The sequence below is a fragment of the Pyricularia grisea genome (assembly GCF_004355905.1).
Source record: "Pyricularia grisea strain NI907 chromosome Unknown Pyricularia_grisea_NI907_Scaffold_2, whole genome shotgun sequence".
Lineage (NCBI taxonomy): Eukaryota > Fungi > Ascomycota > Sordariomycetes > Magnaporthales > Pyriculariaceae > Pyricularia > Pyricularia grisea.
Window position 1 is genome coordinate 1 of NW_022156717.1, and position 55910 is coordinate 55910.

The following is a 55910-nucleotide window of genomic DNA, read 5'->3' on the forward strand; positions in this document are numbered from 1 at the left end:
CCCTAACCCTAACCCTAACCCTAACCCTAACCCTAACCCTAACCCTAACCCTAACCCTAACCCTAACCCTAACCCTAACCCTAACCCTAACCCTATATAAATATAAGGTTTTTACCATTAAAAAGCCTTAATTTTAAACTTTATAACGATATTTTTATTACATTTTTCCATTTTTATTTAATTAAATATATATTAATAAATAAATACACAGTGTTTTAACTGCATCGCTAATGCGCATACAGTGCATGCACAGTGCGTATACTGTACGACAACCTCCATTTGCGGCGATAATTGATAAGATGTCCTCAGACTAGAACGGGCGCGATCTTTTCGGCTGATTTAATTGGCCGAAAAGCCATATGGCTAAAAGGTACATGGAGCGCCCGGTCCACCATTGCGAAGCAAGGGTGGTTTAGTCTGAGCATTGAGATTAAGGGGGGTTTGTTTTGAGCATTAAAACTACCGAGTTTTGCTATTCGGTTAATTGCGATAGCTGGTTATTAATGGCTTTTTTTTCTTAATACCGAAGGCTTATTTTTTCTTTCTCCGCAATTTGTTTTATTATCTTTATTACAAAGTAGTACTTCGACTTATTAAATTTCCGACAGGTTGTATATCCAGCAAAAAATAAGATAGTTACCCCAAGACCCCTTTACTTGGCCATTGTTTAAGTGTCTACCCTCCCCATTAACGTCGCTTCACTTTATTCAGCATTGCCATATGAAATTTTTACTGAGTCCGTCCTTAGAATCGCTCCCTTGGACCCGGCAGTACGGTCGCTATCGCGACCACAAACATGATCATTCGGCATATCCGCCCCCGAAACCATGGCAGAATACTGCAAGCTACCCTGGGTCATGATAATATCATCTTTGGTGCCGATGTCATGATCGAATGTGAGCTCGGTGTCTTGGCGCTCCTTGGTCGGCGGCATGTGCGAGCCCTTCGTTTTAATGCAATGTTGACAGTGCTGACAATGTTGCTGTGTGGAACCCGATGAGCCGCTGCTGTTATAATAGTTGGACGACTTCTTGCTCTTTCTGAAGGAGAATCCGGAACTGGAACCCTTGGTGGAGAAGGGGTTGTGCTTCACAATAACCTCAAGGAGGGGCTGTAAAACAGGAATGGAGGATGCAATTATAATTGAGCTTCCTTCGATGATGAGCCAGACAATGAGATCCGGTACATCATCTGCAGTCGCACACAGGCTCTTGGTGTCAGTAGTTCACATTCAGGTGTAAAACACTCCGCGGAAGGAGACGTACAGGTAAAATCTTGGCTCATCATGGCCGGAGTTCGGGCCGTTTTGATAACAGCAATAATGCCAGAGCTTTGGGTTAATTAGTTAAGCAACCATGTTATAGTATGCACAGGTGCGCACATGGTTTGACGGACTGCAACGTACATTGACCCAACTCCCAAAGCACATGACAGTGCCACTTTCTTCTTAAAGGACAATTGGAGCTTGAAAAGAACTACTGCAGGGTATATGGCCAGGTAAAAGTCCACGATCGAACAGCATACTATAGAAAAACAAGACGTCAGTCCCCCCCACACACATACATGGACAATGATAACACTGAATCGAAATTGCCTGACAAATGACTTACTACCAGAATATATGCCATAGTTGACCAGATGCCTCACATCAAAGCAGTTCCCCTTAACCGAAGGGTCCCAAAGCGCGCTTGTGGGCGAGCACCGGGTTAAGACTAAAGTAAATGCGATAGCGACGGAGGTGATACACCATATGGGCAGGAACCATAGGAACTTGACGTGGTGCCGGCTCGGGTTGAGAAGGCGCGTCAGGAGTGTTACCACGCCAAGCTTGGGTATCCCGAAGAAGAGCGAGCCGGGGACGAAGCTAATGGTTGAGTAGAATATAGCGTTGGATAGCTCTTTTTGGGTCAGCAAAGCCATGTGCCGGCCGTTACCGTTCTGGACGGCGATGGTTGTGAAAATGACTGCCACGTAGCCGCATAGCTGGGAGAAGAAAAATGGTTGTGTGAGCAACAAAAATAACATTAACCATATGGCGGAAAATGGGACGAGAGGAGGCAGAGTACCTGTCCGGCAATGATGTACCAATCGTCGCTGCGAAGCTTGCCCCTAATATAGCCATTCACATATATCCTCGAGACCACAAAGACGGAACTAAGAAGAATGGCGATCCAGCAGACTGCGAGAACCGCAGGACCCTTGTCCTGGGCCTTCCACTCATCAGAGCCAACCAGGGAATCAGACATAATGTTGAGGAACTGAGTGAGGGTGCGCTGAAGATGAGGAGCGAGAGGTCTTGCGGACCGGTCAAGACGGCCCCATTCGAGGGGTTTTTATGCACGCAAGAGGGGATACCTGGGCAGCATAATTCATGACGAAATTAAGAAAAGAAAAGAAAAGAACACAAGTAAGGGACAAAAAGGCTGGAAGAACCAAAGATCGAATCAAAAAGCAGCTTCCCAGTCCCCTAAACCTTCTAGAAATCAAAAAGAAAGAGCACCACCACACGATAAAAAATCGTTGCGTGAATCGTAATACTCATTAAGTAATTCAATCTTCATGACAAAACTAAACGTACCCCATTATTATGGTGATAGAATCACGAAACTGCCTTCCCTCAATCATTTCAACAGCGGAAAACATGTTGTTTTCTCCCCAAGCAAGACAATGGTAGACGAAAACCTTTTACCTCGAAAAAACACAGCGAGAGAAAAAAGGAAAAGAAAAGTCCTGGCGGCGGCATGGCGCACTTTGCCAGCCACTGGTAGGGTCGAAATGAAAACTTGAGTACCACTCCAAAGCATTGTATAAAGCTTCCAAACGAAAATAACGCGTGAGGAAATTTCTTTTATAAAGGCGACACGAAGCTAGGGCGGCGTGAAGAGATGGAACTTTTTCCCACTTCAAAACGTCAATGGCTCGTCCCCGCAACCTGACTGACGCCACCGGATATGAGCGATAAATTGCATGGCTGAACGTGGGGGCTTTCCAAACTACCGGATTCCCCAACTCATTCTTGATTGGCAAATGGTAGCGAGTGGCTTGCTCTCTGCATCAAAATCCGGCGTCTTGGCTAACTGGTGATGTAACCGTAGATAATTGGTCGTACAAGCAAACATGTTTACCGTCAAACAGCATTGTATATTAAACTATCATATCATGTAATGGCTGCGAAAGTAAAAGGCGGTGATATTAACCAGGCAGCACGTGTTTTAATTTCGCCAGTTTTGGCCGAAATACCCCCCGGTCCCCGTAGTACCTTTGCGTGCCCCAATATGATTAAGAATTTAAACTAGTCTATACCTAGTTTAAAATAAATAATACAGTTGAAATATCAACACGTGGAATGCGAGTGCAGATCACAATTATGCGATGCTATTTATTAAAAAGCAAATCAAGTGACGACCGACCCTCCCACTCAACACGCATCTATCACCGATCGATCTCCACATCAATACCTATTTATACCTTGCCCCTAAATCCTGCCACTTCCAGCACTCGTCTTCCGCCTGTTGGGGACATGGTAGATAGAACAACGCCCGGTCTGGGGGCTGCCCCTTTTAAAGCTCTAAGCCGGGGACCTCAAAATTGGTGCTCATTATTAGTTGTTAAACATTGCATTTTTGTTGATGGGACACCTTCATTATCAAAAATACACAGGGTTTGGCTATTATTTATGGGGCATGGGTTTGAAGACTTTGTCTACTGCCCACAGGCAATGCCGCAATATTTCTGGCGAGTGCTCCGTCTATGGCCAAGCAGTTGCGCCATTGCCACATTGTGTTTCTAAAACAGCTAACGTAGCAGTTTCGGAAATACATATGTCTGGTACACTGGCTACGCGCCGAACCCGATGCCGACCAGTGTGTCAGAGCCCCCTCACCATCTTCCCGGTTTCACCACCAGGTGCCGCCGGTTCAACCCACTCCGCCAACCATAGAAGCGAGCTAGTTTAGTCCTTGTGCAGCGCGGTGATGAAATTAGTGGAAGGACGCGCTTCTTAGAGTAATCTTGTCGATTAATTGGAATAAGTTGCAAAATAAATTTTGCAGACAAAAGGGCCTTTGGTAGGTACGCGAGTGCAGAGTTGAATTTATTTAACACCTATAATACCGCCGGTAGGATCAGGCATGACAGTTCAAATTTCTTACTTCTGCGTAGCTACTCACCAAAATGATGCCTTGACAGACGAGACCCGCAACTTGTCAAGACAACAAACATGAGGCGAGTGATAGCACCGCCAGTAGATCAATTGAAAAGCTCAGGATCGGGATATTGCCACGTTGTCCCGCCCAAACGTGCTCACTGAAGGCTTTGTTTCTCTGTTTGGCGGCCCCAGCAATAAAGAACCGTGGAAACCAAGATAATTTTCTAGAAACAAGCCTCCCGATTTGAGAGCTGTACTCTTTTTGGCCCGTATAACCTCCACCGTGCTTAGTTGGAACTTTCGAAATCGGTAAAACAGTGTCCGGGATGTTGAAAAAGCTAGTACTTCGATTACCGTGTCTATTACAGCCGTTGCATCCAGGCCTTTAACGAAAGCATGGAACATATAACTGACACCTATGCAAGAGTCGGAGGCCCTTTCGAATGGTCTTGTGAAGCCGCAGAAAAATCCGCTATTTTAGACAAAAAAACCCCTACAAACCGACAGGACTAATCCAGCCAAAATAAAGACTATGAACATCTCCCAGGGTACATTAATGCTGCTGATAACGCCTGAATTACAAACCTTGTTAAATGGAACCGTATGGCAATGTACGTTTCCTAAAAGCTCCAAAGTGCCAAATGGAAAGACTTCTGGCGATGGTAAGCACGTTATTGGCGGGAAAGTCTGTCCAAGAAGGTCACCCGATAGCCTGGTAAGAAACAGCGAAAATAAGCAAGTTCTACTAAGAATTTACAGCGTCGAATATGACTGATTTTACTTGCTTGCATGGCAAACCAGAGGGTGAATTGCCATCACGGTCCCTTCTTGTTTCTGGATCTAATCTAGACCTAGCCTAGTTTACATATTTGCCTTCCCACTTGGCTATTATAATTACTTCGGTCCGTTGGTCACCCATTCGGCGAACGTTGTCAACATCTTTCTATGCCTTTGGCCACAATAATAGGCACTGGTCACTCTGCACTAGTCTGTACTATACAACTAGGATGTCATTCTATTTACTCATTCCCAATGTGCTAACCCCACACGTCGACTTTACCACGTAAAGACTGCTTTGACGTCGAGGTCGATATGGGGGCGGGGGCAGAGGCTGTCCAGCTGCTTCTGCAGCGCTTGTAACCGTCGATGCAGTATTTGGGCGACCTGAGTTGGGGGCCACGTGGTGGACTGCACCCTCAGCCAACAGCAGCCTTTATCTCGGGTGCCAGACTGGTCCCCCTACTTACTAGACGTGCCGCCATGACTCGGCCGTTTCTCACACCAAAGGGAACAAGAGGCGGGAGCGGTCCAGAGAGCTAGGGGTACCCTTGCGAATGAGTCGCGCATAGCAGCTCTGAGACTCGAAAGTATCACGATAAACGGAGGGGCCGAGGAACGACAAAATGTCAGGTGGTTATGTATATCAAATAATTTTTTCTTTTTGCTATGACGCCAGTGCCTTGGCGTTGACCGAACCGGGGGTCTCCGGAATTCCATCGAAGGCAACGGCGCCTATTTCACCCATCCGGCTAGCGTTTTATTGTTAAAATTATCTTTAAGGAAATCCGTGGTTACCGCCGAGTATATTGCGGTCCACATCTTTACATATGTTAGATTCAAAGGCGCGCTCGGGTCGCCTTGCATGTACCATGATACCATATGATTTTCGGACACAAGGCCGAGTGTACGAATCGTATCGTCGACAATCAGAATCTTGAGTTTGGAACCAGCGCTCGTGCACGGTTCTCTCGCTATCTTTAATTTTGTCTGCCTGATAAAAAATCCCTCCACCAAGGGCGGCTTTGTTGTCGCATCTCGTCAATTGTGCAATGATGAATTTATTTGCACGCCTCCACGATGCCTCGACATCAAATTAGTCGTGCGCCGCTAATTATTATATAATTCATAGTCGTGCTGTTAAAATACAGGCCAGCTCTCATTGCATAACGGATTACTTGGGACGCCAGGGACGTATACCAGGCGTCGCTCACGAGATTTAAGGCCCAAGGTAAAACTAAACTAATTAAAATCTTACAAACTAGACGAGATCGTATAAACAGGGTTGTTTATGCAGAGAATTATAATGCTTCCTGTGCCAAATACAATATAATGGGACCGCTCTGTGCAAAAAGTGGACAAGGAGTTCCTTGCATAAGGTGCTGGCACATTTGAAGTTTTTTAAACGTGGTATTAATAAAATCGAACCGGCCGTTTTAAATTCGTTGTTAAACCGCGAACCAGTTTTTTTGGAAATTAAAAATACGTAAAAATCATATCATTGGTTTAAAAATAAAAATCGGGTTGAATAATCCGAAACAAATTATTAAAGGCGGAAATTATAAATGAAAACATTCCAAATTATTATAATGTTATTTAAATTTGGTAAAAGGGTTAAACGACGGAATAAGATTATAATGAACATTATAACGGCCAACGAAAATTCATTAATGGGCGAAATAAAAATTAAAATAACCGAAAGAAAAAGAAATAAAGCGTAAAGTTGATAAAAACGACGTTTGATAATTTTAATAAGAATAATAAAAAAGACTGTTTTTTGCTAAAAACATCGAAAAAAATTAAAATAACGGTAAAAATTAAATTAAAACCAGGATAATAAATATAAAACGTAAAAACTAAAATACGCGGTAAAATTGTTAAACGAAAGAAATATTAAGTAAATAATTAATTTTATTGGTTACACGTAATAAACGCATTAATAATTATATAATTTTTAAATGCTCGATAAAACCGCGGGTAAATATATTAATTAATAAATAACTAGTAAATAATTAATAAAAGTTTAATTTACGTAAATAAATATTATAATGTTAAAAATGGTTTAATTATATATGAGAGTATATTAAAATTTATGTTTACGGTGTTAATATTTATATTTCAAGTCTCTAATATAGGGGGGTTAAATTAAAATACTTAAATTAAGTGGGAGCTGGGTTTGGCGCCCCGCGGGGTTGAAAAGGGCCGGGAGTAAAATAGTTATAATTTAAATCAAACCCCAAAAATTACCCAATTCGGGCCAAGCCCGCGAACTTGTGGATTTTCAATAAGCCGCCTATAAAATCCATGGGCAGTCATGGGCCCCCATATACACAGGGGTTAATGGGCCGGGCCGGGCCGGGCCCCCGTTTTTCGGGGTTTCGCAAAACATGATACATACCACATTTACGGGACAGGGTTTGGCTGGCTTCAGGTTATAATAAGGAATAATGGAGTTAAGAGCCATTATGCCCGAAAACGCGAGTCGAACGGATTAGTTGGAGCTAAATCCGGGATTGATGGTTACCGTATATAACCAACCATATAAAGCCAGCGTTCTTTGCTCAATATCACCTCATTTAACCCAGCCCTCTTCAAACGCATTATCAATCTTCAATCTCAACACTTGAGCATAATAAAAAAACCATGGCCTCACAGACATTTTCACAAACACCTGTTCTTGTCATAAGCATGGCGACTCGCAAGCCGGGCATGTCATTGGCAGAATTTAAAAGGCTCTACGAAACCAAACACGCACCGCTGGTGACGTCGCTCATCGCCCGGAGCGCTGAAAACCCCGCGGAGATCCAGCCTCTGACCTATACGCGCTGCTACGTCGACGACACGGTATACCCTGGGGCGCCCCCGGTCGGCGTCCCGCGGAGCGACTATGACTGCGTGTCGTTTCTCACATTCAGGAGCGTGCAGCACCGAGACGAGTATTTCAAGGAGCAGTCTAAGCATACGGCTGCTATTACCGAGGACGCAAAGGCGATGGCGGACGTGGAGAAGATCTTGTTTGTAACTGGGCAGGCCTTTGACTCGAGGGTTTTGGATGTGTTGGAATAGTAGTTTCCCGGTTAAGTCATCGCACTACATGTCACCTTATTATATAGAGGACCTCCTAGAGATAGCATCTTCAACTGGCGGATATGCGAGACATGGGATCTTTGAGTTTCGCTTATAAATCGGAAGTACAGACCGGAGAACTGGATGTTTACCGTTTGATTCCCACCAATGTGCCGAGTTGTGTGTAAAAAGAAAAGCCTCTCCTCTCGACAGAAGAAACAGACAAAACGATAGCAACAACACCAGAAAATACTGAATTTGGTAAATAGTGAATTCACAACTAACTGTTACATGTAAAAAAATGACGCAATGAGTTATATCGTTGCCACCCAAAGCAGAACCTTTTTCGTCCGTCACCTTAAAGTATTGTTATAAAACCAGTACTATCTACTCACTGGGCTCCAGCCCTTAGAGCTGGCACAAATGATACAAAATAAGATATGTGCAATACTTCTTGGGCTTTAAACGACCATTTTGCATTGAAAGATTCACCTACGACTGGCTCGCACCTTGAGGTCAGGTTTGGACCAGACGTTACTCGACTTAATGTAAAGCCACTCGACCGTCTCTCGGGTCGAGGCCAGATCGAACTCGTACACGAGACTAGCCAACACACCGCGCAACTCGTGGTAGGCGATGTTTTTGCCGATGCACATGCGCGGCCCGTAACCAAAGGGCAGTCGGACTTGGAATTTGTCGTAATCGTGGTATTCCGAAAACGCCGTCTCCTCGGGAATCCAACGCTCCGGGACGAACTCGTGGGGAGCTTTCCAAAACAGGGGCGAGTTATTCATCGCGTGGGCAGCCATAAACACTTGAGTCTGTTTGTAAACCGATTTAGTTAATTTGGTTTGGGTCTCGGCTCTTAAAACTTGGGGTGAGGTGGTTAGTTGCTCACGTATTGAGGGAGGAATTCGCCGCAGACAAAGTTGCCTCCTGGGGCGATGCGACGTTGAGCTGCCAGTGCGGCTTGGCCGCTTGGGAATACTGCAAGATAATCAGCGATCTGTGCAGTAGATATGAACGAGAAAGAAGAAAAATAAAAAATAAGAGAAAAAAAGAAGCTACCCACACCGCAGACCCTCCGAAATGACCGCGTTCAAATATACCAAGGTCTGCAGGTTCTTGCTGTTCAGGTCAGACCTCTTCGGAAGCGCGCGCACCTCACGCGCAAGCTTCTGCAACTTGTCCGGGTTGCTGACGAGCAGGTAGGTGATGGCCTTGAGCGCGGTGGACGAGGTTTCCATCCCAGCCATGACCAACATGCTCGCGTTAACATTGATCAGCCGGCGAGACATGCCATTCTTGGTCTCCCTGAGAAGGAACCCGAGGATGTCCGGCCTGTCGACCTCGGGGTTCTCCAGGCGGCTTTTGATAAAGGGTTGGCAGTTTGCCATGTGCGTATCGAAACCATGCAGAAGAGCTTTGGGGGTCAAAAGTCGAAACATGAACAGGACCAGGGGGTAGGCCTTTAGGGCGATTTGCTTATCTGTGGGGGATGAGATTAGATTCAGATGGGGAAGACAAAAGATTTTAGACAAGCAAACAAGCCAATGGAGGTACCTACTCAAAGTCTCGTGTACCCCAAGCGCTATCGGGACCCATGATGATTCATAATCGGGCGAAAATGTTTCGATTTCAGCGCCGAGGGAAAGGGAGCACATTGTTTTCATCACCACGATATCGAAAATCCTGGCAATCTCCAGCTCTGCCTCGCCGTTGGGGCTGGCATCGACGTGATCCCTCAGCTCCCCCACGAGCCAGTCGATGTGTTTGTAAACCAGCGGCTCCTGATCCCTCCATGCCCGCTCGCTGAAGGCAACATTCAACTTTTTCCTCTGCGCCGCATGACCTTCCACGCTGGACTCAAGAATGAGCGGCAGGTGGTCACTGGGCGGCTCGCTGCCGTCCTCATTCATCGTTTTGACGTTGGGCCGGAAACCGGCCTGCTTATGTTTGAATATGTCCTTCCATGCTTCAGGTTTGATGTAGCTGACGTGGTTGGGGCCCACGCGGACAATCTCGCCGTACATTTCGTGGAGCTCGGCTTGCCATGCGAGGGCCCTTCCCCGGAAGAACTTATATGTCCAAACTCCGGCCGTCACCTTGCAGAGAAATGGGCCTGGGATTCTGGCGAGGGGATGAAACCAGATGCGATAAACGGCGACGCCGAAATAACAGGCCGATATTAGTCCCGTAAGCTTGAGGAGCGTTGCTAAATCTAATACCACATGTCCGGCCACTTGGTACGTTGTTTTGTATATAAACTCTGACAGGACTTGGTATGCTTTAGGGGCTATTTCTAGAATGGATTTGGCTGAGGTCATGTTTGCCGTTTTCAGTATTTGATTGTAATCAAGTGCAAGTATAAGGTATGGGTTGGGGTCGATAAAGATTCTGCATTATTTATTTAAAGGGATGATGACATGTGGATGAAAGGATGGCTCTGGGTTCACTGTGGTGGAAAAGCAAAACCAAATCGATTGCCAAGTTGCAGATTGCCAGGATTTATTTTTCATATCAAGGACGAACCTTTTCCCCGGAGGATTTTCGCCGCATTACCATATTACACATGTCAAACCAAACGTCTTTCAAGCTTTCCTGCACCAAAATGGGCCGACAAAATGCGTTTTTATGTGGACCGTAACGTTTATAAGTGGGCGGAGTGACAATCGGCTTTATGCAAACCAAACCAATAACTTCGGTCTTGGGATGTTACGGTTTAGTTTAAGCATACTATCCTGGTAGGGGTATAAATCCCCATCCCTGAAAGTCAGCACAGCGTTGTGGGCCTCGTGCGTGTTCCCAATTCTGGTAGTGGTTTTTTTGCAAGAAAAAAAAAGATTTACTATGCGGTAGGTGGGTGAAACTCCCCGTAGACAGTAAGGTTGGTAAAGGCCCACGCATACACATACGGTGGCCAGGGGTGGCTTTTTTGCCTGTTGGCATGGTATATCAGGGTTCTTGCAGAAAAGCCGAAAGATTTCCGGATAAACTCTGACTAACACGTAAAAAAGCATCATTGCGGCATTTCGCCAAACATGTCCACATGTCCACATGCCCCTCTTTATGCGCCAAACGGAACTGATCTGCAGACAAGCTTTTCTCCCGACACGGCCCCTAGGCGAATTAGCTCCAGACCTTTACCCACCGAATCTACCAGCCCCTGGCCATCAACTAACCTAACACGCCCAGGTTGCAAAATCCCCTGATAAACAAGGACCTGGGCCTCTCTCATCCACTCAACCGCGAATGCGCGATGACCGGGATGAGCCTTGGTCTTATACGGCGCTCCCCAGTCCACTGATACCACAAAGGCGGTGGTGGCAAAGACCCACGACGGCCTGACGGATCTCCGCGCGTGCCCTTTGACGGGAAAGCTGTCCAGCGCCAAGTAACGCAAAGGGGTTTCGCCAGGGGATGCTGGCTGGCGAAGCGCCTCGTAGCAGACCCGCATGGAGTCGGCGTTGGTGATACAGTCCACGGCGATGCCCAGCTTGTCGTCGCTAGCCTCGCGGATTTGTTCGGCGCAGGATTCGGAGTGATAGTCCACGACCGCTGCGGCGCCAGCAGCCTTAACGAGGTCGAAGTTGTGTGGTGAACAGACGGCGATAGGTCGGAGGTGGAAACTATATGCTTTCTTTTTAGCCGGCCAGCCTGCATGAAAGAAGCTGTAAGGGCAAGTCAAAATAATAATAGTGTACCTACTCTTTTAGTATTTGGATGATAGCCAATCCCGATGCCGTACTCCCGCCATAAACCAGAACGTTCCGGTCCGCTTCAGGCAAGTAATCCTTCAAACCCAGTCTGTGGAACAGAGCCATGCCGGCGGTCAAGACGACGACGGGGAGGGTGGCGGCCTGTTCAAAGGACAAGGTGTCGGGCACACGAAGAAGAAATTCTGAATCGGCAACGACGTAATCTGCAAAAGCGCCCGTGTCGTCGCACTCTCTGTAGCCGCAGCAAGTGCCGCAGACGCGCTCGCCGACTTTAAAAGTTCGAGGAAGGTCCATTGAGCAGACGGCAGCGACGGTGCCGGCAAATTCCACGCCGGCCAGGACGCCGCTGGGGAATCCAGCTGCCACAATTTTGGCGTCGGACGGGTTAAGTGCCACACACGCCGTCTTGACAAGCACCTGACCAGGCTGCAGAAGGGGCATTTTAAGCGCAGACACCGAAAGTTGATCCTTGCCGCTTAGGATAAGGCCGTATCTAATAGGGGGTACAGTCAAAGTCATTGTAGCTGGGGATTTTTTGTACCAAAGTAGAGTAAAAGGAACGGATGTATTTTGTAATTTGTCTATAGGTAATGGTGTATTTTGGCCAAAGTATGTAAAGAACCTACCTATTTACACTTTACTTGCTTTTGAATATTTATATAATATGACGTAAAAGTTTTTAAATGGAGGTTAAGGGGGCAGATTGTTAAAGGGCTTTATTTTCCTTGTCTATAGTGCAATGTGTTAAGTTTAAAAACAGGTTTTCGGCACTTTCCATATTGGGTGAGAAGCGGGTAATCCCGTTAAAACTTTGTCAAACCTAATTACGCTCAAACCCCTTTGTCAACCATCTCCGCCATAAGGTAGTCTCAATACTCAGACTAGACCTAGTCTCAGTGCTCAGACTAGACCACCCCTGCTTCGCAGTGGTGGACCGGACGCTCCATGTACCTTTCAGCCACACGGCTTTTCGGCCAATCAAATTGGCCAAAAAAATCGCGCCCGTTCTAGTCTGAGGACATGTTGTCGATTATCGCCGCAAATGGAGGTTATCGCACAGTATACGCACTGTGCATGCACTGTAAACGTAACGGCGATATAGTTTTTTAACTGTGTATTTTTTATTTACGAATATTTAATTAAATAAAAATGGTAGAAATATAGTAAAAATATTAGTATAAAGCCTGAAATTAGGGCTTTTTAAAAAACAAAACCTTACATTTATATACGTTATAAACAAATTAAAATAAAATTAAATAATAATGCGATTATTTTTAACGCCCTATTTAAAAATTTATATATAAATAATAATATATATAAGTTTTTTATTTTTAAATAATAATTGGTATAGTTATATTAACCCCCACGTATAGTTTTTTTTTCCAAACTATCGTTCGTTATTTTTTTATTTATATAAATATACGTTAAATTTAATATTTTATATAAATATTTAATAATTAATATATTTATTAATAAACGGTTTTATAATAAAAAATATCGATATAATAAACTTTTATATTAATTATATAAAATAATAAAAAAACGTTAATTTTTTTATTTAAATTAAAATAAATATAAAATAAAATTTAAAAATATATAAACTTTATTAAATTTAAATATAAAATACGCAATTTTAATGATAATAAAAATTTTTTTAAACGTGGACGTTTGTTTAAACCGGTTATTTAATCGTTAAAAATTTGGTATTAATATCGTTAAAATCGGTAAAATTATAAACCCGTTTCGATTGCAAAATTTATTAAAAATATTTAATATTTTACCTATTCGAATATTTAATACCTTATATTACGTAATATACTAATAAAAATTTATATATATAATATATACGTATATACCACCTTCTACGTACAGAAATTTTTAAATTATATTTAAAAATAAAAATATAATTAAAAAAAATCAAAAAATTTCAATTTTTTTTAAAAACCCAACCTCCATTTGCGAATTAAGGCCACCCATATCCCAATTCGACCAATATAACGATTAAAAATATAAATTAAATCGTTGTTAATTATTTTGCTAATTATTATATCCAACGTATAAACCGTATATTTTTACGATTTTTATTTAATTAATTATAACGGAATGTCGGTCGCCGAAATGCCGAAATCACCTCCATTTGCGACGAAAATAAACAAATTATTTTCAAACCTAAACCAAAATAATCTTTGGTTGGACCTACAGGTACAAACAAAGCCACGAATTAAACCACGGTTTAATTAGTGGAGCTCGCGTTTAGGGATAAGCCCTAAGACTAGATTAGACCCTCCTGCGTTATAGGGTGGACCGGGCGTTCCATATACCTTTTAACCACATGGCTTTTCGACCAATTAAATCGGCCGAAAAAATCGCGCCCGTTTTAATCTGAGGACATTTTGTCGATTATCGTCGCAAACGACGGAAGTTATACAGTATACGCACTGTGCACGCATTATATGTTTATATGTGCAACGGCGATATAGTTAAAATATTGTGTGTTTTTTATTTACGAATAATTAATTGAATAAAAATGGTAAGAATATAATAAAGATATTGGTATAAAGTTTAAAATGAGGGTTTAATAAGGGTAAAACCTTATATTTGTATACGTTATATAAAAGTTAAAATAAAAATAAATAATAATATTATTATTTTCAACGCCTTATTTAAAAATTTCTATATAAATTAATATAAATAAAATAACGTTTATATTTATATTTAATTTAAAAGAAATATAAAATAAAATTTATATATAAAATACGCAATTTTTATAATATTATAAATTTTTTTTACGTGCACGTCTAACTATACCGGTTATTTAATCGTTAAGATTTTAAACTTAATATTATTAAAATTGGTAAAAATATAAGCCCGTTTTAATTATAAATTTTCTTAAATATATTTATTCTTTTACCTATTGGAATATTTTATACTTTATATTACGTAATATATTAACCAAAACTTATATATATAATATATACGTATATATTACCCCCCACGTGCAAAACTTTTAAAATTATATTATAAAATAAAAATATAATTAAAAAAATCGAAAAATTTTAAAGTTTATTAAAAAATTAACTTCCATTTAAAAATTAAAGGCACCCATATTCCAATTCGACCAATATAATTATTAAAAATATAAAATAAGCTATTTTTAATTATTTTGTTAATTTATATATTTAATATATAAACACTTTATTTTTATAACTTTTATTTAATTAATTATAACGGAATATCGGTCGCCGAATTTATATAATTACCTTTATTTAAACCGAAAATCGACAAATTATTTTTAAACCTGAGCCAAAATAATTTTTAATTAAATCTACAGGTATAAACAGAGCCACGAATTAAACCACGCGGTTTAATTAATGGAATTCCAATTTAACGATAAACCTTAAAGTTATATATTATAATAAAAAATAAATCGGGCCGGATAATTTTGGAGGATTAAAAATCAGTAAAACAATTTATTTAATTATTCGGGAGATTTTTACTATAGTGGTGAAAATAAAACGTTATATCCCTATATAATTTTCGTTGGTATAAAGTTTATTAATTTTACCAATTTAATCATAATTCGTGAAAAAAATAAAAAAAGACAAAAAATATTTAATTATGTAATATTTACGCAAATAATAAAATCGGTACAAATTCACGTATATACGTACGCTGGTTAAGAAGGGATTTTTTTTGCCCGGTAAGAAATTAATTAAGTAAGATTTTACGTATTTTTTATACGTTACGGTAATAATAAGGGTTTATTCTATTCAACTAATAATAAGGACCGCAAATAATCTCGTAAAATATTTTAATTGAAATAATAACTTAACCAGATCTTTTTAAATAAAAACTTATTTAATATATAATTATTATTTATATATTTTATTTTTCTTAAAATTCCTTTTTTTTAACTTAAAAAGCCTGAATATATTTTAAATTATAATATTACGTACATATATAATACCTTATTATTTTACATTTAACTTTTATTTATAAATTTGGGTTCGTACAAAACTTTATTAACGTTAATAAAAATATTCTTTTATTATTTTATATTAGAAATAAAAATTTAAAATTTAAATTAAGCCAATAAAAATAAGAAATAAACGAATAAAATAATACTTGTTAATTTTATATAATATTAAAATATTTTCTATATAAGGTCCATATTATAAAATAAATCCCGATATTATAATGTTAAGCGTAAAAATTTCTCCCCTGATTTCGTCGTTTAATAATATAAATATTATAACCGTAACCGATTTTGGTGATATTTTCGGAGAAAGAAATTAAAAATTCAACTATTTAATTCGTCCACCAAATAATTAAATTTGTGAAAGTTTACCCATGTATATACGGTGGGGAAGAGATTATTCGGCCCGTTTAAATTAAATTCCATGAACGATAATTTTGCAGGATTTCCACAGGGGCCCCTGGGCTTGAAGAAGAACCCTGTGGGTAAACCGTGGCGGGCCGGCCCGTATTCAGTGTACCCCACCCACGGACCAATTCCTCCAACTTTACAGCTAGAAAGAAACGAGGCTGAGGTTTCATACATGGTGCGCGGGCCTTGTCTTAGTCTGGATACATGTATCAAATCCGCGGCGCAAGTTTGGGCAGGCTTTAATATATATTCCTTGAAATAAGTCATTGTACGGCGGTGTAAAAAATTGAAGGCCATCCAAAAAACAGGGAAATTTCATCCAATTTATTAATTTCAGCCAGTAGATTATTAACTAGCCGATAAGCCTTCCCTACCATTATTCTCTGATTTTACGTGAGCGCCTTTTTAACCTCGGTGTGTTAAATGTTTACCACTTCGGGATTTTTAACTGGACCCATTCTGCACCAAATCGATACCCTATGTCGAAACCAGTGGCTTAAGATTGGCCGTGAGTGTCATTTGCTTGAATCGAGTGGCCATTTTGCTGCGTTAGAATGCTTGCCTATGGAGTTTGCATTAGGCTATCAGCGGGTCGTTTAATTAGTATGCAATAACCATGTCGAGTAGTTGAAGCGGATATGGCTTTTGTGCCAGCTATATATACGGGCTGGTATTGCAAATATGATAGTCCCAACTCTTTACTCCCAGCTACACATGTAGACTTGTCGAACCACTACCCTTTCAAGTTTCAATTTCCACACAAAGCATAATGGAGCCCATCGCAATTATAGGTTATGCTCACCGGTTCCCCGGCGGCGCTGACACTCCCTCGAAGTTCTGGGACCTTCTCACCAGCGGCCGTAATATATCCCGGGAGCCGGAGCCGGAACAACTTAACCTTGCAAAAAGTTATAACAAAAATGGCGACCACCACGGTAGTACCAACGTATTAAAGTTATATTTTTTAGACGAAGATTCAAGCCTTTTTAACGCCGCCTTTTTCGGTATTTCACCCCATGAAGCCGAAGCTATAGACCCGCAACAGCGGGTCCTACTCGAAACCGTTTTCGAGGCGTCAGAGTCGAGCGGTATCCCGCTGGCCGGGCTTCGAGGCTCGCGCACGTCCGTATACGTCGGTGTTATGACAAACGACTACGCCGACGTTCAGGCGCGCGATGTTCAAGATATGAACGCTTACACGGCATCTGGCACCTCTCGCGCCATGCTTGCGAACCGCGTTTCATACGCTTTTGATTTACGCGGTAATTCCGTGTGCCTCGATACGGCCTGCTCGTCCTCGCTGGTGGCCCTACACCAAGCCGCCCAGGACCTGCGCGACACCGGCCCTACGGGATACGATATGGCTATCGTCGCCGGCTGTAGCCTGTTGCTTGACCCTTTGATGTATATCACCGAAAGCAAGCTGCATATGCTTTCCCCTACCGGAACTTCCAAGATGTGGGACGCCGGCGCCGACGGCTATGCCCGTGGCGAAGGCGTGGCTGCTGTATTAATCAAACCATTGAATAAAGCTTTGCGCGATGGCCATTTCATTCACGGCGTTATACGTGCCACCGGCGCGAATTCGGATGGCAGAACGCCGGGGATTACAATGCCCAGCGCCACGGCTCAGGCCCAGCTGATTAGGGATACGTACGCCGCGGCGGGATTGAATATCAAAGATTTGAACGACAGGTGTCAGTACTTCGAAGCGTAAGTCGCATATTTCTACAAATCAAATCGCAGTGCAAGCTCTCTTGCCCACATTGAGTTATTTTTCCAAAGCTAAAGTATATAATCAGACATGGCACAGGTACGCCAGCAGGAGACCCCATCGAGGCGCGAGGAATCTTCGACAGCTTTTTTGGCGATTTGCCTCGCGACACCGATAAAGTTCCTCTACCCGTCGGGTCGGTTAAAACCAACATCGGTCACCTGGAAGGTTGCGCGGGTTTAGCAGGTTTAATTAAGGTGCTCCAGGCCATGGCTTATAACATCGTACCGCCGAATCTACACTTTAAAAAGCTCAACCCGGCCATCGAGCCATTGGCCCACCTGCTACACGTTCCGACCAAGGCTATCCCCTGGCCGGATCGACCAGCCGGACAGCCCAAGCGCGCCAGCGTTAACAGCTTTAGATTCGGCGGCACCAACGCCCATGTCATAATTGAGTCTTTCGAGGCCGGCGGTGGCATTGTGGTGGCCGACGACGGAAAAAATGTTGGCGACGAGCGATTAATGGTGCCCATAGTGCTCAGTGCCAATACCGAGGCCGCCCTGCAGAAAAGGGCTCTCGGGCTACGGGATTATTTGGCCAAAAATCCACGCGTTAATATAAAAGACCTGGCCTGGACGTTAATGGCCCGCAGGAGCGAGCTGCCGGTTCGTATGGCCGTGGCTGCCAACTGTTCCCAGGCGTTGGCGGAAAAATTGATCGATGCAACCAACACGGAGCCGGGTGGGAAGATGCTGGCGCTTGGTACCCCTTTTAAACCGTTGGTATCGCCAGCCGATGGTATCGGCATTCTTGGGGTTTTTATTGGACAGGGAGCTCAGTGGGCCGGCATGGGCAGAGAATTGCTGTCGCATAACGTCGTATTCCGCAACTCCATCAACCGCTGCCAGGAGGCCCTTGATTCTCTTCCCACTGCCGACCGGCCCAACTGGAATATTGCGCAAGAGCTGCCCAAGGAAGAGCAGCAAAGCCGTGTTTCCAAAGCCGAATTCGCACAACCCACCACCACAGCCGTGGAAATTGCCTTGGTGGACGTGTTATTAACGTACGGCGTAGCATTTAACGCCGTGGTCGGTCATTCTTCAGGCGAAATCGCGGCTTGTTACGCCGCCGGCATCCTAAGTTTGAAAGATGCCATCCGCATTGCTTATTACCGCGGCCGGCACGCTGGTTTGGCGCGCGAGGATGGCGCCATGTTGGCGGTGGGCCTGGGTTGGGAAGAGGCCGAAAGCCAGGTCACGGGTGCGGCAGGTTATAGAGGCCGGTTATGGCTGGCGGCGCGTAATTCGCCCGACAGCGTCACTATTTCAGGCGACGCCGATGCCGCAAAGGAGGCGCACGCCGAGCTGCAGAGCAGAGGGATATTCTCGCGACTCTTGCGCACCGAAAAGGCCTACCATTCGCCACACATGCAGGCGTGTTCAGATTCTTACCTCGAATCCATACAGGCCTGCGGCGTGACGCCCATGCCTCCACGACCCGGCTGTGTTTGGGTGTCGAGCGTGGACGGAAACGCGGACCGCTATTGGGATAACGACGTGGCGGCACTGGGCGGCCAATATTGGATCGATAATATGGTTCAGCCGGTGCTTTTCACCGACGCGGTGGAGGAAGCCCTGACCAACGGCGGCCCTTTCGATGTCGCCGTCGAAATCGGGCCGCACCCTGCGCTTAAGGGACCTGTCGGACAAACGGTGCAGCTCTTATTAAGTCGCAAAATCCCTTACTGTGGCGCCATGACGCGAGGTGCCGACAGCGTCAAGGCTCTGGTCGACGCCTTGGGTTTCCTTTGGTGCGGCTGGGGTGGCGATTCCATCAAGTGGCCTGGTGCTACTCCCCTACCCAACCTACTCAACGACCTACCAGCTTACCCATGGGATCACGCGCAGCCCATTTGGCGCGAGTCACGCATATTACGCAACCATCGCCTACGTTAGGACCCGTATCCACCTTTCCTGCTTGGCCATCGCTGTCCAGATGATTCGGACGCGCAGCCTCGCTGGCGCAACATGTTGAGCCTGGCCGAACTCCCGTGGCTGCGCGGCCATGCCTTGGACGGCGACGCCCTCTACCCCGCCGCGGCCTACATCGTCATGATGCTTGAGGTTGCGCGCTTCCTCGCCCGCGGCAAGGCCACGTCGCTGGTTGAACTTTCCGATTTGACCTTTGACCGCACCCTCCCTGTGCCCGACGGCGGACGTGCAGTGGAGATTATAACGGCAGCCAGGGTTGAAGCGACTTCCCAAAAAGATATGATCCGGGCTGTTATTTCTTTCAGCATGTGTCAGGATCCGGTTTCTGGCGTGGTTAATGCCGACATTTGCACCGGCTCATTAACAGTTTTTCTTGGTGAGGCTGAACAGTCTTGGGAGCCCCGGTTGCGACCAACCGAAGCTAAAATGCAAGTGGATGTCGACCAGCTATACTCGATGTTTGCTGAGAATGGCCTTTAATACGAAGGTGTATTTCGCGGCTTAACCTCGTTGAGCCGCGGCACAGGCGTGGCCACAGCAACGGCAAGGTGGAAGGCCGAGGATGTGGATTGCGGCGGCCATGGTCTGGTGCACCCAGGGCTAGTTGATACGTGCATCCATCCGGTGCTGGCAGCGCTCGCGGCGCCGGCCATGGGCAGACTGAAGACGTCGTATTTGCCGCAGAGGTTAAAGCGGCTTATATTCAACCCGGAGGCCGTATTCCCGCAAAAAGACGCCGACGTGGCCGAGGTGCAAGTGGACGCCTACGTTACAGACTCGACACCATCCCTGCTGGTGGGTGACTTTAGCATTTATGTGCCAGGCAAGGCGAGCCCGCTGGTCCAGGTTGATGGCTTATCCATGTCGGCGCTCGGCAAGGCCAATCCCGCCGACGACCGTCTTCTCTTCAGCAAGACGGTTTGGCAACCCGACCTGCTCAGCAGCGACGCGAATATGTTGGCCGTCGACGCAAACCCGGTGCAGGATCATACGCTGTTGCTAGACGCGGAGCGGGCAGTATTGTTTATATGTCGGATGATCGTCGAGGTTGCTTCGACGGTCGACACGAGTATTTTGAGCACTTCCGGGCAGCAGTTGCTATCTTATGCGCAGGAGACGGTAGCAAAGGCTAACAGGGGCGAGGATTGGTCCCCTGCGGTGGCGATGGTCGAGGACGGCGGCGCCTCGTGGCTGGGCGACGGAGAGACCGTCATCGATGCTATATTCCAAGGGCACGCCGCCCACGTCGAATTTGCACTGCTGCGCGCCGTCTATGATGACGTCTCACCCATCCTGCGAGGAGAAAAGGCACTGACCAACATCCTTAAGCCCGAGCTGCTGGTCAGCTACTTGACGTTAGGCGCAGGGCCCGAAAACTCCCGTCGCCAGGTCGCGCGCTATATGGCCAGCATTTCGCACCGCTACCCACACGCCAACGTGGTCGAGATCTGCGGCACCGGGGCCGTCGGTAAAATTACGGAAGCTGTGTTCGACGCCACGGGAGCCGACTGCTTTGGGTCGTATACGTTGGCCAACGCCTCCGCCGACGTCCTGGCCGCCGCGAGGGAGTGCCTTGCCCAGCACCCCGTCACTTTCCGCAAATTAGAAGTAACCAACGACTTGAAATGGCAAGGTTTGGAGTCGGGAGCGTACGACGTGGTGGTGCTGGCGTCGGATGTTCTGCAAGCGGGAGCCGATGACGGGAACTTTGTTTCGTTGCTGGCCAACGTGCGCTCGTTCCTCCGGCCAGGTGGCTTCCTGGTAACGGCGCAACCCACAGGGACGCTTGCGCATACCAGGCTCTTGCTGCACGGCGGCGGCCCGTCCTGCGATGATTGGGATGACAACTTGCGGAGGGCGGGCTTCTCGGGCCTTGAGGTTATGCACCACGACCGCGCCGACGACGACCGACTTCACCTGCATACAGCTTTTGTCAGCCAGGCCCTGACACAAGACGTGGTGCAACTCCGCCAGCCTTTGAGTTACGCCCAGCACCTACCACCCAAGACGCACCTGGCCATTGTTGGCGGCGCCACGTTGGTCACGTCACAATTGGTGCGCGAGGCCGAGGCGATGTTGGGAGTTTTGATGGCACGGGAGGAAGGAAGGGCGGCGGCGGCGGCGGGGGCGGCGGCGGCAGCATCAACGCGTCGCATCTCGATCGTCCGCGACGTGAGCGCTCTCGGCAACGCAGCTGACCTCGTCCCACACGGCAGCACGGTGCTTTACCTCGGCGAGCTGGACAGGCCGGCAATGCGTGGCGGCGATAAAGCCATGGACCCGGCGATCCTCAAAGGGCTGCAGGCATTATTTACCACGGCAGCGTCCGTCATGGTGGTGACGCGGGGCGCGGGGCGTTCCAACCCGTCATCCAACATGATGGTAGGGCTGTGTCGTGCACTCCGCGCTGAGCTGCGCCCGCTGCGGTTGCTGGTGCTGGATTTGGACGAAGACGAGGACCAGCGTCGTCTGGAGCCCGGTGTGTTGCTGCAGCACTTTCTCCGCTTCGCCATGGTTCCCGCCGCCGCCGCAGCCGGGGTTTTCTTGAGCGATGAGACGGAGCTGAGGCTGCGCGACGGCACGTTATACCTCCCCCGCGTGCGCGAGGACGAGGCCCTGAACGCTCGCCTCAACACCAGACGCAGGCAGGTTTCGACCCAGGCCAGCCTCGACAGCCACGAGCTCGAACTGCTGTGGCCCGAAGTCGTCGCAACGCCAAGGGTCAAGGTGGAAGAGGGTCTGCTGGCTGTACATGTGAGATATTCAACGGTTCTGCCGGTGCAAAGGGCCGAGGGCCTGGTGCGGAGACCCGTTTACCTCTGCCTCGGTACGGTACAGGATAAGTCGGTGCTGCTGCTTTCCGAGACCAACAGATCCATCATTCGCGTACAGGCACCCGGATCCCTGTGCCCAATATCTCCAGACTTGACGTCAGAATACTTTGCGGTGGTGGCGGTGATCCTGGCTGCACAGGCTTGGGTGCGTGGCGTGCCCGAGGGGTCGACGGTGTGGCTTCACGGAGATTTTGCCAGCGACTTGATAGCCATTTTCGAAAATGTGGCCAAGTAGAGCAACGTGGAAATATATTGGACGACCGAAGCAGGTGGGCCAGTTAAAGCATTACCGCTAACAACCCGGGCGCCTGTACAACTTGGCCGGAATAGACCCCTGAGACAATTGCGAGCCGCCGTGCCACCCTATGTATCCGCCCTGGTTGTCGCTCAAAATATGAATTCCGATCTGGTCTCCACTATCCGGAAAACCCTTGACGTTCCCGATATGCTTTGCGGGCTCCTCTTTTCTCCACCGTCCATTATAACATGCATGCATTTAACTGAGGCCGTCAAGCAGTTGGATTCAACCTTGTCTCCTGTCGACGCGCCAGCCGCCTTCCAAAGGATCCCGCATCATCGCCTCTCTCTAAATACCCTTTCAAACATGGATCCCTCGTCCTTGGAGCCGTTCGCCGGCCTTGGCGTGGTCGATTGGGCCAACAGCCAGGACACTTCCATCCCTGCCAAGGTGCAGTCCATCGATGCCGGCCTGCTATTCCGGTCTGATAGGACCTACCTGCTGGTTGGGCTTACACGCGACCTAGGTTTACATATTTGTTCCTGGATGGTCAAACACGGTGTTCGCCACCTGGCTTTGGCCAGCCGTAGCCCCAAACTACCGCAGGCTTGGCTGGATTCCATGGCAGCTAAGAGGGTTTCGGTGCGCACCTTTTCCATGGACGTAACAAACTATAACCAGGTGTACAGTACGGTGGTTAAAATCCGAGAGGAGATGCCGCCGATAGTTGGTGTGTTCAACGGGTCGTTGCTGCTATCCGACACGCTCTTTTCACAAGTCGATGTGAGCGAGCTTTTGACCTCTGTCCTCCCCAAAGCCACAGGTAGCGTCAACCTGGAGCGGGCTCTAGCTGCCCAAGAGTCGACCGAGGGTGGCCGGCTGGATATGTTTGTGCTATTCTCTTCCAGTGTTAGCGTCATCGGGTCCCCGGGCCAGGCGAGCTACCATATGGGTAATTTGTTCATGACGGCCATGGCGGCAAACCGGCGCGCCCGAGGACTGGCGGGGTCGGCCGTTGATCTCGGCATCGTCGCTGATGTTGGTTACGTTGCGCGGCAAGACGCCAACCTGGCTCGTAACCTCCGGCAGATGGGAATGCTATACAATTGGGGGGATGAAATGCTCAACATTATGGCCGAGACCATCCTGGCCGGGCTCCCGAGCTCTTGCCATGACCCAGAGCTTATCACAGGCCTGCAACTCAGCGAGGACGAGTCCAACCGGCCGTTCTGGTCCGAGGAGCCTCGATTCTCCCATTTTGTCCGGGACGAGAGAAATCACGCGCGAGATTACAATGACCAAGACGGCGGCGGCGTTGATAAAAGTTCCCCACTCGAAAGGTTGCGCAAGGCGCTATCCGAGGTTTGTTCCGAGGACCAAGACAACACCACTACTCTGACCCGGGCGGTTGAGGATGCTCTTGCGCAAAAGGTCACAAGCATGCTGCAGGTGACGACTGGCACGCTGGACATGTCGTCACCTCTGGTCGGGCTGGGCATCGATTCGCTGCTAGCCATGGAGTTGCGCCAGTGGCTTCAAAAGACGGCCGGGGTCGACGTTTCGGTGCTGAAGATACTAGGTGGCGCCAGCGGGACTGCCATCGCCGAGCAGGCCGCCTTGGCCATTAAGAAGCTGAAGAGCCAGACCCAGGCGATGGCGGGTCCAGCGGCGCCCATTCCCAGGCCCAGTCCCAGTTCCAGAAACCCCGCTGCCGCCGTGAGTAATGATAAGCAGCCTGTTGTCAGCAGCAACTCGAGCTCTGCCACCAGTGTATACGGCTCTTCTCAATCGGAAAATTCGGCAGGAAAAGAAACCTTGTCCAGCTCTGGCTCGCTCTCGCCCTCGCAGCACGGCATGATTACTCCGACTTCGTCGACCCCGACTCTTTCCGAGGAGCAGCATCGCGACCCCAAGGCTAGACCTTCCACCGAGGCGGCAATCCGTAGGGCCCCTTTGTCGTTTAACCAAGAGCGCCTCTGGTTCATGCACCAGCTCCTCCGTGACCGTAGTACATATAACGAAACGGTCATGTACCGCATCGAGACGGCCTTGGACCCCAAGAGGCTGGAGAGGGCCATGAATCTCGTTGTGGCCCGTCACGAGATCTTGCGCACCCGCTACCTCAACGATGCCGCTACAGGCACCGCCGTGCAGGAGGTCTTGGCGGCCGACTCCAAAACCCTGTCGCCGTTCCGCTTTGTCGACGCCGCAACTGAGCCCGACGTCGAAAGGGTGGTCGAGGCAGAGTACGAGTCCGTGGCTGGGTACGAATGGAACTTGGCACGCGGCGAATGTATCCGTCTGACCCTGATTTCACTTCCTCGGGAGCGTCAGGTGTTGATCCTCGGCGCCCAACATATGGCCGTCGACTCGGTTACCTGGCCCATCATCTTCAGGGACTTGGACGCCTTTTATACGACTGGCCGCTCGGACCCTTCGCCCCCGGCCCAATATGCCGACTTTGCCATCCAGCAGCGCAGAGAGACCACCGACCACGGGCCTTCCCTGAGTTTCTGGACCAGGGAACTGGCGGGCCTTCGGCTCTCGGACCCGCTGCCGCTGCTGCGAGGCCTAGCCAAGGTTGCGACCCGGCCGCCACTGGATTGTTACGACGTCGTCAAGTCCGTGTGCCGGCTTAGCCCGGTGCAGGCCGCGTCCGTCAAACATATGGCTACCAAGCTTGAAGTAACAGTATTTGCCCTTCACATGAGCCTCTTGGGAGTTTTGATGGCCAACCTGACGGCCGTCGACGACTTTTGCGTGGGCTTCTGCGATGGGAGCCGACCGGATGACTTTGTGGAAACGGCAGGTTTCTTTGTTAACATGCTGCCGCTCCGTCTTTCGGACTTGTCCCGGGAACCTCGTCAATTCGCAGACTTGGCTCGCGTCACTTTTGCCCGCATCATATCTTCCTTGGCGCACGCCTCGACGCCCACAGAAATGATGGTGCAGAAGCTGAGCGCTGGGCGATCCACCCGCCATAACCCCCTTTTCCAAGTCGTTCTCAACTACCGCGCCGGCGTCCTGGCGAACTCGTACATCGGGCCTGCCCAGCTTGATTTCGTCAAGACGCAGAACTCGCGTAACCCTTACGATTTGATACTCAACGTGAGCGAAATGCCCGATGGGGGTATTTTACTAGATGTCGTCGCGTTAAAGTCACTTTACACAACCGAAGCGGCCGAGGCTGTGCTGGCCATGTATTGTAGAATGTTGGAAACGCTCTGCGCGAACGAGAGGGCCACCCTGGGCGAGCTGACGTCGGCCCTGGAGAGCAACAGCAGCAGCAGCAGCAGCGCCACCCCTAATAATGAGTCACATGCCATGGACCTGTGGCAGCGCATTGGAGAAGTTGCGACGAAAAACCAAGCTGCCGTGGCCATTTACGATGATGCCCTTCCACCACTCTCTTACGGCGACCTGATGTCTCGGGCAGATACCATGGCGGCGGTGCTATCTGCATCTTGCACGGCCGAGGGAATTGATCCTCGGGGTGCCGCTTGTGGCCTAATTTTTGAATCGTCAGCTGATTATATCGCGTCGCTGCTGGCCGTGTGGAGGTTGTCGGCCGTGGCCGTACCTTTTGATCCTTCCAATCACGAAACCAGGCTCACCGCCATGTCCCAGGACTGCAAACCGCGCGTCTGGTTGTACCACAGAAATACCAAACATCTTGCCGTTCGGCTAGCCCGGGCGTCCCCCGCCGCCCTAGAGGCTCAGCGGCAGCTTGTGGTGGACGTCTCGGAGCTGGTCGACGAGCGCGGCGATACGAAGGCATTGCCAATGCCAGACCACACCCCATCTCCAAACCACGCCGCGGCCATTTTCTACACGAGCGGTTCGACTGGCCAGCCCAAGGGCGTTGTGCTGGCCCATAGAAATTTTTGCTCCATCGTGGGCGCCGTCTGCGACGCACTTGGGGCCGAAACCTTTGGCGTCGTGCTGCAGCAATCCTTCATCGGCTTCGACATGTCGCTGTACCAAATCCTATCAGCACTCCTGGCCGGCGGCGCCCTCGTCATTTGCCCCTACGCACACCGCCGAGATCCCACCGAGATCATACGTCTCGTGCGGCGTCGCGACGTGACCGTCGTCGTGGCTACACCGACTGAATTGAGCATGCTCCTGGAGCACGACGCGCGCGACGGTTTGACGCGGTGTCCAACTCTTCGCTCTGCGCTGATGGGCGGCGAAGTCGTAACGTCCAACATGAAAAAGCGGTTCCTCGCGCTCGAAAAGACCACGGGCATCAGGTATAGTGTCGTGAACATGTACGGCCCCACAGAGACGTGTTTCCTTAGCAACATGGGCCTCGTTAAATATTGGACAGAGGACGAGGATGGCGCCGCGAGTCTCGTTCCTGTCGGCCCGCCACTAAGTTGTGCACGCGTCTATCTACTCGACCAGGACGGCCGCGAGGTGCCACAGGGCGAGCAGGGCGAGATATACATCGCGGGTGCCGGCGTGGGCCTGGGCTATTTGAACCGGCCCCATCTCACAGCGCAAGCGTTCCTGGACGAGCGCGGGGCCGAGGAAAAAGTCGCGGGTGATGGAATGCCACCCAAGATGTACCGCACGCGCGACCGGGGCTACTATCTTCCCGACGGATCCCTGGTGGTCACGGGCCGAATCGATGGCGACACCCAAGTCAAGGTTAACGGCGTACGTATCGAACTGGACGATGTGGCCGCTACCATCCGCAAGATAGCCGACGGCCGTTTATCCCATGTTGTAGCTACACTACGCGGTCAAGGTTGCAGCGATAGCGGCGACAAAGATAATATTATCGTAGCCTTTGTTGTGCCGTCGGCCAGTCTTCCCGCCGGTGAAGTCGACTCGCTCCTGGCCACTCTGTCTACAAGCCTGCCACTCCCTATATATATGCGGCCGTCAGTCATCGTCCCTATAGAGACAATTCCTCTCAATGCCAGCGGCAAGCTTGACCTAGCCGCGTTGGCCAAGGTGCCGTTGCCTGGCGAAGCAGCAGGAGTGGTTGCCACGTCGCCGACACCAGCATCAGCATCAGCATCAGCATCAGCATCAGCATCAGCATCAGCACCAGCACCAACACCAGCACCAGCAACAGCCCCAGCACCAGCAACAGCCCCAGCACCAACACCAGCACCAACACCAGCACCAGCACCAACACCTCAGCCACAAATTGGCCAGACACCCAAAGAATCCTCTCTATCATCTACGCTTGGCTACCTTGAGCAGGAGCTGTTCTCGCTGTGGCACTCGGTGCTCCCGGTTATAGGTCAACGCCTGCTGAAATCCACCAAGCCGGTCCACAACCTCGACTTCTTCCGCGTCGGCGGCAGCTCTATCACGCTGGTCACACTGCGGAACGCAATCAAACGCCGCTTCCGAGTAAACTTGTCCCTGCTGTCACTATATGAAAATAGCACACTCGGGGAAATGGCATTTGAAATCGACCAGCATGCCAAGGAGACTGCGGCCGATTGGGAGGCTTGGGATAAGGAGACACGCTTCGAGCCTGCACAACTGCCGCAAGCGAATTCCGCCGAGCCGGTCCCTCGCCTCCCCGGCAGCCCCATGGGCATCGTTATGACCGGTGCCACCACGCCGTTGGGCCGCCGCGTGCTCAAGAGGCTGGTGTCTCGCCCCGGTGGTGGCACAGTCTACTGCGTAGCCCTGTCGTCCGACGATCAAAAGGCGATCGAGAAGTTTATAAGCCCGACTGCGGCAGAAGGCCGGGTGGAGTTTTTCCAAGGCTCTCTCGACCACCCGACCATTGGGCTGGAGGACGACGATTTGGCGCGACTCAGGGCCCGGGCTGACGTGATATTACACATGGCCTCGGAGGGCTCGTGCCTCAACAACTTTGCGTCCATCCGGCAACCAAACCTGGGCTCCACGCGGTTCCTTGCCTCGGCCCTGGCTGCCTCGCCCTCCAAACACATCCACTTCCTCTCGAGCGCGCGTGTGGTTCTCTTCAGCGGCCGAGACGAATATCCCGCCGCCTCCGTATCGAGCTTCTACCCGCCGGCGAGCCCCACCTCGCGCGAAGGCTTCACCGCGACCAAATGGGCGGGCGAGCGGTTCCTCGAGAACTTTTCGGCGCACGCCGCCGCCTCCGTCACCATCCACCGCACAGGCTACATCATGTCCGACGACGCGCCCGACATGGACGCCGTGAACCAGATTTGTAAATACTCCGCGCTCCTGTCGGCCGTCCCCTCCCTAGACCGCTTCCAAGGTTGGCTGGACATGTCCGACGTTGAATGGATCGTCGACAGCTTCGTTGCCAGCCTGGACCAGCCCTCAGCCTCGCACGCCGTGCGCTACGTCCACCACACGCAGATGAAGCCTGTCGCGGTTGCTGATTTTTCCCAGCACATGGAGCGCCTGCATGGCCGCGCCTTTGAGACCCTCTCCATGGCTGAATGGTCCCGCCGGGCCGTCGGCCTCGGCATGAGCTCCTTTTTATCCGAGTTTTTGAGAACCATAATAGAAAGGAAAGAAAAAGCCAGGTATCCAAGATTGTTAACTTGGGACGAAGAGGACGATGAGGTATAAATCGGGGGATGCCTGCGTGGTTGGAGCCGAAGGGCAGGCTCAAGATTTTAAATATTTACGGGCAACTCAAGAGTCGTCCGTAATAATTTCAAGTTCTGGAGGCGGGTATGGTAAACGAGACGTGTCAAGAGGAAAGCAGAAGATGCTAGGTCAGAGACCTGTGAGCTCTCAGATGGGTGCGAGGGCATGAGCGAAAAGCTGTAAACTAAGCAGCAACAATCTGAGGAGGCGGGATTTCATCTCAATATAGCCGGTGTTTGGTACTGTTTGGTACAACAAGAGTCAAACAAGAGTAGAGAAACAAGGACATCCTAAAGTAACTTTCTTTGCTTCCACGGCTGGTCGAGGAGAAAATGAATAAACCTTGGGTCGACGACAAAGATGACACTTAACATGCTATCTACGCTTGGACATGAATGTCATCATTATGGATATTGGTCGACGAGCCGACGTTGGGCGTACTCTAAGTGCTGAGAAGATCCGGAGTAGCTTGGTCGGCGTCATGGGAACAAGATCAGCTTGACGTTGACATTCACATCTGGGAGGCCTTTTAGTATATCGTGTAATATATGGTTTGGGTGATGGCAGTAGTTAACAAAGAAAGTCCCTAGAATATTAGTCGACTAGGTATATTGAATTACCACCTTGTGCCGAGTTAGAGGTGGTTCGTTCATCCCGGCAGCTTTTCTCGGGAATAGTTGTTTCATCCGAGGCCAAGAACCACTGAGCTTCAACGAAACGGCAGATGAGGGCGATGCCATGCTGATTGGAGTGTAAATATCTCCGATGAGTCGCAAAGTCGCCATCGCGGCATGCTGCTATGTATCGAGGTGTTCTTAAATGATTAATGGACAGCATCCTAGTTTTGGCTTTGGGTGTTCCTGCTTTTTTCATATCATACTCAATATTATCAACAAGCCAAGGCAGACTGCCAATTAAACGCCGTTAAACGAGGCCGGTTGCTATTGGTCTAATTAGCTTAACGCTAAAGAGCCAACAAGTAGTTGTCATTGAATTGTGGATAGGGTTATCGGGGTGTCCGGGCGTCTCGTCTGGTCGTTTCAAGCTGATTGAAAATAGTTGGCAAGGTCCGCTAGGCAATAGTTGGAGGGGTGTAACCCCACCTGGCCTTCCTGGTGCCGGCTTAACTGTCTGGTCGTAACAGGTAGTTGTAAGATAAAAGGGTATAATTTTGTTAAATGGAGGGACTTTTGCCAATTAATTTTACAAAACCGGCGATATTTAAACTAAGTCTTATTGGATTAAAAAGCCGGGCCTTATCCCCATTCTCACTTAGCCGGGAGTTTACAAATTATTTAAAACTGATAAGAATTGCAACCCCAAAATTAAAAAGGGCGATTTACAAGACGATTACATGCTCCATGGCGAATTTCATTAAATAAACTACAGGTTATGTAAAACATATAATAAGATGCGTTAGAGTACGAAATGGCCGCCTAAGGATTAAAAACCCTATTTGTTAAATTGGGAAATATTACGGTTACGACCGAAAAGTTTAAAGCCAGGGGGTATCTTTATTTGAAGGTATATACAGGTAATTATATATATATTCTGGCGATTTTCTATAAAAAACTCATTTTATTTTAAAATATACCTGGATTAATCCTTCGCTGTCCTTATATTATTAAAAATAAATTGTTAACAGCGTTTTATAATATTAATTGTTACATATAATTGGTTATTTATTGTTAATAACGCTCCCGAAACGGCTAAATATAAAGTATTATATTATTTTAAAAACATTATTAATAACTGTGAGTAGAGACTGTTATATGAAAGGGTTATAATGATAATTAAACGAATAATAATTTCTAAATTATTTATTTTTAAAGAGATATATTTATATAAACTTTTATAAGTATTATATATTATTTTATTGTTTTAAAACCTCTATAAGAAAAACGTGTTTTTAAGAACTTAAAAATTATTTATAAAAATTCATATATAAATCTGCGTACAACCTTTTATTTAAACAACCAATTTATCTTCAAATATTCTTAATAATACTTATTTTTTTTAATTCAATCTTGTAAAAATATATATAGTTTATTTTTTTAAAGCCTCTATATTACTTTTACAAACCGCCAATATAGAAGAAAAACCCCATTATATGGCGGGTTGTAGTAAAAAGGCCTAGGTTCGCCGGGTTCGTCAAATATCTCCAGGGGTTGGATAAGACGACCGCAGAAGGCTTTTGGGCCACCTACCTAGCCGAAACGCCCCAATCACGCCTCAATCACGCCGCGATGGATGAAGAAGCTGTAGAACATTCTCTGGTTGAACTAGACCTCCACGGCAAAAGCAACCGCCAAGGTATCTTAGCCGGAACAGCTGTCTATGCAGCCTGGGCAATGGTTTTGTCAAGGCATCTAGGTTCCAGTGACGTGGTGTTCGGCACAACCCTGTCGGGTAGAGATGCTCCCGTCAACGGAATCGAAACCATGGACGGGCCGACCATCTCAACAATACCTCAGAGGGTCGTCATCGACCAGGAGAAGTCGCCCATCGGCTTGGTCAATGAGGTGTGCATGGCCAACTACGCCGCCATGTCTCGTCACGCTCACATCGGTATGCAAGGAGCCCTCCGCGCCGCCCGACTGCCAGCTGAAATTTTCGACACCATGGTGAACATCTTGTCAGAGGAAGATGAAATTCATGAGACGTAACACGGCCCTCCCTCTGTCTTCGAGCAACACGGGGAGAGACCATTGTGGAAAGTCCCTTATATACTCCTTGAGGTTACCACAAAAGGCCGCTACACCAGCATGAGGATGACAGGTCGCATGGAGCCGAGACGTCTTAGGTTTCTCCTCGACTCCTTTACATTAGCTGTCACGGCGATCCTCGAGAGGCCACAACAGTTGGTTTTCAACACGCAGGTCATGGGGGATGCAGAGCTTTGCTTCCTTCGAGATAGTTTTTCTAACCGTGACACCCTAGTGTCTCCTCCGCCTCAGCTGCTCCAAGCCGAGTTTGAGGCATACACCAAAGCAAATCCCAGCCGCGTGGCGATTGGATCGGCTGGTGCAAAGGGACTTGAAGAAATCACGTATGCCGACCTTGACAGTCGTGCCAACAACTTCGCCACGATGCTGGTGGGACGAGGTCTGCAACCCGGTGATCGTGTCGCGGTTATGCTAGACAAATCCGTCAAAGCGATCGTCTGCATCCTAGGCATTCTCAAGGCAGGCCTGACCAATGTGCCGCTCGACCCGGAAAACCCAGTCGATCGCAATGCCTTTATCTGCCGAGATGTATCGCCGCGAATTGTCGTGATGACGACGTCCAAAAGCGAGTTTTCTGGTCATCTCCCCGGCGACGTCGACATTCTCTTCATTGAAGATATTTCGTCTCCGGAAGAAAATGTCCAGCCCATTCCCGTGACCGTAACACCCAATCATCTAGCCTACATTCTCTACACTTCTGGAAGCACTGGGCAGCCCAAGGGCGTTATGGTGCCGCACCGAACAGTTGCTACTGGCATTAGGAGCATATGTGCCGCTGAGGGCCGTGCCAGCGGAGAGTGGCGCTGTTCACAGATTTCCAAATACGTTTTCGATGTTTCCATTCTCGATATATTCTGTGCTCTAAGCACGGGGGGACTATTTGTATGTCGCCGACGGACGATATATTCTCCGACATGGCAGGCTTTATCCGTCGTATGAATGTATCCTATGCTTGCATCACACCAACCGTGGCGGGCCTGATACGACCAGCCGACGTCCCCAACTTAAAGACAGTGACTTTTGCCGGCGAAGCTGTTACCAAAAGTCTTATTAAAAACTGGGCGCCTGGTCGCCGAATTTTCAATTCTTATGGACCTACCAAGACCAGCGTGATTGTTTGCACAAAGGAAGTCAAACTTGACAACCACGAGGTGGCAGGTTAACATTGGACGTCCTTATCCGACTGTTATTGCCGTTTTGCTGGACCATGAAGCAGAGAATAACCGTCGACTCTGTCCTTACGGTGCCGTCGGAGAACTGTGCCTTGCCGGACCTCAACTGACTGACGGATATCTCGGCCGCAATGACCTGACAGCCGCTGCGTTTGTCCATAGCGATTACCTTCAACTCGATGTTTACCGCACCGGCGATTTGGCTAGATAGTTGCCCGGAGGGGAGCTCGAGTGCCTAGGGCGCAAAGACACTCAGCTCAAGATCCACGGACAGCGTGTCGAGTTGGGCGAGATCGAGGCAGTCTTCAAACAATGCAGCAGGGTAGCAGATGTCATTGTACTGCTTGCCAACATCAGCAGCAAGCCTCAGCTTGTGGCGGTTTGTATTTTGAAGTCTTCAGCCCATGCTCCGGCTGAAGAACAGGGCTCGCGAGAAACGGAATGGCCGTTCGAACCAGCCGACAAGCACAAACAGGATTTCCAATCAGCGCGGGAACATGTTACTTCGTTTTCCCACTATATGCTGCCAAGATTCGTCCTGCCAGTGGCAAGTTTTCCCCTATTGCATTCGCTCAAAGTTAACCGGAAAGCGTTGTTGGCCACCGTAGAGAGCTTTGATGCTGCTCAACTTTCACCCTACGCCTTGGAATCAATCCACCGACGGCCACGCAATTGTACCGACCAAAACAGCTGAAGAGCACTTTCTCCAACTCGCATGGGCCGATATCCTCAACGTTCCCTGCGCCCAGATAGGGAGAGAATCCAACTTTCTTTCCCTAGGGGGCGACTCGGTCAGTGTCATCAACCTTTCGAGCATTATCCGAGAGAAGGGGGACTATTTTCTGCCAGTCAAGGTCATCCTCCGTACCCCAAAGCTTAAAGATCTCGCTGTGGAGATGAAAGCTCTGGTGCGGGACGACTCTTCTCTAAGGCCTGCCAAAACCCGCCCATTGGGGCCCGCGCCGGCCCAAATAAGTGGGTCGGGGGGCCCGCGGGTAAACTGTAATATTTATGGGGGGGCCCAACCCGGCCCAAGTTTAAACGCGGGTTTTTTTGGCAGCCCGCGGGCCCCCGTAGGAAAAACCCGTAAATACGTAAATATTTTAAAATTAACATTTGTAAAATTCCGAAGGAAATTATATTAAAATAAACGTAATATAAAATATAATATTTTCCAATATAATTATTATTATTATTATTATTATTATTATTATTATTATTATTATTATTATTATTATTATTATTATTATTATTATTATTATTATTATTAATTCTTATTTTTTTTCGTATATAATAAATTAAATTATAATAAAAATAAAAATAATAAATATTAATTGTAATGTTTTTTTTTATTAACCGAATATAAAATACGAAAAAAATAATTTATTTAACAGTATTTTATATTTAAAAATTCCTCAAATTACGTTGATATAATATATTATTCCGTACCNCCGTAGGAAAAACCCGTAAATACGTAAATATTTTAAAATTAACATTTGTAAAATTCCGAAGGAAATTATATTAAAATAAACGTAATATAAAATATAATATTTTCCAATATAATTATTATTATTATTATTATTATTATTATTATTATTATTATTATTATTATTATTATTATTATTATTATTATTATTATTATTATTATTATTATTATTATTTTTTTTCGTATATAATAAATTAAATTATAATAAAAATAAAAATAATAAATATTAATTGTAATGTTTTTTTTTATTAACCGAATATAAAATACGAAAAAAATAATTTATTTAACAGTATTTTATATTTAAAAATTCCTCAAATTACGTTGATATAATATATTATTCCGTACCCGTTTTAACGCCCTAATTGGAATTTCCATAAAAATTTTATTATATTTTAATTTAATTTAAATAAAAATAAATAATGTAAATATACGGTTAATATTAACCAAAATTAGGGTATTATTAACGGTTATTTCGATAATATTATTTTTATTGGAATTAAAATTACTATTTAATTTACCCAAATTATAAATAAAACCGATAAATTCCGTAAACTTATTATATTTAATTTTTTCGTTTTCCGGATTTAAATATTTATTTTTTACGATAATAATTTTAATACCGATTAAAAAAATAAATCTTTTTTTAATCGAAATATAAATAATAATATAATCGCGAATAATAAATAAATTTAAAAAATATTAATTAAAACCGATAAAATTATTTAATTATAATTATAAATATTCGATATAAATTAAAATAACAGGTATAATTAAAATATCGCGGGTAATTTGGGCGAATTTTGGAAATTTTATTTTATATATAACCCATTAATTAAAAATATTATTATTATTTTCCATAATTAAATATAAATAAAAATTAATATATATAATTATCCGTATAATTATTTATATTTTAAATTATAATAAAATTAATATATTACGCACTTTATATTAAAAATATTTTAATTTTTAATCGGATATTTTTTTCGACAAATTAATCGATAAAATATAAAAGTTTTATCGGGTTTAAATTTAAATTATTTATATATTTGGATTTTTTCGGATTTGGTTTACGTTATAAAATAAATAAAACCGGATTAATACCCGGTTAAATTAATTTTCTTTTTAAATGGAAATTTGGATTTTATTTTTTCAAATATAATTTGGTTAAACGTTTAATTTTTTTACCGATTAAATTTTCCACGCGTTAATTAATATATTTTATATAATACCGTAAACGGTTTTTTTCGAAAATCCGTACGCGTCGGAAAAATTAAAACAACGGCCAAAAAATATAATCTTTTAACGTAATAACGTTAAATTAAATCGATATATTTATCCAATTTTATTTGCGTCGTTAAAATTACGATTTTTAAATTAATATATTATCCCGTTTATGGATATTTTCAAATTTTTAATTAAAATTTACGTTCGAAATTAATAAAAATTATACCGATAATTTTTAATCCAAATAATACGTATATAATTATTTTTATTTTATTTATTTTAAAAACGTTGGTAAAAACCGTTATAATTTTAATCGTCGTTAATAAATATTTTAAAATAATCCAATTTTCGTTAAAAATTCGAAATTTAATTAAAATGGCATTAACCGGATTATTTTAACCATTTAACGAAATAAAATATTATTAAATAAATATTTTTATAATTTAACGAAATTAAAAGGTACGGGTAATAATTAAAATGGTTAAATTTTATTTAATTTGGATATTTTTAATTAATAATTAAGGGTTTTTAAATTTATATTTACCGGTAAATTATTGCAAATTACAAAAAATTTTTATTCGTTTAAAATTTTAATAAAATAAAACCGCCAAATATTTTAATTAATATAAAATATTGGATTAAATAATATTTAAATTATTTAATATATTAATATTATTTATTTAAACGATAATATATTTTAGAAAAATATTCCACGTTTTATTTTCGTCCGTGCTATTAATAATTAAATTTTCGTCGTTATAAAAACTAACCAATAAACGCGGAAATTTGTTTTGGTAATATAAAAATTTTAATATATAATTTTTTTACAAATTATAAAACGTAGATTATATAAAATAATTGGAAAATTTTTAATTATATTTGTAATTAAAAATTATCAACCCGAAATTCCGCCGTTACGTTATTAACGCAAAAATTGGATATATTATCGGCCGTAATAACCAATATTTTATTTTTAAATTTATATTTTTCAATAATTTAGGCCGTAAATTTTATTAATTATTTTTTCGCTTTATTAATATTGGTTATAATAAAATCCAAAATAATATAACGGCGTATTTAATTATTATTTACGTAAACGGCCATAATATTCCAAAAAACGTATTTTAAATTTGGGTTAGTCCATCCGTTAATAATTAAAAATATTTTCCCTTTTTAGGGAATATTAACCAACGTTTGGATAATAATATTTTTAACCATTATTTTGCATTTTTTAATAAATATTTATAACGAAAAAACTTTTTATTAATCGTTTCGGGTTTGTACGAACAATTTAAATTCCAAATCGTATATAATATTAAATTTTTTCCGCAACGAAATATAAAATTGGACGTAAAATTTTTCGATTTTATAATTCGAATATTATTATACGTTTTTAATTTATATAAATATATAATATTTTATTAACGTTACGTAAAAAAAAAACAATATATAAAATAAATAAATTTAATTTATAATAAATAATTATATAAATGGTTATATAAATGGTTATAATTTTTTAAAAAAAAAATGATTTACCAGCCGAAAATTGACGTTAATTAATATAATATTACCGGACGTCGTTTAAATTTCCAATTTTTTTCGGGTATAGGCGATAATATTATAATACCGTGTAAAAATATTTATTCCGTTATATTATTATTAATCTTTTTTATTAAATTAGGGGTATTTTAATATTTGTACATATTATTTATAAATAACGTATAATTCGCCGTTATTTTGGAAAAAATTTTATTGGTAAAATTTCCAAATTTTTACCAATTTGGATTTTTAAAACGTTTTTAAAATTAAATCGATTTTATTTTTTTTTAAAATTTAACGGCGAAATTAAAAATTAATAACGAATAAATTAAAAAAATTATTTTACAATTTAAAAATATATAAATAATAAACGTTATTTTTTTCGCCGTTTATTACAGGTTTATTATAATCCGTAAATTCGTAATTTGTAAATAACGTAACGATAAATTCCGTTTCGGTATTTTGGTTAAAATTTAAAAAAAGATTATTTTCGTTCAAATTTATTTTAAATCGACGTTATACGGGCGTTTTTACGTTCGAAATTTTATCGTAAAATTTGTTAATAAATTTAATATTTGGGGAAAATAATTTTTCAATTAATTCCCCCAAAAATTTGTTAATTTATCCATTATAATTATATAGTTAAAAATTAAAAAAAAAAAAAATAATAATAATCGGTTTATAATATAAAACGTTAAAAAACTATTTATCGATTTAATTTATTCGTTTAAAATTAAATATAAAATTTTAAATAATCGATATCGGATTTATTTCGGTTAACCCTTTTTTTTTAAAATAAAAACAAAAATAAAAATTTGGAAAAATAACGAATTTCTTTTTTCCAAATTATCGTTATTATTTATATAATAAATTATAATACGAATAAAATAAGAATATCGCGGATAATTACCGGTTTTTAAACAAAAATTTCCAAATATTTAATAAATTTTTATTTATTTTATTTTTATTTTATATTGGTTAATTAAAATTAAATTTTTTATTTTTATTAATCGTGCCTAATTTATACCGTTAAACCCGATCGAATAAATAAATCCTTAATTACCCGTTTAATTATAAAAAATACTAGAAATACCACCCCCGGATATAATTTTATTTTAAAATCCAATTATAAAACGAGGTCGAACGAAAAAAATTGCGAAAAAAACGACGGAAAATAAACCGCCAATTCGGAAAAATGGCCGTATTAATAACCGAATAACAAAAAAAAATAACGGACGAAAAATTGTGTAAAACGGTTTAAATTTAAAAATAAATATAAATTATAATAATTATATTAGATAATTATATATTAATATATTATTTTAATTATTATATTAAAATATATTCGCCGTTTATAATCGAATACGGATTTATTAATACCCAAAATCGTTTTCCAACGTATAATAAAGGATTTAATAAATACGGTTACGTTTTACGTTCGTTTATATATTTAAATTAAAATTTTAATAATTTTATAAAAAACCGGGGAAATATTTTTAATATAATTATTTACGGTTTCGAATTTAGTTGTTATTTACGCCAAACGGGTTACGGTATTTATTAAAATATATTTTTTATCCGATTTATTTTACAAATAATAAAATATAAAATAAAATTTTAATAAATAATATTTACCTATTTTTATATTTATTTACCTACATACCTCCTTATTTATTTAAATTATATTCGTTTTATTCATTTTATTTGTTTAAATTGGTTAAAATATGTTAATTTATTTAACGCAAAACTATAAATAAAAAAAACTTTTAATTTTAATTTTTTTTACTAATTTTAAAAAGGGTTGGAAAATAAAAACCCTTTTTACCGTTAAAATTGTATTATATTAATTTCAATAGTTATTATAATTTAATTTTCCATACTTTAATTTTAAAATATAAAAAAATCCCGTAATTATCCATTATAACCGTATTTGGATATAATTTTATATTATAAACAAAAAATTTCCTTAAAATATTTTAGATATTTTATTATAAATAGGTTTTATAACTAGTATTTATAATCTTTTTATTTTTTTATTTATTATATCGCCGAAATCGGATATTCGAACCCAATCGGCGGTAATAAATAAAAATATAACTTATTTTTAAACATTTTTCTAAATAATTATTCGGTAAATTGTTCCAATTAATTTGTTAAATATATTTATATTTATTTTATAAGGTGTTTATTTGGCCTAAATGCGGCGTATAAAGGTTTTACGATTAAATATTTTATATAATTTTTGCGAGCGGAATTTAGCGGTGTTTATAATATAAATATAATTTATAATTAAAGGTTTGGGCACGTTATAATAAATAAAAACGCGTAATAAGGTTTTTTTAATAAAGGTGAAAAATTAAATAAACGTAAAATAAACCGTTTTATATTATAATTGTTAAATTTAATATTATAATTTTTAATTTGTGGAATATTTATTTTATTTTATTTTCGAATATTTTATATATTTGGTTTATATTATAATTATAAACCGTAATATTTTTTGCCCAATAATATATTTTAATAACCAAATACGCAGTTAAAAAATATTAATACCAATATATAATATAATAAACGGAATTACGTATTATTTAATATTATTAATTAAAAAAAATAATAACCATTTTATATAACCATTAATTATTTACCAATTTAACCATTTTTTTTGGAAAAACGTTAATATATTACCAAAATAGGTAATTTTATAACGAATTTAGCGTATTATTTTACCAATTTTTATAATATTAGTAGGCGAAACGTCTTTAAAAAAATTGTAAACAATTTGGCTAACGATTTTATTTATTTTATTTTGGTAATTAATTTATTATAATAATAAAACAGCAATTATTTTTTCCCATTTAAATATTGTTTGTTTAACTTCTTTAATAAAAATTTAAAAAAAAATTTCGAAAATATATTCCAAATTATTAAAATTATCCACGTTTTCCCAATATTCGTTATTAATTGGGACAAAAATGCGTATTTTTAAACCAAATTTGGATTATAAATTTTTCCAATATTAATTTTAACGTTTTTTAAATAATTATAAAAAATAATTATTATAATTTTATTATTTTAAATAATTATATAAAATGGTTATTTATTTTTTAGCAATAAATTTGAATTTAAATTTATTTTTTATTTATTTTTATTTAAATTTAATCGACGTTATATATTTATAATTAACGCGTAATTTCGATTTTTACCGCGATAATATTATATTAAATTGTTTACGCGCGCGGTTAACGAATAATTTAATTTTATAGCCATTATTTATTTGTTTTTTGAAAATTTTATTACGGCTTTGTAAATTTTAAACCTTACGACCGATATTATTATTTATTTTACGTTTAAATATTATATTTGGTTAATTTTTAATTATAATTAAAATTATTATGGAAAACATAGGTTTTTACCCATATTTATTAGTAATATTTATACCTGTAAATGGTGGTTTTTCCAATATAAAATAAAACCGCGATCGAATTATAAAATTGTAAAATTTGTAAAAATTTAAAATTTTTATTCTTATAATTAAATTCCAAAATTCGGAAATTTTTTTGCAAACGGTGTTTTTTTAATTGGGTTAATCCCATCTTTACCCCGCATTTTATCCAATTAAAAAAACGTTATTATTTAAAAAAAACTTTACGTTAATTTTAATCGGATTTAATTTCGTTTTCCCATAATTTTTACTTTTTTTTTGGTAATTACGTAATAATTTTCGGTTTTTTACCCGATTATTTATTTAACCCCAATTATTACCGATTTAAATCGTTTATTTAATAATTATTTTTTTTAAACATTTTATTATTTAATTTTAATTAATTATAATATTTTTTTTTTATAATTTATTTTCGCTAAAACGTTTTATAAAATTTTTAAAATAAAAATAATATGTAAATTTTATACGGGTAAAACGTTGAAAATATCTTTTAAAACCGCAAATAAAAAAAATATTATTAAAAAACGTAAACATATACGTTTTAAATCCGGTAATATATTTTTATTTTCCTATTATATATTTAATTTATTTATTTAATCTTATTTTAATTATTATTTTGCGGAAAATTTAAAAAATATAGCGAATTTTCGATTTAATTATCCCTAAAATATTTTTTTAACGTTTGGTCCGAAAAATTACCTACAAATATTTATTTAATTGCAAATTTTTTACGTTTATTATCGCGGTTTTATAAAAAATTATTAAAACGTTTTTTATTAATTTTTTTATTGGTAAATTGTTTTATTTTTTTACGTTATAACCATTTATTATAACTATTTTAATACAAAATAATTTCCAATTTTTACGTTATATACGTTCGCCGTATTATTATCCAAATTAAAAATATAAATTTCGTTAAATTTATTTTTAATATTATAAATAATTAAACGTACCCGTACGTTAATATATAATTTAAATTTATATTTTATAACATTATATCCGTTATAAATAGCCCCAAATTTAAAAAAAAAACAAATCACCCGTTTTAATATAAATAACTTTTGTAATTAAAAATTATTATAGTTTTTTATTACGTAACGTCCGCGAATAAACGGAAAAATAAATGGTAAATTTTTTATTATTGGAAAACGTATTATTCCGGAAAAAATTTCCAAATATAATTTTAAATTTTCGTTTAAAAATTTACTTTTGGTCCAAAAAAAAATAAATTAAATATTTTACCGTTTAAATTATTTAATTTTATTTTTTATATTATTAAAAATTTTTTTAATAATAATAAAATCTTTTTTAATAATAATACCGAATTTAACGAAAATAAAAAAAGAAACTAATTTATTATTATATTTAAAAAAAATAATAATATATTTTTATTTTAATTTAATAATTTAATATAATATAAAATAATTATAAAAAATAATTACAATTTTTTAAAATTTACGTTATTATATTTAATTAAATATATAAATATTTTATTTTTTCCAATAATTTTTTCGTAAATTTTAATTTTGTACAAAACCCGCGGGTTACCCAATTTGGGCCAAGCCCGCGAGCCCGCGGGCCCCCATTAACCCGCCAAGAAAACCCATGGGCCCTTACGGGCCCCCATCCCATTCCTATGGGTTAATGGGCCGGGCCGGGCCCCCAAGTTTTTCGGGTTTTGGCAGGCCTTACTCTTCTCGCGTCAAGCCTGTATTTCAAATTCCTGAGCTGGTCAAGCACGAGGCCGTGGCTAGCGGACTGAATTGGGAGATGGATGTAGATTACGGTATGTCATTCCTTTTTCTTTTCAGCCATTATTTCAATAGAATTTCTTCCAAGATTTACCGACAAACACCCAGCTTATCCTGCACCCCCGGGACAGGTTGAATTTCTTTACCAGGGCAGCCGCAAAGAACAGGGTTGGGTCCTGCAAGCGATGAGGAGAATGCCAGCCACGGCTGACCAGAATACTTGGATCAAGTATACGTCTTTACTAGCCGAAAGAAATGACATCCTTCGGACATGCTGGCTGCAGGCTTCCGACGCAACCTTGATCGGTGTGGTTCTACGCAATCCTAATCCCGATGTCACTCGCATTAGTTGCCAGGATGAAAAGGAAGCTGCCTCTGTTTTTGAAACCACATGGGACGAGCGGTTTGTCTTTGGAAAACCATTCATTCGTTATAAAATCATCACCTATCCGGATGGTAGCTGGGATCTCATCACAAAAATGGATCATGCCGTCTACGATGGCACATTTCTTGGCATTTTCGACGACCATTATTCGGCCATACTAAAAGGCCAACCTGCGCCTCGCCACACCACGTTTAAGGATTTTGCCTTTTATATTTTTGAACAGGACAAGTCTAAGTGCTTGGAATACTGGAGAGAGAGGCCGGCCGGCTGGGCCGGGTACGATTCTATGGGAGCTCGCAATCGATGGATCAACGCCTCGACGCCCATGTGCAACACTGCCATCAGGCGGCCGCTCCACACCACTAATGTCGACCAGCTCGCCAGCGATCATGGTGTCACGCCGGCCATCTTCTTCCAAGGGGCGTTCCAAGTATGGTTGTCACGGGCAACAAACAGTTCTGACGTGGCCTTTGACTACCTCTTGACGGGCCGCAACGTCGACCTGCCAGATCCGCAAATAATTAACGGCACGACTGCAAACTTTCTTCCCATGCGCATCAAGGTCGGCCCAGAAGACTCCATAGTCTCCTTCCTCCGTCGTACGCAGGACGACTTTTGGGCCATGACGGATCACAGCGACGTTGGACTCGTTGATATCTACAAAACGGCCGGGCTTGAACGAAAGCGCGCGAGATCGCGTTCTGTTTATTTACCAGCCTTTCGAACCGGCCCCGTCTGACGACCCCAATAGATGGCTTGTTTTGACAAAATGCAAAGTGCGCATGCCTTTTCCATATTCTTTGGTGGTTGAGGTTCACAAAGCGCCAGGGAAAACGTTTGCTGTCAAGTTATCCTACGACAACACCCTTTTGAATTAAGATCAAGCCGAAAAGGTGAAGGGAGAGTTTGAGAGAACTCTAGAGAGCATGATAAATGTTCTTGGGAACGCGAAATTGAGGGATCCGGCAGTTAGAGACATTTAAACTGTCGAGGATTCGGCGCGGAAATCTTTGAGCGTACAGTATTAACTAGTATGGCACCTCCAACCTCATCCGGGTTGATGCGGTATTGTGCGCTGTGGCCCTTGGGAATGTTGTTACATTCGGATCCTGGGATTAGCAGGCCCTGTCCCTTAACCAACGAGCCAGCAGGACACCGTCTTTTATCCGCGTTGCGTTAAACTGAGAGTTTGGTTTGGTTCATTTCCTCTCCTTCGACTAAAATCTTTATCAACGTGTGCCGATAGACTAGCTTCCGTGTTATTCCATACCGTGGCCATCACAATGTCGAGCGTGGGCCCTTGATCGAGGTTCTTACCAATCAACGTGGACGTGTCCATCTGGATGTAGATCTGTTGATCTGGGTATGGGAGCAACACCAAGATGACTGGGATAAATACGGTTTGACTAACCCACTAGCATGTATCAACGGGAGAAACTTATCATTCTGACAGTTCATCACCTATCAAAGGCTAGAAATAAATTAGGCAGGTCTTTTTGTGGAGATAATAGACGAGATGCGTCACACTGTACACATGTCGTCCCCATCAATAACAATCCTTGCCAGCTACATGAGTTTCATCCAAGATATGAAAGAACCACGTGTATAATCACCAGCGGACCTAAAATAGCAATCAAGCCTCTCAACATGGACTCCCTTTATATAAAATCGGCTTAACTCAACATCCGTCACATGCAGCTGCGAGGATGACGCCATGGTCGAGTGAAAAACGCCGTGCCAGTTCGGGCGTCAGCAAGAGCCGATGGCAGCGGCAGTCCCCAATTATTACAAGACAGCGCTCTACCAACGGCTGCTGCCGGAACGCCATCGCCCAAATGTCGGCATTGGCGGCGATTAAGACCTGACAATATGTGGTCCGAGGCGCTGCGACCTGAACGGCGCACTACCCGAGCTGGGCATCATAACTCTCATCTATGACCTTTAAGCCATTGCCATGCATTTCTGCAACCATGATTCCGAGTCCTTTCGAACATGACGCAGGAGCTCATGTGACAGCGGTGTTGAACGCTCGCAATCCGTTCAGCACGTTCGTCACATCGTACACGTCACTTTTTCGGCCATCTTCCCGGCAAATGAGTTGCACAAAGTCCCTGTCGAGCTAATATTAGCTTCACGTGTCGTCTAGATAGTCATAAAGCCGACATTTTGTCTCCTGAGTTCTGGGTCGGGTGTTGTTCCGATAATTAGGCTGTAAATGAGGTTGGGCCCTATTAGGATGCGGGAGTTCGTGTATCCATATGCCAAACCTAGGGGTAGCTTCTGCATCGGTCCAGGTTTCCGATCCTCTGGGAAGTTGATGTTGGCGCCGCATTGGACAAGAAGTGGAATCAGGTCCGGCTTTGTCTTGACCGCCAGGCCAAGCGGCGTCATATACGAGTCTTCCTAATCTGTCGCGTAGCGGAAAGATTTATATGTGTTATTATCTCCCATACACATCGTTGCCTAGGAGTAGTTCATTATCATCCGTCATGATAGCTTCAGCCAACAATGTTGTAGACAATTCAGTCATGTATCCTTGGGACCAGCTGAAAGAAGATATCGACATGGGCCACAGACCCCAACAATCGCTGGTAAATATATTGCTTCTGGTGGGCGCCTGGTATTTACTTAAAAATAGGCAAGCGATGTTCATTCCTCTTAGTGTGTATCGGCGGCTCAATCGTTTTGATTGCTTGATGACCGAATCCATTATTCCGTACTTATAGCAACCTTTCCGGATGACCTGGCACGAATCCGCCTTGTTAATCTCGACTTAATGTGTCAGCAGGGTTTTCACTGATTCGTGAAGCAACTGCAACGTTGGATCGTCCATAACTTGCGAGCTTGTCATGCACCGCCGTAGTTGAAGCAAACAATCAACAGGTGTCGAGAGACGCAATTTTTTGCAGTTTGCTGGGCTCAAACTCCCCAATGGGGTCGGCGCCAGGCAGGGTCAAAGTAGTTGCAGCTTTGGCCTGCTGGATTTGATTGGATTGACGCGAGGCTCCCTGAGATGGACTTGTATCAACCTTTTTCCGAGCCTCCTTGCACGTAGGCTACGACCGACCCAGGCAATGTTTTTTCCTAGAATAGGACCTTTAAATCAAGAGGCTAGATATCTCGGACCAGAGCGTTGTTCAGTAGATCCACAACCAGAATCTCTGTAGCTCATTTGAAACTCCTGTGAGAGTGTCGAATATTCTTTCGTGAGAATAGCTCATTGCCCACCTGAGACGATCGTAAGGGCCATCCACGTCTGGAGGCGATATCCTACAATATGAGACCGCGTATTATATATTATAAAAAAGCAGCGGTTCATGGGGACTAGATTAGCCGCCAACTGGGAAACGTGGCCAATCAATCCTTTTGCAGTGGCTAAAAAACGCAAGGCTCGTCTTCATCTCGTAAAGCCAGTCTCAACTGGTCGAGGAGAATTTGCATAACGTCTAAGCCGGTCCTGAACTGGTGGCTGGCGCCGAACCTGTGGATTTGTATTCCCCAGGGCGAATCGACTGTTTGCATCGGCTACGCTAAAGAAGGATGGTATGTCATCGTCTTGGATTGTAGTTATATTACCACCTTAACCCTTGCATGGTATGCCATGACGCTGTAATGGATAAATCGAACGGTCAAATATTTTTCATTTATCTAAGGCCTGCCAAAGCCCGAAAAGCTTGGGGGCCCGGCCCGGCCCATTGACCCATGGGATTGGGATGGGGGCCCGTAAGGGCCTATGGGTTTTTTTGGCGGGTTAATGGGGGCCCGCGGGTTCGCGGGTTTGGCCCGAATTGGGTAACCCGCGGGTTTTATACAAATTTAAAATTTACGAAAAAATTATTAAAAAAAATAAAATATTTATATATTTAATTAAATAAAATAGCGTAAATTTTAAAAAATTATAATTATTTTTTATAATTATTTTATATTATATTAAATTATTAAATTAAAATAAAACGTATTATTTTTTTTTTAAATATAATAATAAATTAATTTTTTTTTTTATTTTGGTCGGATTCGGCGTTATTACTAAAAAATTTTTCGTTATCGTTAAAAAGTTTTTTAACGATATAAAAGGTAAAATTAAATAATTTAAACGGTAAAATATTTAATTTGTTTTTTTTTTAAACCGGAAATAGGTTTTTAACCGAAAATTTAAAATTAGGTTTGGGAATTTTTTCCGGAATAATACGTTATTTAATAATAAAAATTTTACTATTTATTTTTCCGTTTATTTACGGGCGTTATATAATAAAAAATTATAATAATTTTTAATTAAAAGGTTTATTTATATTAAAACGGGCGGTTCGTTTGTTTTTTTTTTGGGTTTGGGGCCATTTATAACGGATATAATATTATACAATATAAATTTAAACTATATATTAACGTACGGGTACGTTTAATTATTTATAATATTAAAAATAAATTTAACGAAATTTATATTTTTAATTTGGATAATAATACGGCGAATATATATAACGTAAAAATTGGAAATTATTTTATATTAAAATGGTTATAATAAATAATTATAACGTAAAAAAATAAAAAAATTTACCAATAAAAAATTGGTAAAAAACGTTTTAGTAATTTTTTATAAAACCGCGATAATAAATGTAAAAAATTTGCAATTAAGTAAATATTTATGGGTAATTTTTCGGATTAAACGTTAAAAAGGTATTTTAAAAATAATTAAATCGAAAATTCGCTACATTTTTCGAATTTCCCGCATAATAATAATAAAAATAAAATTAAATAAATAAATTAAATATATAATAGGAAAATAAAAATATATTACCGGGTTTAAAACGTATATTTTTACGTTTTTTGGCGATATTTCGTTTATCCGCGGTTTTAAAAAATATTTTGGGCGTTTTACCCGTATAAAATTTACGTATTATTTTTATTTTAAAAATTTTACGAAACGTTTTAACGGAAATAAAATATAAAAAAGAAAATATTATAATTAGTTAAAATTAAATAATAAAATAATTATAAAAAATAATTACCAAATAAACGATTTAAATTAGTAATAATTGGGGCTGGATAAATAATCGGGTAAAAAACTGAAAATTATTACGCAATTACCAAAAAAAAAGTAAAAATTACAGGGGAACGAGGTTAAATTCGATTAAAATTAACGTAAAAATTTTTTTAAATAATAACGTTTTTTTAATTGGATAAAATACGGGGTGGGTATAGGGCCAACCCAATTAAAAAGGCACCGTTTACAAAAAAATTTCCGAATTTTAAAATTTAATTATAATAATAAAAATTTCAAATTTTTACAAATTTTACAACTTTATAATTCGATCGCGGTTTTATTTTATATTGGAAAAATTATTATTTGCAAAAATAAATATTATTAATAAATATAAATAAAAACCTGTATTTTCTATAATAATTTTAATTATAATTAAAAATTAACCAAAAATAATATCCAAACGAAAAATAAATAATAATATCGGTCGTAAAACCCAAAATTTACGAAACCGTAATAAAAAATTTAAAAAATAAATAAATAATGGCGATAAAATTAAATTATTCGTAAACCGCGCGTGTAAGCGATTTAATATAATATTATCGCGGTAAAAATCGAAATTGCGCGTTAATTATAAATATATAACGTCAATTAAATTTAAATAAAAATAAATAAAAAATAAATTTAAAATAAAATTTATTACCAAAAAATAAATAATTATCCCATATAATTATTTAAAATAATAAAATTATAATAACCATTTTTTATAACCATTTAAAAAATATTAAAATTAATATTGGAAAAATTTATAATTTAAATTTGGTTTAAAAATACGTACCCCCGTCCCAATTAATAATAAATATTGGGAAAACGTGGACAATTTTAACGATTTAAAGGACGTTTTCGAAACCTTTTTTCAAATTCCCATTAAAAAGGCTAAAAAAATAATATTTAAATGGGAAAAAATAGTCGCTGTTTTATTATTATAATAGGCCAATTACCAAAATAAAATAAATAAATTCGTCCGCCAAATTTTTTACAATTTTTTCAAAGGCGTTTCGTTTATTAATATTATAAAAATTGGTAAAATAATACGCTAAATTCGCTATAAAATTACCTATTTTGGTAATATATTAACGTTTTTCCAAAAGAAAATGGCTAAATTGGTAAATAATTAATGGTTATATAAAATGGTTATTATTTTTTTTAATTAATAATATTAAATAATATATAATTCCGTTTATTATATTATATATTAATATTAATATTTTTTAATTACGTATTTGGTTATTAAAATATATTATTAGGTAAAAAATATTACGGTTTATAATTATAATATAAACTAAATATACCAAATATTCGAAAATAAAACAAAATAAATATTCCTTAAATTAAAAATTATAATACCAAATTTAATAATTATAATATAAAACGGTTTATTTTACGTTTATTTAATTTTTTACCCTTATTAAAAAAATCCTATTACGTATTTTTATTTGCTATAACGTATTTAAATTTTTAATTTTAAATTATATTTATATTATAAATACCGCCAAATTCCGCGCGTAAAAATTATATAAAATATTTAATCGCAAAGCCCTTATACGCCGTATTTGGGCCAAATAAACGTTTTATAAAATATATATAAATATATTTAATAAATTAATTGGAACAATTTACCAAATGGTTATTTAGGAAAATATCCAGGAATAGGTTACATTTTTATTTATTACCGCCGATTGGGTTAAAATACCCGATTTTGGCGAAATAATAAATAAAAAAATAAAAAGGTTATAAATATTGGTTATAAAACCTATTTATAATAAAATATTTAAGGAATTTAAAAAAAAAATTTTGTTTATAATGTAAAATTATACCCAAATACGGTTATAATGGATAATTACGGGATTTTTTCATATTGTAAAATTAAAATATAGAAAATTAAATTAAAATAACTATTAAAATTAATATAATATAATTTTAACGGTAAAAAAGGTTTTTATTTTCCAACCCCTTTTAAAATTAGTAAAAAAAATTAAAATTAAAAAAAAATTTTATTTATAATTTTACGTTAAATAAATTAATATATTTTAACCAATTTAAATAAATAAAATAAATAAAACGAATATAATTTAAATAAATAAAAAAATAAATAGGTAAATATTATTTATTAAAATTTTATTTTATATCCTATTATTTGTAAAATAAATCGGATAAAAAATATATTTTTGGTAAATACCGTAATCCGTTTGGCGTAGATAATAGCTAAATTCGAAATTATAAATAATTATATTAAAAATATTTCCCCGGTTTTTTATAAAACTATTAAAACTTTAATTTAAATATATAAACGAACGTAAAACGTAACCGTATTTATTAAATCCCTTATTATACGTTAAAAAACGATTTTAAATATTAATAAATCCGTACTAAATTATAAACGGCGAATATTTTTTAATATAATAATTAAAATAATATATTAATATATAATTATCCAATATAACCATTATAATTTATATTTATTTCCAGGTTTAAATTATTTTGTACAATTTTTCGTCCGTTATCCTTTTTTTATTATTCGGTTATTAATACGGCCATTTTTTCGAATTGGTGGTTTGTTTTCCGTCGTTTTTTTCGCAATTTTTTTCGTTCGATTTCGTTTTATAATTGGATTTTAAAATAAAATTATATCCGGGGGTAATATTTTTGGTATTTTTCGTAATCGAACGGGTAATCGAAAGTTTAATTATTTAATCGGATTTAACGGTATAAATTAGGTACGATTAACAAAAATAAAACATCTAATTTCGATTAATTAATATAAAATAAAAATTAAATAAATAAAAATTTATTTAATATTTGGAAATTTTTATTTAAAAACCGGTAATTATCCGCGATATTTTTATTTTATTCGTGCCATAATTTATTATACAAATAATGGCGATAATTTGGGGAAAAAAAAAATTCGTTAATTTTCCAAATCTTTTTTTTTTTTGTTTTAAAAAAAAAAAAATTAACCGAAATAAATCCAATATCGATTATTTAAAATTTTATATTAAATTTTAAATAAACGAATTAAATCGATAAAAATTTTTTAACGTTTTATATTATAAACCGATTATTATTTTTTTTTTTTTTTTTTTAATTTTTAATTATATAATTATAATAAATAAATTAACAAATGTTTTAGGGGAATTAATCGAAAAATTATTTTCCCCAAATGTTAAATTTATTAACGAATTTTACGATAAAATTTCGAACGTAAAAACGCCCGTATAATATTAATTTAACGTAAATTCGAACGAAAATAATTTCCTTTTAAATTTTAACCAAAATACCGAAACGGAATTTATCGTTATATTATTTACAAATTACAAATTTACAAATTATAATAAATTTATAATAAACGGCGGAAAAAACAACGTTTATTATTTATATACCTTTAAATTATCAAATAATTTTTTTAATTTATTTATTACTAATTTTTGGTTTCGCCGTTGGATTTTAAAAAATAATAAAATCGATTTGATTTTAAAAACGTTCCAAAAACCCAAATTGGCAAAAATTTAAAAATTTTACCACTAAAAATTTTCCCGAAATAATAGCGAATTATACGTTATTTATAAATAATATATACAAATATTAAAATACCCCCAATTTAATAAAAAAAATTAATAATAATATAACGGAATAAATACCTTTATACGGTATCGCAATATTATCGCCTATACCCGAAAAGGATCGGAAATTTAAACGACGTCCGGTAATATTATATTAATTAACGTTAATTTTCGGCTGGTAAATTACTTTTTTTTAAAAAAATATAATTATTTATATAATTATTTATATAATTATTTATTATAATTTAAATTTATTTATTTTATATATTATTGTTTTATTTACGTAACGTTAATAAAATATTATATATTCGTATAAGCTAAAAACGTATAATAATATTCGAAAAATAAAATCGAAAAATTTTACGTCCGATTTTATATTTTATTACGGAAAAAATTTAATATTATATACAATTCGAAATTTAAATTATTCATACAAATCCGAAACGACCGATAAAAGGTTTTTTCGTTATAAATATTTATTAAAAAATACAAAATAATAGTTAAAAATATTATTACCCAAACGTTGGTTAATATTCCCCGAAAAAGGAAAATATTTTTAATTATTAACGGGTGGATTAATCCAAATTTAAAATACGTTTTTTGGGGTATTATAACCGTTTACGTAAATAATAATTAAATACGCCGTTATATTATTTTGGATTTTATTATAATTAACGCCAACAAAACGAAAAAACGATTGGTAAAATTTACGGCCCAAATTATTCTAAAATATAAATTAAAAAATAAAATATTAATTATTACGGCTAATAATATATCCAATTTTCGCGTTAATAGCGTAGCGGCGGAATTTCGGGTTTATAATTCCTAATTATAAATACAATTAAAAATTTCCTAATTATTTTATATAATTTACGTTTTACAATTTGTAAAAAGGGTTATATATTAAAATTTTTATATTACCAAAATAAATTTCCGCGTTTTTTTAATTAATTTTTATAACGACGAGGATTTAATTATTAATAGTACGGACGAAAATAAAACGTGGAATATTTTTCCAAAATATATTATCGTTTAAATAAATAATATTAATATATTAAATAATTCGAATATTATTTAACCTAATATTTTATATTAATTAAAATATTTGGCGGTTTTATTTTATTAAAGCCCCAAACGGATAAAATTTTTTTGTAATTTATAATAATTTACCGGTAAATATAAATTTAAAAATTTTCGATTATTAATTAAAAATATCCAAATTAAATAAAATTCGACCATTTTAATTATTACGCGTATTTTTTAATTTTATCAAATTATAGGAATATTTATTTAATAATATTCTATTTCGTTAAATAATTAAAATAATCCGATTAATATTATTTTAATTAAATTTCGAATTTTGAACGAAAATTGGATTATTTTAAAATATTTATTAACGACGATTAAAATTATAACGGTATTTTACCAATATTTTTAAAATAAATAAAATGGAAATAATTATATACGTATTATTTAAATTAAAAGTTATCGGTATAAATTTTACCAATTTCGAACGTAAATTTTAATTAAAAATTTGAAAATATTTATAAACGGGATAATATACCAATTTAAAAACCGTAATTTTAACGGCGCAAATAAAATTAAATAAATATATTAATTTAATTTAACGTTATTACGTTAAAAAATTATATTTTTTGGCCGTTATTTTAATTTCCCCAACGCGTACGGATTCCCGAAAAAACCGTTTGCAATATTATATAAAATATATTAATTAACGTATAAAAAATTTAATCGCCAAAAAAATTAAACGTTTAACCGAATTATATTCGAAAAAACGAAATCCGAATTTTTACCCGAAAAAAAAATTAATTTAACCGGATATTAACCCGGTTTTATTTATTTTATAACGTAAACCAAATCCAAAAAAATCCAAATATATAAACAATTAAAATTTAAATCCGACAAAATTTCCATACTTTATTAATCGATCCGTCGAAAAAAATATCCGGTTAAAAGTTAAAATGTTTTTAATATAAGGTGCGTAATATATTAATTTTATTAAAATCCAAAATATAAATAATTATACGGATAATTATATATATTAATTTTTATTTATATTTAATTATAAAAAACGATAATAATATTTTTAATTAATAGGCTATATATAAAATAAAATTGCCAAAATTCGTCCAAATTACCCGCGATATTTTAATTATATTTATTATTTTAATTTTTATCGAACGTTTATAATTATAATTAGGCAATTTTATCGGTTTTAATAGTCTTAGGGCTTATCCCTAAACCGCGAATTCCACAATTAAGCCGTGGTTTAATTCGTGGCTTTATTTTATACCTGTAGGTCCAACCTAGTCTTAATACTTAAATTAAACCCCCCTGCGTTACAGGGTGGACCGGGCGTTCCATGTACCTTTTAGCCACATGGCTTTTCGGCCAATTAAATTGGCCAAAAAAATCGCGCCCGTTCTAGTTTGAGGACATATTGTCGATTATCGGCGCAAATGGAGGTAATTTCGCCAATTCGGCGACCGACACTCCATTATAATTAATTAAATAAAAATCGTAAAAATAAACGGTTTGTACGTTGGATATAGGAATTAACGAAATAATTAATAACGATTTAATTTATATATTTAATAGTTATATTGGTCGAATTGGGATATGGGTGCCCTTGATTCTCAAGTGGAGGTTGGTTTTTTAATAAGTATTGGAATTTTTCGATTTTTTTTAATTATATTTTTAATTTAATATATAATTTTAAAATTTTTGCACGTGGAAGGTGGTATATACGTATATATTATTTATATAAGTTTTGGTTAATATATTACGTAATATAAGGTGTTAAATATTCGAATAGGTTAAATATTAAATATTTTTAATAAATTTTACAATCGAAATGGGTTTATATTTTTACCAATTTTAATGATATTAAAACCAAAATTTTAACGATTATATAACCGATATAAGAAAACGTCCACGTACAAAAAATTTGTAAATATTATTAAAATTGCGTATTTTATATATAGATTTAGTAAAATTTATATTTTTTAAATTTTATTTTATATTTATTTTAAATTAAATAAAAAAGTAAACGTTATTATATTATTATATATAATAAATTCAAAGGTTTATTATATCAAATTTCTTTATTATATAACCTTTTATTAATAAATATATTAATTATTAAATATTTATATAAATTATTAAATTTAACGTATATTTATATAAATAAAAGATTAACGGACGATAATTTGGTAAACAAAATTATACGTGGGTGTTAATATAAATATATTTATTATTATTTAAAAACAAAAGGTTTATATATATTATTATTTATATATACATTTTTAAATAGGGCGTTAAATATAATAATATTATTATTTATTTTTATTTTTATTTTATTATAATAATTGCAAATATATTGTTTTAACCGTTAAAAAGCCCTAAATTTAAACTTTATACCGATACTTTTATTATATTTTTACCATTTTTATTTAATTAAATATTTGTAAATAAAAAAATACACAGTATTTTAACTGTATCGCTATTGCGCATACAGTATGTGCACAGTGCGTATACTGTGCGATTCCGTCGCTTGCGACGAAAATCGACAATATGTCCTCAGACTAGAACGGGCGCGATCTTTTTGGCCAATTTGATTGGCCGAAAAGCCATGTGGCTGAAAGGTACATGGAGCGCCCGGTCCACCTTGCAACGCAGGGGGGTTTAGTCTGAGCACTAAGACTAGTAAATTAAATAATAATTTTAATTCCGATAAAAATAATATTATCGAAATGGCCGTTAATAATACCCCAATTCGGGCTAATATTAATTATATATTTATATTATTTATTTTTATTTAAATTGGATTAAAATATAATAAAACTTTTATGGAAATTTTAATTAGGACGTTAAAACGGGTACGGAATAATATATCGTATGGGCGTAATCTAAGAAATTCTCAAATATAAAATACTGTTAAATAAATTATTTTTTTTCGTATTTCCTATTCGGTTAATAAAAAAAAATATTACAATTAATATTTATTATTTTTATTTTTATTATAATTTAATTTATTATATACGAAAAAAAACAAAAATTAATAATAATAATAATAATAATAATAATAATAATAATAATAATAATAATAATAATAATAATAATAATAATA

At 39.3% G+C, this 55910-nt stretch overlaps 7 protein-coding genes across 7 annotated transcripts; 4 read left to right on the forward strand and 3 right to left on the reverse strand.

The window, feature by feature from the left end:
- Positions 1-703: 703 nt before the first annotated feature.
- Positions 704-2373, reverse strand: PgNI_02628 (uncharacterized protein; the record flags this gene model as incomplete). Its single annotated transcript, XM_031122689.1, has 6 exons — positions 704-1191; positions 1266-1330; positions 1406-1523; positions 1611-1983; positions 2067-2273; positions 2356-2373. 6 exons carry the CDS (start codon positions 2371-2373, stop codon positions 704-706), a joined length of 1269 nt encoding a protein of 422 aa, XP_030984082.1.
- A 5194-nt stretch (positions 2374-7567) lies between these two features.
- PgNI_02629 (uncharacterized protein) lies at positions 7568-7990 on the forward strand (the record flags this gene model as incomplete). The annotated part of the gene is made up of 1 exon (XM_031122690.1): positions 7568-7990. The coding sequence occupies one exon, from the start codon at positions 7568-7570 to the stop codon at positions 7988-7990; it is 423 nt and encodes a 140-aa protein (XP_030984081.1).
- A 488-nt stretch (positions 7991-8478) lies between these two features.
- PgNI_02630 (uncharacterized protein) lies at positions 8479-10317 on the reverse strand (the record flags this gene model as incomplete). Its single annotated transcript, XM_031122691.1, has 3 exons — positions 8479-8811; positions 8889-8977; positions 9063-10317. 3 exons carry the CDS (start codon positions 10315-10317, stop codon positions 8479-8481), a joined length of 1677 nt encoding a protein of 558 aa, XP_030985269.1.
- Positions 10318-11057: 740 nt separating this feature from the next.
- PgNI_02631 (uncharacterized protein) lies at positions 11058-12228 on the reverse strand (the record flags this gene model as incomplete). The annotated part of the gene is made up of 2 exons (XM_031122692.1): positions 11058-11619; positions 11699-12228. 2 exons carry the CDS (start codon positions 12226-12228, stop codon positions 11058-11060), a joined length of 1092 nt encoding a protein of 363 aa, XP_030985270.1.
- A 4637-nt stretch (positions 12229-16865) lies between these two features.
- On the forward strand, positions 16866-29416 carry PgNI_02632 (uncharacterized protein; the record flags this gene model as incomplete). The annotated part of the gene is given in 5 exon segments (XM_031122693.1): positions 16866-17809; positions 17899-19763; positions 19809-20262; positions 20320-22861; positions 22874-29416. 5 exon segments carry the CDS (start codon positions 16866-16868, stop codon positions 29414-29416), a joined length of 12348 nt encoding a protein of 4115 aa, XP_030985267.1.
- A 2786-nt stretch (positions 29417-32202) lies between these two features.
- On the forward strand, positions 32203-33326 carry PgNI_02633 (uncharacterized protein; the record flags this gene model as incomplete). Its single annotated transcript, XM_031122694.1, has 2 exons — positions 32203-32997; positions 33030-33326. The coding sequence occupies 2 exons, from the start codon at positions 32203-32205 to the stop codon at positions 33324-33326; spliced, it is 1092 nt and encodes a 363-aa protein (XP_030985268.1).
- Positions 33327-42799: 9473 nt separating this feature from the next.
- Positions 42800-43904, forward strand: PgNI_02634 (uncharacterized protein; the record flags this gene model as incomplete). Its single annotated transcript, XM_031122695.1, has 2 exons — positions 42800-42815; positions 42889-43904. 2 exons carry the CDS (start codon positions 42800-42802, stop codon positions 43902-43904), a joined length of 1032 nt encoding a protein of 343 aa, XP_030985273.1.
- Positions 43905-55910: the final 12006 nt, after the last annotated feature.